This window comes from Fringilla coelebs (genome assembly GCF_963513975.1).
Source record: "Fringilla coelebs genome assembly, chromosome: 4".
NCBI classification, from domain to species: domain Eukaryota; kingdom Metazoa; phylum Chordata; class Aves; order Passeriformes; family Fringillidae; genus Fringilla; species Fringilla coelebs.
In genome coordinates, this window is record NC_140032.1 from 60,216,845 (window position 1) to 60,268,644 (window position 51,800).

General features: G+C 44.8%; 3 protein-coding genes across 3 annotated transcripts; 1 reads left to right on the forward strand and 2 right to left on the reverse strand.

Annotated features, from left to right (window-relative positions):
- Positions 1 to 327: 327 nt before the first annotated feature.
- Positions 328 to 3,840, reverse strand: IBSP (integrin binding sialoprotein; the record flags this gene model as incomplete). The annotated part of the gene is made up of 6 exons (XM_084204360.1): positions 328 to 879; positions 1,174 to 1,275; positions 3,267 to 3,320; positions 3,459 to 3,530; positions 3,657 to 3,707; positions 3,787 to 3,840. The coding sequence occupies 6 exons, from the start codon at positions 3,838 to 3,840 to the stop codon at positions 328 to 330; spliced, it is 885 nt and encodes a 294-aa protein (XP_084060486.1).
- Positions 3,841 to 22,083: 18,243 nt separating this feature from the next.
- Positions 22,084 to 24,380, reverse strand: DMP1 (dentin matrix acidic phosphoprotein 1; the record flags this gene model as incomplete). Its single annotated transcript, XM_084204796.1, has 4 exons — positions 22,084 to 23,340; positions 23,459 to 23,704; positions 24,186 to 24,227; positions 24,327 to 24,380. The coding sequence occupies 4 exons, from the start codon at positions 24,378 to 24,380 to the stop codon at positions 22,084 to 22,086; spliced, it is 1,599 nt and encodes a 532-aa protein (XP_084060922.1).
- An 18,124-nt stretch (positions 24,381 to 42,504) lies between these two features.
- On the forward strand, positions 42,505 to 49,686 carry SPARCL1 (SPARC like 1; the record flags this gene model as incomplete). Its single annotated transcript, XM_084204026.1, is given in 16 exon segments — positions 42,505 to 42,558; positions 42,661 to 42,714; positions 43,742 to 43,807; positions 43,809 to 43,853; positions 43,857 to 44,156; positions 44,158 to 44,265; positions 44,268 to 44,330; positions 44,336 to 44,418; positions 44,516 to 44,567; positions 45,062 to 45,131; positions 45,800 to 45,927; positions 46,479 to 46,599; positions 47,369 to 47,505; positions 47,959 to 48,107; positions 48,987 to 49,135; positions 49,658 to 49,686. Coding segments are annotated over 16 exon segments (1,608 nt in total).
- Between the last annotated feature and the right edge of the window lie 2,114 nt (positions 49,687 to 51,800).

Consider the following 51,800-nt stretch of genomic DNA (forward strand, 5'->3'; position numbering starts at 1 on the left):
CTGAACTGGAATAACAAGATTCAGCCCTAAGCATCATGGGCAACCATAGTCCCTCAGCCCCTCACTGTGCTCATCCACTAACCACAGAAAATTTGGCAGCAAACTTTTTGTCACCAACAAGCTCAGTTCAGTTGCTTTATTTCATTTCATTTCACTTTGCAAGATACAAAAAAAAAAAAAAGCCGGGGATGAAGCCAGGGATGGAGCTTGTGCATGGCAAGCTGCCTGGCATCCCCCTCTGGCATGCGGTGGCTCCAGGGATCCTTTGAATGCACCTTCCTGAGTGGTTGGGGCTGACAGGGAGAGCACCAGGGCGGTCCCCCATGCTCACTGGCTGTAGTAGTAATCCTGGCCATACACGTCGTACCCATGCCCTTTGTAGTAGCCGTACTCATCCTCATAGGCCCGGTAGCTGTCCCCGCGTGCATACTCATCCTGTTCCTCGTACCCAGCCTCAGTGGTGCCCTCATCCCTCCGGCTGTGGTCCATGGCTGTCACATCATACTCCCACAGCTCCCCCGTTGTGGTGACATCTGTGGGTCCCCCATCATCCATAGTGGTCGCCTGTGTCAGACCCTCTTCGTTGGTGGTGCTTGCAATGGTGGTGGCTTCAGCTTCTTCCTCCTCCTCCTCTTCTTCCTCTTCCTCCTCCTCTTCTTCCTCTTCCTCAGCTTCACCAGTGCCCTCCTCAGCCACCACAGTGCCATTGCCATGAGGTCCAGTACCCTCTGTGGTATTGGTGCTTGTGCCATTGACACCATTCTCATTCTCATCTACTTCTTCTTCCTCCTCTTCCTCCTCATTCTCATCACTGTCTTCATTTTCAGAGTCTTCCCCCTTGCTGGCAGTTCTCTGCCTGGTCCTTTGGCAGCCCTTGCCCTGGCAGAGGGAAGACAGCACAGCATTACTTGGATGTCAAGAGGCTGCAGCTCCATGTGGAAAGGGGAAGGTATGGGCACAGCTGAGCATTCCTCCACACCTTTCATGGCAGGACTGTCTTTTTGGGGTACCCTTTCCAACTCCAAGTTAATGCCCAGAGGTTGGTGCAGCTATAGGTATTTCCACAGCAACCGCCCCAAGCAGAAACAGGGTGCAGAGTATCCCATGGGTGCAAGCAAACATGCAGCGAACAGCCCCCACCATGGGTGCTCCCTCTATCTCCCCAAACCACACCTGCTGGGGGAATGTAATGTCTCCTCCCAGAGCAACTTGGCAGTCCTCAGGGGCTGCTCCAGCAGGGTGTCCAGCTGCCTTGGTTCCAGTATAAAATGGCTCCTACAAGGACAGGGACAGGACAGGGCAGGGGGTCAGCAGCTGGAGTGGAGCGCAGGCCTCCCTGCAGTGAGAGGGATACAGTGCATCCACACAGAGCATTTGGGCATTGCTCCAAGTTCCCTGCTTTCTCACGGGTCTTGCTCCAGGCTGAAATGTAGAAGCTGCAGCAGGGCAGCTGGAGCTGTGCAATTACGTTGTGGTGGCTGGAGCTGGGTGTTCCCATTCTGGCTCCAAGTTTTGCTTTGCAAAGCATCTAAAGGTTTTCTTCTGAAGTTACCTCCCCAGTTTCCAGTAAACAAAGAAAGCCACAGGCACACTACATGCAAACACACTGCACATCATGTGTGGACAGTCAGTGAGAGTGTGATGGCTCAAAGCCAAGCGTGAGCCCAAACCCCACCAGCAATCAGCCATCAGCAACACTTGGCCCCAGAGATCAGCAGCAGAGTGGGGCTCTCAGTGGGGTGCACAGCTAAAAAAATGTTAAGGAATAGCAAATGCAAACAGAGCCTGGAGCAGACACGGAGGAACTGGTGGGGCAATTCACCCAGGGCCCAGCCTGGGAGGTGGAGCTTGTTGGCACCAGCATATGAGCCCAGCCATGGCAGGGAGACCTGAGGTCAGTGTCATCGCTGCCCTGGGCAATCCCTGCTGCTCACACACCAAGACCAAGGATACCTACCCTGGCGTTTTGGGCCACCTCAGACCTTGAAATACAGGTGCATGTACTGGCAGAGAAAATCCAGGCTGCTCTCCTCTCCAACAGGAGAACCATCAAATTGCACAGTGCAGCCAGCTGTGCCAGTGGAAGTGATGCTCCCTATACAGCAGCCAATATCATGCTTTTTACATACCGATATGATTTATAATGCTTTTTACATACCTATAGCTGACCTTGGGGCCTTTCAGCATGATTCATCTTGCTGACCACCCTGTCAGTGAAGGCACATCCCTGTATGGGAGCAGCCACTGCTCTGGTGCCCTCAAAATGAAAAGGGCAGACCTAAAGAGCAGCTACATTCCTGCACACCAGTTAATTTCTTCCTGAGAAACAAAATTCCACCTTTTGCTGCCCATCCCACTGCTCAAATTTATTCCTAGAGATTGCAGTGGTAGGGAAGAGAAACAGCTAAAATGGGGCAAGTTGCAGGGAGGTGCCAGGGCTGGCACAGGGGCCACCCCATGCTATATCCCAAGCCCTGATAGCCTCCAAAGTGGGGTATAAAACCAGATTCCCTGGCTTTCATTAAATAAGTTTTAAAATGAACAGAATAAAAGACTTGATTAAGCATGACACACAGGATTCTAAGCATACCAGATCCTTATTTCAAAACACCTGTGTGCCTGAGACCACTGGACTATTTTTGAGCATTTGCAGCCCGATAAGGCAGAAAAGATCTTTGTAATCCCTTACATTTAATTTTGGACCTGGGTTGCTCTCACAACTCCAGAGGTGCCCAAGCTCACACTGATCCAGCAGACAGGAGCAGCTTTACCATCTGACTGATATAAATTTGACTTTCCCAGTATAGCATCAGTTTGTGTCACTCCACAGACACACATGCAGAGCATAACTGGGTTTTCTGTAGGGGTATTCTCAGTGCTACACGAGAAACAGACCCTGAAAGAGGAAGGTAAGAGGAGTTCCAAACAGCACCTTCTTCCTTTTGTGAACCTCCCTGGTTCTGTTCTTTGGCCTGTCCTGCTCTTTTCTGAGCCACTGGAAATGGAAACCCAGAGAATCTGTCTCAGGGTTATTTGGTGCAACCCCTGCCCAGGAAGAAAAAGGAAAGCAAAAGGAAAATATCGACCAAAAAAATAGAAAAAAAATAAAAGGTCCAGAGGTCCAGAGTAGAAAATCCAGTTGTATCCAGAGTGAAAGTCTGTGGGAAGTCAGTGACCACAAATGCTGATGAGCAGAAACTACAAAACCAAAGAAAGTTCCTAAATTCCCGTACTTGTTTTGCAGACTGCTGGTTTGCCATACTCACCCCCTCTTCCTCCTCCTCCGAGCCATGCCCCTCTTCCTCAGATGAGTCACTACTCTAAGAAGAGGAAAAACCCAGTGGTGTCATGAGTACAATGTGCTGCGCCCAGGCCCATAGGCCATGCCAACAGGGCACAGACCATGCCCCCATCTCATTTGGGCCAAAATCTCTGTATTTGCCCTCGGAAGCACCCACCTGGTACCGTCGCTGTGGGGGATACACGTAGATGTATCTGTACAGGTAATGCCGGTGCTTGCTCTTGAAAACCTACCAGGAGAAGGAGGGGGAAAATCCCATCAGTCTGGGGCCTTGGGTACAGGAGCCACCAAAATGTGCTCTTCCTCAAGATCAGCCCCATGTGGGACTAGGCACACAGGGTGGGGGAGGCTCTACCGCATTCTCTTCTGAGTCATCCAACTTGGGTTGCCGCAGCCAGCTCTTGACCTGGGGGAAAGGGTGGGTTGGTACATGCCCCACACCAGCCCTGGCAAGGCCGGGGGGTCCCCCCTCACCTGGCACTCACCGAGAAGGTGCACGCCATTCCCACCAGGCAGACAAACACCAGGACACTCCTCATGGCTGCTGTCTCTAGGAACACTGAAACACATTGAGGCCTTGCTTTTCAGCTAGAAAGCACCAACTCCACTCCAAACCATCCACGTCTGTGTCCACGTGGGTGACTGGGGAGAAGAAAGGCTGACCTCCAGCCTTCCTAGGTGAGGTCACCCAACCCCTCTGTAGACCCAGTTCTTTGTTTTTCTTCTTCTTTTTTTAAAGATCTGCCTCATCTTCCATTAATACATTTTGTTTTTTCTAGAAGCCACAATATATCAGAAAAGCAAGTTTCACCATGTAGTGAACTCAAAGCTTTCCTGGAGAAGGATGACTTATTCCTGTTTCCCCACTGGCCTTCAGGGAGGGAAGAAAGCCAAGCCCCACTGGAGATGCAACAGGAGCAGCTGGGAGCACTGCCCATTGTGGCCGCCCTTCCATAACTCCAAGACCTGCTTGGGCTCTGCCCAGGAAGCAGTGCTCCTGGAATTACACTACAGACAGTGTAACCTCACTGAGGAAAAACAAACAAGCAAACAAATAATGGAAGTAATTGGCTTCACAGCCTGCCGGGTGCAAAAATAGCAGTGGCAAGGCACCAGTGCAAAGAGACCCCAGGCATAGCTGGAGAGGACTTAGCTCTGGGCAGGTTTGAGCTGCACACCCAAAGCACCAAAACACAGCCTGCCTTCCTGCATCAAGGAGGAAGGAGCACACCCAATCCTTCCAGCATCACCCCAGCCTTCCCCCAGGGAACAATGCTCCCAACGTCCCCCTGAGCTCAATCAGGCTTTTTCCTACCCTTCCTCTGCCTAAACCCAGTATCAGCTGTGCTTGTAGGGAATTGTTATTACATTCATCTGTGCTTGAAGTTTCCCTATTTTTGCTTAATTCAGGCTATAAAACAAGTGGCCACAAGTTTCTCTGACCTTGCAGCAAGGCTCTGGATGTCCATCCCCTTCACCCAAGTGCTTCATGAAGCCATAGATCCAGGAAAAGTCTAAAAGCAGCACCCCAATCCTGCCAGCAAGCTGACCCTCCCATCTCCCTGCAAAAAGCAGACATCAATGCACAACCCAACTGGGAAAAGCAGCAGCAAGCTTACCCTGCCACAGCACCGAGAGCTAAGCATGGAGTCAGCCGGCAGAGATTTCCTCCCGTTGCTGTCCTGCTGGGATATAAGGTCTGGCTTTGCCCTCCCCAAGCCAGTCACCGCCCTACCCGGAATGACGCCAGCTCTCCAGCATGCACCAAAACCCCTCCAAAACTTCAATGCTGGCAGATTTGGTGCACAAACATAGTGCCCCATGCCGCTGCCAAGCCCAGCGAGGTTTGCACTGCGCCACTTAATTGAGGGTCTGGCCTCAGATGTGTGGCTGGGAGGCTGAGGGTATAATAACACTCTGGGTTTTAATTAAAATAAATATTGGGAAATCTGTTGCTGGAGGGTGTTCACCTCCCTTTTTGGGAAATCCTGTCACTGTTTTTTCAAGTAGACAGAAAGACCGACCTCAAAGGCCTGGCCCCACAGCCACTTGTGCAGAGTCGTTAGATCAAAAAAAAAGCTAAATACAAAAAAAAAATCCTCTCCAGGATGCCTGCAGAGGCCTTGGTAAGGGAAGGGAAAGAAAAGGGGGCTCAGATACAGGTGTCACTCAGTCCCCCTTTCAGAGCCATTTCCCCCTTTCAGAGCCATTTCCAGCACAGTATTGCTACAAAATGCAAGCCTGCTTTGTTTCTAATTCCCTGCAAACTACACAGACCCACACAGGGGCCAACCTAGTCCTCTGGTCTCAAAAATCAGCCATTGCTCAGCTGAAATCTGTGTATGTCCCCAGCAAAGCAGAATAACTGCCTGGGAGTAGGAGGAAAATGAAAAAACCCACCCACATGTGCACTCAAATCACACTGGGGATCTTGGTGACAGGATACAGCAAGCGGATGCTGCCCCCTGCACCCACCTCTGCAGGGATGTCTTTTTTCCTTTACCTATATTTATCATTTCCTGCTTGGATTTTATCCACCCAGCTCTCCAGTGCATCTCTCCTTCTTTCCCAGATTTTTCTTGCACTCATCAGCAAAGGCCCCTAAGCTCCTGCGCATCTGGACTGCAGCAGTACAGGGAATGACTATTCACCAAATGCAACTTTGCTTTCCGCAGTGGCAAGGACAGCTGCAAATCCCACTTGATCCTTTCAGCCCTAGGAAAAGGAAGAGAGGTGCTGAAAAAGAAATGCCTTCGGGCAGATCTGTAACGGTAAACTTAGCCAGTGGTAAAACTATGGTTATTTAGGGCAGAAAAATCCACTTTGCCATGAAATGCCTGAATGTTTCTTCTTAAAACTAGGGGCAAAACCAGCCTCAACTACATGCAGGTGAGCCCTTGACAGGTACACGATGGGGAGTTGATAATTGCTGGTGGAACACTACGCACGTAAGTTGTTACTGAGGAGGGAGAGGTCCCCCATAGCCCCCCACTGGTCTAGCACCCCTGGCAGCAGAACATGCCACATGCCCACTATGCCACCCCTGGGGCTGCAGGGCACAGCTGCCCCATGGGCTTCGAAGCCCCTTGTGTCACTGTGAAGAGCCCTCATTATAAGGGAGGCCTGGAGCTGGCCATGGCTTTCAGCTGACGCCTTGTGCCAGGAAAAGCCACGCAAAAAAAAACCCCAAACAAACAAAACAAAACCAGACCAAAAAAAAAAAAACCCACCAAAAACAAAACCCCACCAAACCCCCCAAAAAATGAACAAAAAACAAACAACAACAACAACAACCATAAAAACACCTCAGCCATGCAGTTCTTCGGTGCCCATGCAGCAGCCTCTGATAAAGAGAGAGAGATCAGCATTTGTGAGGATGAGGATTCCCATGTCCCCCCATCTATCTCCATGGGGCTGGAACAGCTGGAGGGGCTGCCCTGCTAGGCATTCAGGGCAGAGATAGCCCTGCTTCCCATTGTCCCCTGCTGTCCTAAGCTGCCTGGCCTAGGAAAGCAGTGAGCATGTGCCTGGCTTTGAGCTTAAAATTTCATCAGGGCTTGAGAACAGAGAGTCCTGGTGGGAGGTGATTTTTAATGTAATTAAAGGGCTTCTGCTCCAGGCTGCTTAAAAAAAAATATGGAAAACTGACTATAAAAACATATGTTTCACCCAAGATCCCTAAAAAGCACCAGGATAATTAACATGTGCTGAAGTGCCTTGTGCAGCCAGGACCTATGTTTAGCTCCTGGAGCGGGTGCTGCCCAGGCAGGCTACCAGCACCAGCAATCTCACCGGCACCATGGTGGGAAAGCAGTGGGGAACTCAGACAGCATTTCCTAAACATTTCCATTTGAAATTTATTTTCTATTACTACTTTAAAATCATCACATGGCAGGCGTGGAGTGTTGCTTTTGCAGGAACTCCGTCTCTCCAAAGTGGCAGTGCTTGGAGTGATCACCCTCTTGTCTGAAAGGAATCTGTTATTAAAAGTGAATGCAGGCTTTGAAAGCTTTATGAAATGATATCACCTTGCTGGAAACAAAACATAGAACAGCTTATCTGCCTCCAAAGGATGGGGTTTTACAAACGGGGTGCAGTGGAAGGTGGGGTTTGCACCAGCCACTGGCTGCAGCTTTGTGCTGCTGCTTGCACCCAGCAAGGGCACCCTGTACAGTTTGGGTGTACTTGCCTGAGCCCCTGAGGATCTCAGGGTCAGAGTGTCCCTGTCTGCCTCAGGCTGACATGGCTCCTAAGTCCAAATTTAGTTTTTATTTTTGCAGGGCGGTAAATGAGCAGAGTAGAGTGCTCCTGACCTACCCAGGCACATTGCAGGGTTGAGGCCACACCATCCTATTTTCATGCCCTGCAGCTATTCTGAAAGGAAACCTCAGGGCCAAAAATAAGTAAACAAAACAAAACCAGAAGGACACTTTGAGCATGGTGGGAAGAGGCAAAGGTGCTGCTGCAGCCAGGGGAATGGGCACCCCTGCTATGCAGCTCAGTGGCCAGGGCACCCCCAAAACCTGTATAGGAATCACCTGAGGCAGAGCTTGCCCTGGCTTCCAGCTCTCCCCATATACTGTCAGGGACAGGAGTGTGTGTGCCACGGTCACCAGCTGGGGAGAGAAATGATGAGCAAGAAGAGGGAGCAACAGCATAAGAATAAGGAATGCCTCTCTCTCCCTTTACCTCTCAGAGCACAAACACAAATGCAAACCAGCATCAGCTGCACACACAGCTCATTATTCTTTTGCCAATGTCCAATTTTAAAATAAAAGTGTGAGTGAAGTGTGAGGGGAGAATATCTAAAATGCACCTTGTATCAGTCTCCATTATCAGTACACAACCTTTATATATTGGCCCTCTGCAACTGAACATTTCACATTATTTTCCTTTTTCTCTGAGCAGAAACCAGAAAAAGGAAATTAATTCTATTTCCTGGCAAAATGCAGACCAGGATAGCTCTGTAATATGAGCACTTTGAAGCACCCTGAACTCTGGGAACCAAACCCAGCAAATCACTGAGGCTAGGTTGCAGCATTATCACAAATCCCAGACTTTCCACCACCCAGGCCCTCACATGTTTGAGCAATATCTATATATTGGATCTCCTCTGTTTGTTTGTTTTCCTTTTTTTTAGGAACAAGAAACTCCTCATCAGCAACAGCAAGTTACCAGGTCTGGTCCCCCCAGCTGTCTCTGCCTCCATCCACATTGTTATAAATAAGAAGCTTGACTAGGCCAATATTCAAGCAACAATCAATTTAATAATTAATGATGGTAAAGTATGAGCAAAACAGCGCTGGGTACAGTGGAGGCAGTTTTCCCTCCAACTGCACACTGATATTTGGGCTTACAGGTATTTATAGGGGTACTCATAAGCTCTCAGCAGTTTCTATTTCTACTTGTTTACATCACAATTCTATACACTATTGTGATTTAGTTTTTCTCAGGATGCATCCCAAAAAGGAGGATCCACAGATGGTGGTGGCAGCCTCCGAGATGTTGGTCCAGTTTCCGCAAGAACAATGATGAATCCCATCTGGTAAAGTCCAGCTCCCCAGATGTGGGTCCCCCTTGTTATTACAATGACTATCAGTGATGTCCAGCTTCCCTTGGTGAAGTTGTAAATCCTAGAGAGGATGTCCATCTTCCTTTCTCAAGCTGTTTTTCTCAGTTTTGTTAAGGAGTGAGATAAGCACATTTCCTTTCTATACATTCCAAAGCTATAGTTTCAAGGATACAATCAATATTTTAAAATTATACTTAAAAAGGTTATTATTGCAGCACTCTTTAAGGCCTGACTACAAGCAAAGAGTAACATCCCGAATGCTGTAATTCAAATGCTCCTAAATTAATCCTGGTTAATTGCAAACAAAAGCTAGGTTCAAAGGCCTTCTTCCATGCTTTACTTTCCTCAGTTATTATTAGAATTTGCAGCCGTCCCATGGTTGGTGTCCACACATATCTCAATCACAAATACACACATTTCCTTTCTGTACCAGACACGAAACACAGCTTTGTATTTCACAGCCCCCCGTCCCCCCCCACCCCCCACTTGTATAAATTTTCATTTATACTCATTCATGTCTGGGCCTCAAATCTGGCCAAAACTTTGGAAGCCTTTCCCTTCCCATCTTCTTTCTCTAATTTCATTATTTTGGATATCCTACCTGGTTTCTTAAACTGGCCAATTCCTCCTGTAGCCAATTCCGGGTCTGTCACAGCAACCTGCATGCTCTGAATAACTGAGTGGATTAGTCTGATAAAACATGGAATAAGGCAAGGTAGAAACAATAACCCAGCTAATGAACACAGTACCATGAACCCTATTTTCTTCCACCAAGTTCCCCCTCCAAGCATCTCATCCCACCATGAGGCTTGAAGGATGGAATTCCATTTTTGGACTGGGACATGAGCCACCCTTTTGATCTCTGCTGCCAAACCCCTGATGGTTTCTCCATGATCATCAATCTCAATGCAGCATTCGGACTCATTGAATTTCCCACACACTCCCCCTTCTTTAGCCAGCAAATAGCCCAGTGCTATTCGATTCTGATACACAAAGGCCCTCATCTGGGTGTGCTGCTGGCTTAGCAAGTCCAGGGCCTCCGAGGAGTGATTCAAGATTACCTCTACCACCACCTGCAGTCTAATCAACCTGTTCAGGAGGTAAATCGGGGTCCTATATCCCCAGCTCCCATCCTGAGCCCAAGTGGCTGTCCCATAATAATCTATTATTCTTTTGGCTGGCCACTCCTCTTCCCCCCATTTTTGGTTCCCTCCTGCCCTTGGAAAATCCAGTTTTAATTCTCTTCTTTTTTGCTTCATATTCTCGCTTCTGCAGTTTTTGAGTCATTTGTTTCATTCTGCTCTCTGGGTCCCTTCCTTCCCTATCCCTTGCTAAACAAAAGGACTTTGAGGATTGCAGCAAATTCGTTCATCGTCATCCTTGAGAAGGCTGGTTAACACGGGCCCATCTTTGGGAGAAACCTATTTTAAATTTTCTCCAACCCAGTAAAATTTGCCACCCATAGTGCACACTTTTAATTTTCTGTGGTCATAGCACACTTCACTAACTTGGGAATATGCCATAAATACTGATTCCCTGTTTCTCCCAGTCCAGACAGTATGATTGCATTTCTCACAGACAGCCAGAGCAATAGGCTCTGATCCTGCAGCTTGCCCATGGATTATATGGAGCTCAGGAGGGATGCTATTAAGGCCCATTGCTTGGGATGCAATGATCAATACAGTGAAAATAATCCTCAGGGAGTTTAACTCTCTACTTCTCTCAAGGCCCCTTGGGTTGCATCCAAGGGCTGAGATGTAGATCTTCTCGGTAGCAAAGTTTATACCTTGGGATTTAGTCACTGATATCTTTTGTTTCATTTTTGCCTTTTGCCTCATGAGCCTTCAGTTCACTATTTATCATGGGAGTGGCCCAATTCTTTTTAATTTAGGCTAGTTGGCCCCTAAGTTAGGGGGATGTGCGACTACAATAGGGTTGGTTTATGTGCTTCCCCTTTTCCAGTGATACTTGGCTTCCTGCCACTCTCTTGCTTTTATTTGATATTCGTCAGGTATCCAATTGCCTTTGTCACACTCTATTTTTTTCTAACTTGGCCTTTGGTACTTCCTGCAAGTCAATTCCTGCTTGTGTCCCGTGTACCCAAGTTTTCCACCAATCTTTATCACCTGTTTTAATATATCCTTTCCTTACTGCAACCCACAACGTTTTATCAGTTTCTTTTTCTATTTCTTTTATACAATTAAGGCAGAGAGCATTAGGGATCTGTCCCCTTGGTAGGTTTGTATACCACAATTCTTCACACTCTATACACTTAAAGCAACCCCATGAATAACACTTACAGTTTGGAGTAGTACATTCTACCTCTCGTGAGTACAATTGGTTTTGCAGCTTAAGGTAGGAGCGTGTTCGTGACATACATCAGTCTCTCTTTAACTTTACTTTCAGTTCTACGGGGGTAGATGCAATTCTCCACTGGGCTTCAGAGACCAGCTCTGTCGGTGGGTCCTCTGTCGGTGGTTCCACTGGGCCTTTGATGCGTGATGCGTGGGTCCAGCCCTTTTCCACAGTTGGGACGGCTGTATCGGTGGTCAGCAGAGTTAAACATGGACCTTCCCACCTAGGAGACAAACTTTCTTCCTTCCAGCTTTTAATTAGTACCCAGTCACCCAGTTTTATTTGGTGTATGCTAAATCCTAGAGGGACTGATTGAGCAATTACCCCTTTTTCCCTTAGTTCTAGGACATGTTGTCCCATCTTCTGGATGTATTTTTGAATAGTCATATCTGCTACAACTACTGATGTTTGGACATCAGTATGGGAATAGGACTGGGAATAGGACATTCCATAAAGCATCTCATAGGCAGAAAGTCCCATGTCTGCATTTGGAAGTGTTCTTATATTAAGTAATGCTAAAGGTAAACATTTTACCCATGACATTTGGGTCTCAATCATCAATTTTGTTAATTGTTGTTTTATAGTTTGGTTCATTCTTTCCACCCTCCCAGAGCTCTGGGGGTGCCAAGGGGTGTGATATTCCCAGGAAATACCCATGGTTTGTGTTACTCCTTTTATAATACTGGAAGTGAAATGGGAGCCCTGATCAGAATCTATGGCCCTAATAACCCCAAATCGGGGAATAATTTGTTCCAGCAATATTTTAACTACAAACTTTGCCGTGGCTCGGGCAGCCAGGTAGGCCTCCACCCAATGAATTAGTTGATCTACTAATAATAACAAGTATTTCTATCTGCCCACTCTTGGTAGTTCAGTATAATCCACCTGAACCCTTTCAAATGGTTGGTAGGCTATTTTTCTACCACCAGTTGGAGCTTGTCTCATTACCTTTTTGTTAACTTTTTGACAAGTCAAACACCCCTGTGTTGTTTTGCTATTTCAAAAATTCCAATACATCCATAGTATTTTAAAAAATGATCACATAAGGCTTTTGTTCCCCAATGAGTACGCTGGTGTAACTGGCTTAGAACCCTTCGAGTGTAAGCCTTAGGTAAAATCTCTCTTCCCTCTGGGAGTACCCACTTTCCCTGTTCTTTCTTAACTTCCAATCTTTTTATAGCTTCCTCCTCTTGAGTACTATAACTTTTTGGCAGTTCCTTCTGAATTTCCTCTACACTGTTCAGCTGGATGGTCTCTTTTAATTTAAAAGCTGCCTCCTTTACAGCTTCATCAGCTGTGTTGTTTCCTCTTACTGAGTAGTTTGACCCGCCCCCCCCCCCCTCTTCCCCGTTGGTGACCTTTTACATGCACCACAGCTATTCTCTTGGGTCCTTTCAAGACTTCAAGCACTCTAATTAACTCCTGATGGATCAGTTTCTTCCCTTGAGTGTTAATCAACACCTTTCCATCCAAATTTTCCAAATGTGTGTACAATTTCAAAAACATATTTTGAGTCTGTATAAATAGTCCCCACCTTATCCTTTAAAAGTTCTAAAGCTCAGTATAAAGCAAACAATTCACAAGCTTGAGCTGACCAGCTGGAACTGATTTTTCCTTTTTCTATTACAGACAAGTTTTCCCCTTCTACAATAGCAAATCCTGAATTTCGTTTCCCTTCTATCACCCTGAATGAGCCATCGATAAAATATTTTTCCCCACCAGATAACTCTGTCTCACTCAAATCTGGTCTCACTTTTGTTTGTAATTCAATTAATTCTACACAGTTATGAGTGAGCTCTGTAGTTGGCTCCCCACAGAGAAATTGAGCAGGGTTCTGAGCAGGAGTGACCTTAGGTTCCAGTTCAGGGGAATGTATCAAGATAGCTTCATACTTTAAAATCCGGCTGTCAGTGAGCCACTTCTCTGCTTTTTGATGCAATATGCTTCTAAAGTTGTGGGGGGTATATACTACTAACGGAGCTCCGAATGTAACTTTTTTTTTGCTTCTTCCATGAGAAGGGCTGTTGCTACTATAGCTTGTAAATATACTGGCCATCCCCTGCTGACAGGGTCCAGTAATTTTGAATAATACCCCACCGGCTTTCTGTCTCCTCCCCAGTCCTAGGTGAGCACTCCATAAGCAGTTAATTTACCGATCTCCCCAGGAGTGGACCAGACATCTGGACATATTTTATTCTCATCCTGGTCCATCAATTTGTACAATTGTTAATTGATCATTTTGAGGCTTAATCCCAATATTCAGAGATAAAATAAGGTCTCTGCCCAGTAAATTGCATTCTGCTTCCGAAACTAATAATAGATCACTAATATCCAATTTTCCTTTTGCTTCAATTAGTACTTGTTCAATAATGGGAACCTTAAAGGCTTCCCCTTTTGCTCCAATTACTTCAGCTGTTTTCCCACTGATTTTGCATCCTTTTGGTAATCTTTGCATTGTTGATTTTTCAGCACCTGTATCTACTAAAAATGTAAATTATTCACCCTGGGAACCTATCTTTATTTTTATCAAGGGCTCTTGTGATGTTCTGGTCCCCAATAAATAGAGCCCCTGATACCTCTAATCTTCTGCAAACAGTTTTTGGTCTGCTTCTCGTTTCTTGCAAAACCTTTTAACATGACCTTCAACCCTACAGTAAAAGCAGGTAGGTCTTTTCGAACCATTACCTGCTATTTTTTGGGTGGTTTTAGCATTTCCTGAAGACGCACCGCCCTTCTGAACCTCTTTTACTGCAGCCACAAAAACCTTAGCTTGAACTTTTGCCTTCTCTTCATCACATAAACTTTCTGCGCTTTCCTTAACAATTCCTGTAAACCTCTCTCCTGCCAGCCATCCAACTTTTCAAGTTTCCACCTAATATCCTCCCATGATTTTGCCACAAACTGAGTTTTGATTAACACTTCCCTCACAGCTGTATCAGGATCCAATCCTGAGTACATTTGTATACTTTTCCTTATCCTTTCTAGCCAGTCTATTGGGGACTCATCTTTTCCCTGGTGTTCATTTAAGGCCTTGCTGATATTTTGCCCTCTGGGAACTGCTTCTCGAATTCCCTGAATAATTATATGCCTGAGATCCACCATATTCTTCCTGTCTTGATCATTATTATGGTCCCAGTTAGGGGTTCCCAGGGGCCATTTCATTTCTCCTAAAGGTCCTTGCTGCTGGTCTCTATCCCAAATTCTCATGCCAGCCTGTTGTATCAATTGCCTCTCCTCTGCTGTAAATAAAATACTTAAATTTGACTGAATCTCCATCCAGGTGTAAATGCTGGGTCCTAGAAACTGATCTAACCTTTCAGACACCCCCAGAGGATCTTCAAGTAACCTCCCCATTTCTTTTTTAAAAGCTCTTACATCCCCAGTGTTCAGGGGTGCTGACACATACCCAATGACTGGTCTCCCTTGATTCCCTGTTAATGGTACTTCTCTTAATGGGTACAGCTGCCCCCCTCTGTTGCTATCCCCACTGCTTTCTGATCGTGCCTTTTCCTGGCTTCTAGTTCTGTGTGCTGGTGGTGAATCTGGCACCAGGAGCAGAGCTACCAGGGCTTGTGGTGCAAGGGGTGCTGGATTGGGTGCAAGGGGTGCTGGATTGGGTGCAAAGGGTGAAGGATTAGGTGCAAGAGGTGCAGGATTAGGTGCAAGAGGTGCAGGATTGGGTGCAAGAGGTGCAGGATTAGCTGCTGGATGAAGCACCTCTGGCAGAGCAGCTTGCTGTGGTAGATAAGGGGGGAGAGGTTTTCTAAGGGGTCCCACTGATGCTTTTCCTTTTTGGTTTTTAATGCATACAGGGGAGTAGGCCATGCCATAAAGCGGCATAATTGCTTTCTTCTTGGTTAACAGGGTCCTTTTTATTTACATAGGCATTCAAGGCCTGACAGATCCACCCTTCAGACGACCCATACATTGGCCAATACAAATTATCAGGTCGTATCATTTCCTTAGTCCATTCTACCATATAATATTGTATCATTTTCTCCTTACTTTTTCCTCTCCTGTTTTCACATTTATTTCATGATTTTAACATTACCCCAAGGGGGCTGTCCTGGGGTATATCTGGCAAAATGCTCCCTCTTTTTCCAGTACCTTCAGTACCTCTATTTTTCCTGCTGGTTTATACCAGCTCCTGGGTTCTTGCTTTCGCATTTACCCATTTTATCCTAACAGGTGTTCCCTCAATTCGCCTTGACCACACTTGTTCAGACCTTGGTCCCTTTTTGTCAAGGAATTTTCTAATAAAAAGTCCCTTCTACCAGTACTGCCTCCCGCCTCTGATGTTCTAAAGAACAACAATCCCCCTTAACTATTATCTCGTCTCACCCCCGACCTTTTATATACCGAAAATCCTACTTCATTCGCTTTGTTCCTTCACCTGTCGTTCCCCTCGCAGGGAGACGAAACCAAGGTTAGAAGAACTCCACGATCACTTCGTGACTAAGTCACGTCTCACACACACACCATTCACACTCTTACACTCGCACACCCGTTATTATCCCACCTAACCAAGCGATACTTACAGCCTCCTTTTCTCGCCTGGGTCTTTGTGCACAAGTTATTACAGGTGAATTTACTGCAGTCTACTCCAGGAGCTCAAAATTCTTTGCTCTTAAATTACCTTAAAAAATTTCCTCTTCCCTGAAAGATTCCCCAGTCACTCAGGGCCACCGGAGGCAAAAAGCCTCCTGGTGGGGTTCCTCCCTGAGATCAGGAATCTCCCTCAATGGATTTGGAAATTTCCCGGCCAACACACCAAATTTGTTATAAATAAGAAGCTTGACTAGGCCAATATTCAAGCAACAATCAATTTAATAATTTATGATGGTAAAGTATGAGCAAAACAGTGCTGGGTACAGTGGAGGCAGTTTTACCTCCAACTGCACACTGATATTTGGGCTTACAGGTATTTATAGGGGTACTCATAAGCTCTCAGCAGTTTCTATTTCTACTTGTTTACATCATAATTCTATACACTATTGTGATTTAGTTTTTCTCAGGATGCATCCCAAAAAGGAGAACTCCCAGATGGTGGTGGCAGCCTCCAAGATGTTGGTCCAGTTTCCCCAAGAACAATGATGAATCCCATCTGGTAAAGTCCAGCTCCCCAGATGTGGGTCCCCCTTGTTATTACAATGACTATAAATCTCACAACAGGGATGTCCAGCTTCCCTTGGTGAAGTTATAAATCCTAGAGAGGATGTCCATCTTCCTTTCTCAAGCTGTTTTTCTCAGTTTTGTTAAGGAGTGAGATAAGCACATTTCCCTTCTATATATTCCAAAGCTATCGCTTCAAGGATACAAGCAATATTTTAAAATTATACTTAAAAAGGTTATTATTGCAGCACTCTTTAAGGCCTGACTACAAGCAAAGAGCAACATCCCGAATGCTGTAATTCAAATGCTCCTAAATCAATCCAGGTTAATTGCAAGCAAAGGCTAGGTTCAGAGGCCTTCTTCCATGCTTTACTTTCCTCAGTTATTATTAGAATTTGCAGTCATCCCATGGTTGGTGTCCACACATATCGCAATCACAAATACACACATTTCCTTTCTGTACCAGACACGAAACACAGCTTTGTATTTCACAACATGTGAGAGCTCTTAAACACATCCTCAGGAAAAAAAGCCAAATAAACCCCCCAAATGGTCCTATTTTCGGGAGGCAAGCAGGAAGATAGCCTCTGTTCATTGCTGAAGTAACAACCAACTGCCTGCACATCCAGCTCAGGAACTGAGCTCTCTAACAAAGTTAAATCAGTGTCCCTGGACCTTCAGGCATCTGGATGGCATGGAAGCACACTGCTTCTATGCTGCACTGGTGATAGCTGCCCACCTCCCTGCCACTGCATACACTGCTCTAACTTGGTAAAACCACTGAGTCTGGCATTAAAAAGGCCCCGCTTGCTGCAGAGGCAGTGTGCTATGTGTATCAGCAGGAACTGCTGCTCTTGAACTGGTTATTTGTTATTGTGTACACACATGACTTGCAGAAGAGTGATGTATGTATCCACAAATCACAGAATCACAGAATGCTTTGGATTGGAACGGACCTTAAGTTTCATCTAGGCCCAATCCCCTGCCATGGGCAGGGACACCTCCCACCAGACCAGGTTGCTTAAAGCCCCATCCAAAATGGCCTAAATACATAGAGAAGTATGTGTCTTCTGCAAAAAGTACCTTGACACTCAGGAACTTATTTCCCTTTTTTAAAAGGTGGCTTTACAAAGTTTTCACACTGTTGCAAAACTACTTTTTGCTCTGCAGGTGAAACAACGTCAGGTCTAGGACAGAAAGGGCAGATGTTGCCTTTGCCCCCCAGGTGCAGTTTCAGCCCCTGTGTTCAGTAACCTGATGCCTTCTGCTAAAATACAACAGCTCTTTGCAGCTTTGCATTTCAGGAAACAGGAAAAAACTGAACTCAAACCACTTGCTCACTCTGAAGGTTTCCATCATGAATTTGGGGAGTGCAGTATGAGAGGATTTAAGGTTTCCATCATGAGCTGGGGGAATGCAGTACATGTGGATGCTAACACTTACACTTTACCTGTACCATCCTGTGGTGCTTGGCTTCTCGGGGCAGTGCTGGGGGAACAACAAAACTCCCAGGACGTGGCTAAGCCAGGGATGGGAAAGTTATTTGACATTAAAGTGCATGACAGTAAAGAAAGCTGGAAGAAAAATTTCCTTCAAGCATTTAAAAGGTTTGTAACATTTTGGGGTTTCACTGAGCTCAAAGGCTGTTTTCCCACGTCTGGGATATTTCTTTTGTTCAGATTGATGGCCTCAGTGATTCCGTCAGAGGCTTTACCTCCCCATTGAAAAGGGCAGAGAAACGCAATCAAACTCTCCTGGCCCCACTGTACGCTTGGAGAGGAGTGGTTCCCACAACAGAATTACATCACAAGGGGCACAGACAAGACAATCCCATCAGACCTGAAGGGAGTTTAAAAGAAAGAGGAAGAGAAGTTTCTCACAAGGGCATGTAGTGACAAGACAAGGGGGGGATGACTTTAAAATGAGAGAGAGAAGGTTTAGATTCAATACTAGGAAGAAATTCTCTGCTGTGAGGGTGGTGAGGCACTGGAACAGGGTGCTCAGAGAAGCAGTAGGTGCCCCATCCCTGGGAGTGTTCAAGATCAGGTTGGATGGGGCTCTGAGAAACCTGGTCTAGTGTCCCTGCCCATGGCAGGGGGGTTGAATTGAGATGGTGTTTAAGGTCCCTTCCAACCAAGACCATTCTGTGATTCTATCATGGTTTCTTCCACAGATATTCCCATTTTGCTAAACACAAACGCAGGCCAAGAAAAAGCCCTGCAGCCAGCTGTGGAACTCAGATCATCATGGGAAGCCCAGGAAATTTGTCTGCATTGTCAAAAAAGCCACTGCTGGATGGAGAGGTGGTCTGCAAGTGCAGGGGTCTCTCTGTTTCTCCCCCCAAATCCAAGAAAATAATGGGGTTGAATAAGTACAGCTTATATGCTGTGGCTGCCCCAAGTTCAGCTACCACAGCTAGGCTCAGTACTAGTGCCTCCCAACCTTTCAGCCACCAGCTACTTATTTAAAATAGATTTTTTTCTTCTTACGGAAAAAAAAACCAAAAAACCCAACAAAACCAACACAAGAAACCTTTATTTTAAGGTTATGCAAACTCATGTTTTCAAAAACCCAAATGGATCCAAAAATACCTGCTTTAAACCCCAATGCTAATTTCTGGGTAAATTGCTGCATTCAGCTCTGGAGGCCACCCCCAAAGCACAAAGAATGTCATGTGGGTGGGTAATAAAAGCATACATTGACGTGGGCATTTTTTATCCCTGCCTAACCCGTCGGGAAAACTGAAACTGACAACTTCATCACATAATCATCCTGAAACTGGAGGCAGGAACATCTCCAGCAATGGCATTGCCTGTGGCTGACCTTCCCAGCTGCTCATCCTTCCAGCCCAACAGCAGAGAGCAGGAGTTTCCCCCTCCGATGCTCACAGTGCACAGACACATGGCTCAAAAACCAAATACATAAACTCCTAAAAATGCCTTTAAATCCTCCCAAAGAGCATCTTTTAGTCACACTCCCTCTGCCCATCCAAAACCTCACCCTGTGAAGTCCTGCCCATCATAAAGCCCTTCCAGATGTCAAGCATGGTGGTCCTGCTTATACATAGATGAACAGCATTTGATAGAGATAGTCCAATACCACCAGTGTCCCCCAAAACCTTGCAGATGTCCTTGACAGGTTCTGGGCAAATCCCTGCGTGAAGGTAACATGAGCAGCTCCCTCCCTGAGGCCAAGCAGGAAGTTTTCCCAGAGAAGGGCAATGCCTGGGACGGATGGTCCCGTGGGAAGCTGTCCTGGCAGGACCAGCAGGCAGCAGTCAGCTCTGGCACCAGCTCCCTGGCTTTTGGGGAGCAGCCAGCCAGCAGGAGGCAAGTTTTGGGCGTTGCTGGCCAGTACATGTAGTGGCAGCATATCCCCAGGAACACACAGCCGGATACCCTCGGCCCTTTTTGCAAAGCACTGGTGCCTCCCACCCACACAACCCAAATCAATCCAGTTTTTCTTTCCATGCATGAAATGAGGAAGACGGGGACACGCAGTCCCCTGCCCAGCTGTGCCAGGCTGCTGCGCACCCCAGCACCACTCCCACAAGAGTGAAGATGGACACAGGATCATGAACAAATTTGCAAGAAACGGTTTCAGCCCACTCCTGAAACGTTTCCACTGTCCTTCTCGCAGGCTGGGCTCACTGCAGAGCTGCACGCCACTTCCTGGAGAGATCCGAAAAAATACTGCTCCATCCCCACCCTCACCAGCTGTCGCTACGTGACCATCACTGCCGATGGCCCCCGGGATGTGACCCAGCCCTGTGACAGAGGCGCCGCTTGCTGGTCACGGGAGAGCTCTCAGCCCTACCTGCCCCGCAGCAGTAAACACGTCATTACTACAACTTTAAACTGCAGCGACAGGGATGTGACCCAGACCTTTTGGCTGCAGCCAAACCCAAGATAGCCACGCTTGCTGTCTTTCACCCCAGTGGTGGACCTGCACTCCAGAATTTTGATGCCCATGACCCTGACAGACATCACTGCCATCACAGTATCCCCAACTATTCACACAACTGATGTGGGGGGGTCCAAAAAACAAGGACCAGGTCACAGCTGAAGTATTCACAGTGAAGTGGGAACTAGTGGGATAAAGAGTCAGGAAAGAGGCTCATTCACAAGGCAGCAGTATGGGGAAGCCACAAGTTTCAGAGCTGATCTCATACAGAAGCAGAAAAAGGTGGTTCACAGGGTGAACATTAAAACATAATTTCCATAAAAATCAGGAGCTGTTCAGCTCCCAGCCTTCAAGTGGTGGAAACAGGCTACAAATTAAGTGTGGTTCTGCTATAAGTAGCAGAAAAAGATTTCATTCTTTTACTGGTTCTTGAATTTGGTACTGCAATGCTCAGCAGTGGCACACACCCCTAAGACTTGACAGCTGAAGGGAATGTACCCACTCACCCTGGCCCCTTGGGGATTGTCCCCTGCAGAGCCAAAACTCCATGCTGTAAAACTGCACAGTAACACAACAGCCCAAGGTTTCACCTTCAGCATCAAAACCCACATTGTACTGCTTTTCTTGCACATGTGAACAAGGAAGAAGGGCCTGGGTGGCATTTAAAATAATGTGATTTTAAATAACATGTTGTTTATTTGATGATAGGAGGAAAAAACAAAATGTCACAAAGAGTAAAACAGGCTTTACGCATGGTAACACCTTAACCTTGCTCACCTGTATCTCTGCTGCAGGGAACCTGGTATCAGGCTCCACCATGGGCACACAAAGCCAGTGGACCAGAAGAGTCCTCATGCCCTGGGACACCTTTCCAACACCTCAGGAAGAGCAGGTGATGGCCCTAATATAGCAAAGCCTCAGGCCCAGCTCACTGGGGTCATCAGCCAGATTTTCCACTCCACTGCAGGTTCACCAAAGGGCAGGGGTGGCCTTTGGGGCACCTGGAAATAGAGGGAGTGGGAACACCCTCAGCTTTTTCTTTCCCCCTCTTCCTGGCATGCTGTGGCTCTCCACACAAATATCCTGCCCTTTGCTTCCTGCTACTTCTGGTCCAGCCCCAAATTGCAGACCCTGACACACTCAGGAGAAAAAAACAGCAACACCTCAAACCACACTACAGTGGAGTTTCGTGGTTTTAATGGTGATTAAAGAAATCAAAAGGGTATATTTCAGCTTTGAAATACAAGTGCAAAAAGGATACACTATAATGTTTTCTGTACATTTCTTACAAAATAATAAAAATATTACATACATCCCATCCTGAAGTGATACTTCACACCCTGCTGTGCCCATGCACAACATGTGCACACCAGCTGTAGCTTTTCCTTTTTATGTGCTGGACATAGAGTTAATGGAAAGTTCCAACTGGAGTCTGGGCAGATGTGTTTAGGGCAGGGGTAGGTAAACACAAGGGGTGAACACAGGGACCTGCCCAGCATGCCCAGAAGTGCCAAGCCACCAACTGTGTCCCTCAGGCAAGTGGGCAGCATCACCCTGCCGGCACTCACAGCTCACAGCTGCTCTTCAGTTTGATACAGAAAATACCCTTTCTTGCTGTGGTTTGGTGTTTTCCCTGTGCCTGGCAACCCTTTCATTCCCTGTGTAGCATGCCCAGGCCTAGCTCTGGCAAACCCAACTCCATTTTAACCACAGCATTAACCACTCCATTTTAACCACTCCATTTTAACCACTTCTTGAGAAGTCAACCAGGCTATATGGCAAATAAATTAACCCCTCCTCCCCCCACACCCTTCATGCCGCTGAGGCCATGGGGCACAGGTCAGTACCCGTCCTGGCAGTCATTGTCATCATAGTCAACAGCAGGTCTGTGGCGGAGGGTGCCCAGCCGCTGCTTGTGGCCCCCACTCTCCAGGCTCTGCAGGGAGCTGTCATCCCCGTGGCTGCTGAACTCACGAGTGGCATCCTCCTGGGAGTGGCTCTCCATGTCATCCTCATCTTCCTGGGTGTTGCTATTGTCACTCTCTGTGGACCTGCTGTCCTCACCTGTGTTGTCCTCTGGGCTGCTGTCGTCCTCTGGGCTGCTCTCATCCTCTGGTACCTCTGGGCTCTCAGCTGATATGCTTGGCACAGAGTCATTCTCATCCTCCTCTGACTCCTCCACAGTGGAATGGCTCTGGTCATCATCATCTTCCCTGGATTTTCTCAGTTCACTCTCTTCTTCCCTGGACTCACTGTCAGGTGTGGACAGCACACTCCTGTCCTCAGCAGAATCCCAGTCCTCCTGACCTTCCCAGGTTTGACTGTTGCTGTGCTCATTCAAGGTTCTCACCACCTCTGGGGTCTCCCCTGGCTCTTCATCTGACTGCTCATCAGTGGTCTCCCTGGACTCACTGTCCTCATCTTCCCTGGAGGGGCTGTCCTCCCCATCCCCATCCCCCCTGGAGTGGCTGGAGCTTTTTTCCTCTGACTGGCTGTCAACAGGCTCTTCTGACTGACTATTGTTCTCCACAGATGGGCTGTCTTCTCCAGAGTCACCATCCTCCACCTCAGGGGACCCACTGTCACCCTCCTCCCAGCGGTGGGAGCTAGCCCCTTGGGCACTCTCCCCACTGCTCCCCAGAGCGTGAGGGCCAGCGTGGCGCATCCTGTAGCTGCTGCCTGGGCCATCAAAGACAGAGGGATCATCCCCCTGCATGGCTTCATCCTGGAAGTCATAGCTCTCCTCCTCCTGGCTGCTGCTGCTGGCCCCTCTGTGCCTGTAGGTGTGCCCAAAGCCATGGTTCCTGTAGCGTCGGTGGTCTGCCCCAATGCTCTCGCTGCTGCTGCTGCTGCTGTGCCCCACGCCAGCCCCGGCATCCCCACGGCCAGCATCATGCTCATGTTCCCCTGCCCCATCAGCACCAGCCACATAGGTAGGGCCTTCACCCCTCTCTTCTTCCCCATTGGCATAGAAGGTGTCGTCCCCACTGTCATCCTCCTCGTCCAGGAACCCGCCGCCATGGGAGGGAAACCCATTGGCTCTGGTGCCGTAGTGGTCTCCATTGTCAGCATCATCAGTGTCGCGTGCATCCACCTCCTAAGGAGGTGACAAACAGATGAATGCAAAGCCAAGCACAGCCTTGACCAATGCCAGCTTTGGGGACAAGGGAGCTTTCCTGGCAGAACAAAACATTCCTCTCCACTCACTCACTCACCAGGAAACCAAGGTCATTCCCATTGTGGGCACTCATGTCTTCATGGTCCACCTGGTTCACGTGCTGAGCCAGCCCAACTCGACCTCCAACATCTTGGCCACTGAGCTCACCCAGCTCCTCATCCACAGCATTCCCACCCGCCAGGTCCCTGGCAAGTGCATTTTCCCCTGTCTCTGGACTGGCAGGATGATGTCTGCCATCTAGGCGGTTGCCCAGCTTGCCGATGTAATCTTCATTTGCGGTATCCTGGAGGCAAAATATGACATGGTGCTTTTGGTTTATTAAACACCAACCACAGTACATTTACTGCTGCTGCTGCTGCAGGACCTCACTCCCAAGCCATGCAAGAGCTCATCTTTTCTATTTCTTGCATCTCAGTCCTTTAGTTATTTCTGCAGATACAAAGTAAAATGGTAGCCACCAACAAAATAGCAGCCCAGAAAAGCCCAAGCTGGGCTAGTTCAGAGCACAGAAACTCCTTTTTCAGGGCCAGCACAGCAAAAGGGGTCAGGCAAACTGGGAACTTTTAGAGGGAGGCAAGTCAAAACAGGTTGAAACCAACCCAGTTTGAAAAGACCGAGCAGGCAGACAAAGCTCAAAGACACATAGAAGCAGCAGATCCCTCCTAGTTTCCTGGTCCAAGAATGCCTGCCCAGGGCTGGCTCCCCATCCCAAACTTGCTCCCTGACGGGCTGCTCCCTGTGGGACAGGGGCACTTGTGGCTTACCTCCCGGAGGGCGCTGGGGTAGGTGGGTTCATGGCCAGGCACCTAGACACATCCAGGAGACATTTGATCAGTGATCAGTGTGCCTTGCCTGGGCAAAACCAAGGGGTTTGGGGTGGGAGTGTCAGTCCAGGGGGTACTTACAGGGTATGCACAGGCCACAGCCCATAGGAGCAGCACCAGGAATGCAGCCCTCATGTCAGTCGTGGTTCCTGTGGCTGCAACAACGAATGAAATATTTGCAGGCTAGAGCAAAGCTTTTGTATGTGCGTCTGGTTGGAACCTGGTCCCACAAAGCCCTCCCAAATCACAGTGCTCAAGCCTGGCATGTCATCAAACAAGCCAGGGATTTGTCCTTGTGCCACTTCCCGGCACCTTCTGGGCAGAAATCTCCCTTTAGTTTGGGATTTAGAATACCCAGCCATGTACTGGCAGATTTTTTGTCTGAGCATCATTTCGGAGCAGGAAAGCTCTCCTAAGTTTCCTGTTCCAATAGTAATGTCACCACTCAGCTGAGCTCAGAGGTTGTGACAGGAGCCTACACCTCAGATGGGCAGCACTGTGAGACCATGGCTGCAGAGCTGCACCTCCCACCTGGAGTGGTCCCCACAGCCTCATAAAATGTCCTACCATTCCAAAGTGGAGCATCCCAATGAGGTAACGCCATAGAGAGCTGCATCTCCAGAGCCCTCTGGGTAGGCACCCCAGTAGCACTGCTGCTTGGCAGGCAGATAAAGCAGTGGGGGCTTTCCTCCAGCTCTGCTCTCATTTTCCATTCTTTAAGCCCAGCTCAGCATCTCTTCCTTTTGGGATACACTAAAGACACTGAACATCACCCTGCACCCAAAACATGCTGGAACGACCACACTTCTAATTTCTTCCCTGATGAAGCAACACCTACATCCCAGATGATAAGCCTCCTGCTTTCAACCAAAACTTGTGAGGAAATCTTCAACCCCTTTTCCCAAACATTGCCATTTTCCCTCCAGGCAATGCCAGATCAACCCAATGAAACCAAGACCTTTACCTCAAGGTGTGATGCAAGCCTGCGTCTCCTGGTGCTGGGGAAGGGATGAACTGGTTGTCTGTGTTGGAATGCTCCAGGCTGTGTGTCCCAGGGTGGCCGGGCAGGCATTTAACTGCTGGTTACTGCCAGCCCCGGGCCGGGGGCAGCCAATGGCGCCATCGGGCAGCGCTGCTGCGCCTGGAGGTGTCACCAGGAACTGGCCTCCCACACTTCCTCTGGCCTCTGCCACAACACCAGCCCTAAAAAAGCTCCTTGTGGTTGCAGGATGATGAGATGGGAGGGCAGTTAATGACAGACTGTTCTGGCCCTGTGTTTTGACTGCTAAATTTATCCCATTCACACACTTCCCTCCATGACACATGCAAACAACTACAGCATCACCCACGCCAAGCATTGGACCCCATCCCAGGGATGACATCCTCCTTACCTGTGCAACCTAACCTTGGGAGCAGAGTTTTCCCTGTGCCATGGGCCAGAGTGTTGAAACGCACAGGGACCATTTCCCTGCCAGGTCTCAGCCCTATCCTGTACCTTGGGGCAGGAGCACAAAACCACCCTAGAAAGAGAGTACTCATCTTATTTTCATGCCCACACATGTACTTGTACCAGGAAGAAGGGAAATACTAAATGGAAGTGTATAGGGAGCATCACACGCTCTGCATTGAGTGTAGCATTCCAGTGCTCCTTCCAGCTGCTGGACAGGGAGGGGATGCTACCTCTGCTCTGGAAAACTCAGGCCACAATACGTGCCAGGGGTACATGGACAGAGTTGCAGCTTTGCTGACATTCACAGGAGATGCTGGCATTGTGAAATAAATGACTGAAGGAAACTTGGGCAGGGTCAGGATTGAGCCAGGGGTCTGTAAACTGCAAGTTATCTGAATTAGCTCAGGCTGTAGAAAACAGCACCCAGAGGGCATGACTCGTGCTGGACAGAGCATCTTGTGAAACCAGACATGTCAGTCTGCTGCTGGGTGTAATTTCATCCTCACAATCTCCTGCTGTTCCCCCCCTCATTACCAGCCCACAGTCCATGTGTGTCTGTCCTGCGAGGACTGCAAGGTATGGAATGTGATGAATATAATTTTTCTCCCTCCTCCTGCACCCCATGCAGGGAGGCCCCAGTGCCACTGTGGCCCCACTGCTTTCCCCACAACCACTTGGCCTCAAGATGGTCACCATCAAGCCACTCATTCCTGTGCCCATACCTACAGCAGATGTTTTCCCTCTTCTTCCCCACCTGATCCCTGATGCAGATACCGTGGGATGTATTTTCCTTTTGACCTGTGTCAAAATTATACCCCTGTCCCCAGCCAGACATGAGTTCATGTTGCCAACCTTTTTTAAGCACCTCCAACAATTACCATGTTTTTGTTTTTTTGTTTTTTGTTTTTTTCTAATGTCAAACCTGCATTTAACTTAGTCCCCAAAGATCTGGTGGTGCCTCATATTCAGGTGCTGTGGTGCAAGAAAGAGATAAACACCAAGCTCTGCATGCCCGGCTCTTTTATAACACATCACCCATTGCCCCACCAGCCACTACCCCAAGGTCACTTTCCTCCTTTGCAACAGCCCTGAAACACCTGCAGCACCAGCACCCCCAACAATGCTCACTGACAGCACACTGACCTGACCTACATCCCTGTAATCTCCAATAGCCCTGGGTCCATTGATGAGGTCTGTGCCCCAAATCCCTTCCAGAGATCATCCTACAGCATTACCAGATTGCCCAAGCAGATCTGCCTGTGTTTTTCAAGGAAAGGAAACCCCAGCCCACATATTGCAACCTTACAATTTACTTTATAAAGAAAAAATAATATTAAGGATTATTGTTGTTACATCACAGGTGAGAAATGGATTGAGGAGGGGAGCAGCAGCTGTCTGTTGGGTGTTTTAAATGCCACTGGGTATTTCCCCAAGTCCTACCCTACCAAGATGCTCTGTCCTTGGAAGGAAGATGGGGGAAGCCTGGCCAGCCTAAAGTTGGCACCCTCAGACTACCAGGGAGCATGTGGATAAGTCAGAAACTAGAAAACTGGCAGGGCTGGTAAGAAGATGCAGGAATATCACTCCTCCCTTTGACAGTCTGGACTGCGTAGTGTTCATGAGAACAGAGGAAAGAAATGAGTGCAGACAGCAGGAGGGATAAGAGACACCAAATCACTACAGCCAGCCAGCTGGCAGAGGAAGAACATAACAGCTGCTCTCCTCCACTGATTGAGACAGCTCAGCATCAAAAACTCAAGAACTAAATAGTGTTGAAAAAAACCACTGTTCCCTCTTTTTTTTTTCCAGTCCAGGGTATTTTAATAATATTAATGTTGCTGGTGCACTTCTCTCCTGAGTAGACTTAAGGATTTTTACAGCACCATCAAAAGGAAAAGGACCAATGAATGAGGGGAGTAGGAAAGACTAGGATGAGAGCAGGACCCAAGGCACATGTCCTTAGCACTCAACCAAACACTCAGCACCAGCTCCTACCTTATGGTCAGATCCAAATCCAAATCCCTTTCCCCCACACTTTCTGGGGACAGGCGTTATAACACAGTTTCATTTTGTTACCTGAGTAAACATTGTCTGCGATTGGCAGCATTAACATGACACAGAGCCCAGTAGCTAATGATGAAATAAGTGTTTGAAGAGCAACACTGATATTCCAACTCCTTCTGGGAGTAAGCCCCATAGCTACAAATGCTGTGATATAGAACTACCAGCATGTTTGACACAGCACAGAGCCATACACAGGCTTGATTTCTTCTAAGCCTCTCAAATTTGCTAGTTCTCCTTGCTGGAAAAGACCATCTCACAGGAGCCTAAATCCAGGGGCCCTGAAATACAGACACACACAAGGCACCTGCTAATGCTAGACCTCTGGATAAGATCAACAGCCCTCTCCCCTGGCGTCCTGTCAGCACAGGATCATTCCATGTCCCCCATGGAGTTTCCTCTACAGCCAGGAAAAAAAGCACTTTAAAGGCACCATTTGCTCTATTTCAGGCATCTATTTCAGACCATCACAGATTGTTTGAAGTCTCTGTGACACGGTCAAAGGGAGGTGCCGACCTTATCCTACTCACAAGATGCACCATGCCTTTTCCCAAAACCTATGCAAAGCAAGCTCCCAAAATCTCTCACTTCCCGCCTCCTGTGCCAGCCTCACACTCTATATATGTCTATTTATAGCATTTTTCTACCATCCTACTCTGAGCAATGACCTCCAGCAAAACCCTCTTATCACCCCGATGGTCTGTTGGGGCAAAGTCTCACAGGCGTTGTACCTGCTCTGTGCCACTTTTGCCAAAGCAAAACACATGGAGCAATAACTGCTATCCACATCATGCCCACTGCAGCTGGAGCTCATGGCTGGGCAGGTGCTTTGTGCCATCCCTCCCAGATGTGTGTGACTGGATTGTCAGGTCCTATAAATCTATATTCATCCATCAACTTGGCTGAATTCACTAATTTGAGGCTGTGACTTCATCAGATGTGGATAAGGATGTCTCATTTCTGCCTGGCTACTTTCAGATCCAACACACCTTCCTGCACACAGGCACTACTGCATCAGTCAAAATAAGGGCAGGGACAGAATCTCAGCTCTGCCTCACAGCAGGGACCTGTTTTGACAATGCTGGCACAGCTACCAGGTAGCTCCAGTGACACTGGGCTGTCAGTAGCTCAGCACTGACAGCAGTCATCATAGAGACACTAGAGAGTAACTACAGCTCCTCGCATCTGATTCAGAGTACAATATCTTTTACAATCACTTCCTGCTCACAGTTCAACCCCTTGGGAGGTGGGAGCAGTAAGTATTTGTCAATCACAAGCTGGAAGTGAAACAATAACACAGCCTTAATATGAAAAGCTTTCTTCAGCTTTCACCCTGTGCTTGCTTCCATCCAATGAGAATTGCAAAGATCTGGAAAGCAGCATAGTGTCAGTGCTCTCAGGAAGGAAAATATAGCAACGATCAGGGGCCAGCCTTGCCCCTGATCACATCAGTGAACTGCTCAGGGTGACATAGGGGCAGTTGTGCTGTTTGTGCAGGTCAGGTGTGTTTCTGTCTCCTGAGTCACAGCACCCTGATTTCTTGTTGGAGGGGAAAAAACATCAGAAGAAAACGACTGGTGGAAGAAGTACAAACGGGTAATGAGGAGGCACAAGCTACCCAGAGGGAGCAGAGAAGTCAGGACAGGGCTGGCAGCTCAAGGGATGAAGATGTCTGTATGGAGAGCCAGACCCTCTTGGAGAGTGGTCAGGAGTCCTCTGATTCATGTACTGTCATTATGGCTCACTTGGGCTAAATTTATTGCTGCTCGGTGTAGCTGGACAGGAAGCACTACCACAGTCTCCTGGGAGCCTGGAAAAACTGACACGATCAGCGCAGCTCTGAGCAAGAGATCATCAGCAATTTGGTTCATACCTCCAAAGGACATTTGAATCCTCAAAATCCCAATAACTTTAAAAAAATAATATAAGGAAAAAAAAAAAAAAAAAAAAAAAAGTCAAAAAACCACCAAACACACAAAAAAACTCACACCACCACCACCAAAAAAATACCAAACCTGAAACCCCTCAACCCCTCACTACCACACTACCAAAACCCAAGCAATGCCAAACAACTCACAAAGCCAGAGAAGTCTCAGGTAATATAACCTCAGAAAATAAAAGCATAGCACATCACACATCTGGTGACTTTCATTTGGTTCACTATTTAACTTTTTATTAACTATTATTATGTGAGTGCTGTACCCACATCTTCCACAATATTCCATATTGCACAAAGGTCTATGCAACAAAAATCCCATAGAAGCTACTCTATACAGGAATCTACATGCTTATGATAAAGTGCTTTTCCGCAAGAAACAAGTATTAAATCCAAGGAGATGTTTCTTGGTTTTCCATGGCTCCTAAAAAGGTCGTTAAATACTGGGAGAAGGGGTAGGCCAAGCTTAAGAAGTATAAGCGTGTTCTGAATATCAGAGCAACAAAGAAAAATCTGGAATTGCTTACTGGATGTTGTTTTCCTGAAAACAGTATGTGGGATTGCTGGTGACAAACCTGTATAAGGATTCAGCCAGCAGCCAAAACGCTGGTGTGCACTTCCCAGCGAAGCTGTGCACAGCTGACTGCCAGCACCCTAAAATACAGCACAGGAACATCACCGTGGCAACTGACAGCAGCCACCCCGGATCCTAAGGCAGGGATCTGCATTTCTGCTCCACTTTTACAGGGATGCAGTAGGAATTGAAGCTGATTGCTTTTAAGATCTACATTTATGAGATCTTCAACTTATTCCCTCAGTAGTCAATTCACCCAATTCAGATACCAGTCTTAAAGGCTGAATCCAGCCTTCACTCTTCCATGATGACTTTAACACTCTTCCTTGTTTAATTTATCGATAAATAAAACTTCCTAACCTTCCCCCCTACACCTCCCAGGTTGTTCTTTGTAATTTCATACCAATCACCTTAAATGAACAGCTGTAAATGACAGATGAATTCTTACACAACTCTGTTAAACTTCCAGTAGAATTCAATGGTATACCTCAAAGCAGCTGCATATGTGTGATTGCACATGCTAATCAATACCTTTTGACTCAGTCTAGTTCCTCTTCACTATTTCTGCTGGAATACTCTCTCATTACTGGTGGTTTTGTTTCTGAATGCTGAATGCACAAAAGATTATTACACAGGAGATTAGAAGCAGGAATCTTAAAAAAAAAGCTTATAAAAAATGAGTACTGGGTAAGCATTGACTCTTGTGCAATTTGATTTTGCATAACCAGTCACAAAAAAAAAGATGTAAAAATATGTTTGATATGCAAGCAGGAAGACTGATGCAAACAAATGAGAGCAAGGTGCTGTCTGGGGAAGCACGGTCAAGAACATGTGCTGCCTGTTCCCTTCCTGCAAGGTCCCACAGCAGGAGCAGGAACACAAAGCTCCCCTCCATATTTTTTTAGTAACTTCAGGGCTTCGGTTATTGACAAAACCTTTCCTGAGGGTTTCTAGTATTTCTGACTCCTGACATCTCTGCAAATTCCAGCACTGTCTGCTCCAGTCACATACGTAACTGTGCTGTGGGAGCAGCCCTGCTCTGCCCAGATGTAATTACATGGTAGACTTTGTGGCTTTCTACGACGAAGTAGCATCACCACCTCTGTCTTCCACCAGGCTCCCCTCCAGAACCAACACAAATGGTAATGCAAAGCCATGAAAGGACTTCCTTTGTCTGCCCAACCACACAGGACTGCTGGAAGCATCACCCCAGCTTATGTGCCAGGGCATCCTTTTCACCTTCAGCAGGGTCTTGGCTCTCCTTATTGAAGAAATCAGGCCAGAATCACAAAAAATGATCCATCTCACCCATAATCCTCTCAGCACTGTGGGCTTAAGCACTTCACTAGCCAGCCCATGTTCAAATCTTGCCCATGACCACAGCCATCATCTCTTCATATGACTAATGTGCTCCAGCAGGTAAGCTCAAATCTTTCCGTTCCCTCCAACTGAAAAATAAATAGAATAAAGGGAGGTTTCCATTTGATTCACTTCCCCCTTTTTTTTCCTTTCAATGAAACCAAAACCCAAAACAAAGCCAGTGTGAGCTAGCTGAGCATTAGTGCACTCAAAGAGGCATCATCAAACCCCACTCAGGTTGTGACATTTCCCAGAAAAGCCATTTCTCATTAACAAACCCAGCCCTTGCTGTACTGTATCAGGACGGCCCCACCGCCAACAAGGGGCAAATAGTCATGATTCCATCACAGTGGTGCAGGACAGGGAAATGCTCCATGGAGGTGTGGGATGCAGCACAGAGGGGCTGACATGTGGGAGCAAGAGTTGGGCATGGGCTAGGCACTGCACACCCCAGAGTGATGCAAAGCTCACCAAAACTTGGGCTGAAACTTCAGCCTTTAGGGGATAACAAAGAAACTAGAAAATATATAGTATTATTGAGAATTTTAAATGTAGAAATATTCCAAGCTATTATCCTTTCTTTCCTTTTCTGTAATGATTGGATCCTGAAATGGTGGCCATGGAGATCTTGCGCTACACAATGTGGGATGCTGCTGACAGGCTGTTCTTTAATGGCTGTGGACCTCAGGAGATTAATTTCTTGGGCAAAGCAGGCAACAGCCAGGGATCTCTACAAGGTGGTACTTCCACACAAGCGCTTGGCTTGCTCCCAGTTTGAGTCCTGCTTCCTTCTGAGCACAGGGAGACAGGCACCCATGCCCACACAGGGAGAAGGTACAGCATCCTTTTCCTTCCCACTACCTCATCCCATGGAAAAACTATAATTTGATTCCTCTCTCCTCTGCTATTTTTGGATTTTTCAGCACTGAAATTAGCATAACTCATACAGACAGAAGTTGTTGCTACAGCACTAGAGAAGGGTGCTTGGAAATGAAAACCAGTCCTTGATCACCCATCTCATTGCCCCTTTGCTCCCCTCTCCCCAGTACAAATCCAGTGTCCTGAGCGACCCCAAACTGGCATTAGGACTGCAGTGAAAGCCACCAGCCACTCCACCATGGATATTTATCTCCCCTCAGTGTCCCGTTCCCTTCTTGTTTAGTAAATTTTGTTTTGATATAAACACCTCTTCAAATATCTTTCCCATCAGAGAACTGAAACGCACTGAACTTGGATTGCCTTCTAAAACTACTCTCATCGGGTCATTCACAAGTAGTATTTTTAAACCCCTGGCTGGCTGAACAACAGACATTACACCCACTCACCCACAGCCCCGTTTTTGTCTTTCGAGAGGCTGTAAGACATCACACATGCAGATGGCAGGTTTGATAGTAGCCTGACCTTTGTGCTGGCACGAATAACACACTCTCCTCAGTATTTACTTCTATTTGAGGAACAGGCAGTTGCATAGAGTTGACAATGCATGAAGCAAGCGGAAAAACCTGACGGAAGAGGGGAGCAATCAGCCAGAAACTGGGGACACAATGCCATAGGGAGGGTAACAAAACTCTCCTGTGCCCTGAAAATCCTAAAAGTAGCTTTCTGATTCAGGGAAATGCCTAGCTGTCCACAGCCAAGCCAAAATGCCCCAAGAACTGCTGTCCCCAAGCTCCCAGAGGTGAGGGAAGCTCTCTGAAATGCTGACTTGGAAGCAGGGTAAGAAAGGCCAAGGAGCAGGACAGGCTCATTCAGCTGTGCAAAATCACACTTGGGTTTTTCTGATTCCTGAGGAAGACAGACCCAGCATTAGAGCTGAAACAAGTCACACACTATAAGGAATATCAGCAGAACCAGGACCATGACAGGAGAGGGTGACACTCCATGCTAAGACCATGCTGTTCCTGAAATAACAAGGAACAGATTAATTGCAGTGTTTCACAATCCTTGTCTCCTTATGGACCAAGGCTTTGCTGCTTGTCACAGAATCACATAGGCTGGAAAAGACCTCAGCAATCATCAAATCCAACCTGTGACAAAACACCACCATGCCAACCAGACCATGGCACCGAGTGCCATACTCATTCTTTCCACAAACAGCTCCAGTGATGGTGACCCACCATATCCCTGGGCAGCCCACTCCAGTGTCCAATCACCCTTTCTTGTGAATAAATTCTTCCTAATTTACAACCTAAACCTCCCCTGGCACAGCTGAAGGTAGTCTTCTTGTCCTGTTGCTAGTTGCTGGGGAGAAGAGACTGACCCCCACCTGGCTATACCCTCCTTTCAGGCAGTTTTAGAGACTGATAAGATTTCCCTTGAGCCTCCTTTTTTTCCAGGCTAAACACCCCTAGCTCCCTCAGCCATTCCTCAACAGACTTGTGCTCCAGACCCTTCACCAGCTTCATTGCGTTCTGTCATCACCAAAGATCACAGCATTCATTAAATAAACAACCTCGACAATCTCCTTTGTGTGTATTGACACACTTTTTACATCAGATTCCCCATCACAAGTGGACTTGGCTTTTTCCCCCACTTATATTTGCTTCATGGTGCTCCCAAACAGCTGCAGAGCTACTTCATGGGGCAGTCAAGTTGGAAATCCAATGAAATGGCACCCATGCATAATATAAAACTTGTTTTTCCCCTATCCTAAGATTTAAACCCATCTACACAGGCAGTTTTATGGAAAGTGCTCAGCAGAACATCAGAAACAAGGAAGATGAGTCACAATGAGCAGTCCTAGCTGGGTTACACTTCCCCGAAAGCCTCCAGCCATGCTGTGCATCTGAAATGATTAAGTGAAATAAGAACCTGCTCTTGAGAGACACCTGGAGATTGCACAACCTCCCCAATGTGTTTTCAGCAGTATTGCTCTTATAATCCTCACACTGAACTTAATCTCTTTGGCTCATTATTAAAGCAAATGCATACTACAACAATAAAAATAAAGCATATCTCTACTACCCCAAAGAACAGAAGGGTATAGATAAGATCTTTTCAGGTTTGAGCCCTGTCTACCTCTTGCTGGCTTAAGGACTCTTCCTGCTCATTTTTGTTCCTCTTTTTAAGAATTTGGTCAAGAAAATGGTTTGAACAATTTAGACCATTAGCTGAGTCTGTCTGGCTGAAGGGCAAAAATAGACATCTTTCAGTCTGAGCTTTAAAATAGCTCTTCCCCAATGGGACTCAAATGTTCCCCAGCTGGGCAAGATGTTTATTTTTCTCCCTCCTTTTTAAACATATAATTTCAACCTATGCAGGCACTGTGGTCAAGCATGACACAGTTCAGAGCAGCAGCTCTCAGGAGAGAGGGATGAGAGTCTCTAACACCCTGACTGCATCACAGACAAAGCCTGATATAGCAGCAGCACAGGGGGAGCTGTACTAGAACCTCGGCCCAGTTTGGAGTTGCTTTCCGCACACTGGGAAGCATGACTCATTCCATACATCCAGGGAATTGGAGCTCTGCCTGGCACTTTTTGTCTTCCCAGGCATCATGAAAATCACAGAGAGATTTGCATCCCGTACAGCATTTAACACAGGTAGAATAAGAAATAAAAAGCCACAACAGAGTTTTGACTAACTGAGATTGCTGAAGGGCTGGAAAACTCAGTGCAATAAAGTAAAGGAATTGTAATGTGGAAGTAGGCAGAACTGCTGCTGAATGGAATAAAACACTGGTGATGGAGGGCTCCTGGATTAGAGCAAAACATTAATTGCAACCCCATCATCTGTATTCAAGAGAACCTGATTTTAGATGCAGAACTGACCATGTAGCAGGCCACAAAATGAACAAATAGGAAGACCTTTAACTTCATGTCTCTGTGATTTTTTAAAAGTTTTTAATGAAAAGCCACACTATATTTTTCAATATAAAGCTCTTGGGAGATAACTCAATTTTAATACAGTCATCAGCAGCTCATATGCATTTATTATTAAGCTCCAGAGATGCTTGCTAATCTTGAAAGAACTCCAGGCATTGCCTTTGGAGTCAAAAAAGACTATAGAAAAGGGCAGCCTTTAGAGTAAAAAAAAAAAGGTGCCAAAAATTCATTTTCCAGAATATAAAAAACTTAATTCCAAATTCAGCACAAGAAGCCTCCTCCAAAAGGAAGTCAAGCTTTCTTTTTTCTGAGGAAAGAAAAAAGGAGAAATGTACTAATATTACTTAGTCCAGGAGTTATACCTTATATTTGTCTATGTACACATCTATATATTTTATTTACTATAATTATCAGTGATTTATTTTTGGTAGATAAGTTAATTTAGAAAGAAAGGCATGCAAAAATACTTGGGCAAACTTCCTGGGCAGAATCACAATTATAAGATACCTAAAGAGCCACAACTGACGTTCTCCTGCCTCCCCAAAAATAAGGCATAGAAGGCCCCCACCGCCAGTGGGGTGTGGCACAACTGAACAGAACTAGTCCGAGGCATCAGCTCCCTCCTACCCCCACCACTGTCTCCAAACAGTTTTTCTACCTTTCTCAAGAAAACTAAACTCTCCATGAAATGCTTCTATGGTCCACATGAACCCTACCAAAAATTATTTCCAGTAGGAAAGGACAAGCAGTATTTGCCAACATTTCCAATGGCAGTTGCTACAGGCTGTGATCTTTTGAGAATCTAAATAATTAATACAGTTATCTAAATGAAGGCCATTTCATCAGCTCATTAAAGGCTTCAGATGCACCTTTTGTTAAGGAAGTTACACCGAGATGTCCCTAAATTTCCTGATCACTTATTTAATGGCTAAGAGGCAACCAGGGATGTGCTTAGAGCCCTCCCAACACCACCTGGCAGACTGTGATCTTCCCCACCTGGAACTCCGCAGCACACACACATCAGCCCTGACTGCAATCAGACTCAAACTGTTTCATGTCTGACTGTTGTATTCTGGTTCATTTTGCTGGGTTTTTTCCTCTGTAGTAAAAAGAGGAAACACATAGACACATAGCTAGGTAATATATCGATATAATAGCCAGTATATGTGCACAGTTTCTTTATCTAAAACACTTGAGTTCCACCTTGCTTACACCTTTTCATTTTGGGATAAAGCACATTTGATGGAACGGCCAAACTTTATTTGTAAATCAGAATGAGCACTGATGTAAATATTTCCTTTTTATTTTAAAATCCTGGAAGTTGAAGCCTGCTACGTGGCCTGGAAGCCAATAGCTCAACACCACTCTCTTGTGGGCAGAGATATGAACCCTTTGGCAGGACTGAGCATGCAAAAGTGCAGACAGCTTCAATAAAAACAAATGTCTTTTGAGCCTAATCCACAGTCAGTTAGACTCACAGATCATGGCTGCCAGAGACAGGCCCATTAATAAATAAAACACAAAATCCTCTGAGGTTTTGCTCTTCTTCCTTTGTTTAAAGTGTCTGTCTAGCAGATGCCACAGTGAGACAGATAAATCAATTTTTTTCACCTCCCTGTACTCCTCTGTTTTCTTTCTTCTATGTTTCATCTTTATTGTTTGTTGCATATCCTCCCTTTCATTTAGCTCAGCAACTGCTTGCCTCCCCTCTTCCCCCCCCATACTTCACCTCGATAGCACAGCACCTCTTTCTGGTGAGAAAATTACTAATCCACCACTGAAAAGGTTTCCAGAAAGCACACTGCCTGACACAGTGGGACTGGCTGAGGACTGGAGCACTAGGACTGATGGCTCCAAGACAAGCCCAGACCTCTCACTGACATCAGAAAACAACCAGAGATGTTCTCAACAGAAGCATTTTGCCATCAAAAGCAAAGATAGAAAATTTTGCTTAATGAAGAATTTTGTAAATATGTAACAGCTCTGATAAGCAATAATTCCTCAATATCCTCAAAACCAAAATGTTTCCTCCCCACTGTCCTGTAAGTCCCAATAAAGCTGCTTAAATGCAGAATCAGGCAAAGCCTACAAATCACATACAGCTTTCCAATAATAACCTTCAAACTCCTACAAATTTCCACTTCAAGTTTCTGCACAGTTCTTCAGAGTCTGGCATTTTTTTTTCTGTGAATTAAGAACTTCAAGGCAAGGTTAATAGCCATTATCAGAAAATCTTATGACAAAAAGAGTTAATATTTAGTTGCCATAAAATTAACATTGCTGTACTTGTCCTAATCTCTGGGTTGCCACCTGAACAGTTTTCTTTTATTGGCTGAGAGCCCATCCATCTCTCAAACATTGAAAAATCACAGCAAAGCCACTTATCTTTGATAACCCAGTAAAGTTAATCTGATGGTACAGCACAAAGAGTTTTGAATAGATAAAACCAATCATCTTTTCAGCATGCACAACAAAAGAAAAAACAAATGGGAAGTTCTGAAATAATGCCCACTCCTTTCAGACACCAACTGGCTGACAGACAAGCAGAATTTCAACTCCAATAGGCATGGATTAGTTTCCAGGCAGAGAAGCAGAGATAAAAGGGAAAAGGATTTAAAGAATTTCTCATGGACTTTTGTCAAAGGGGTTGTTTTCTGCTTGGTCTACAGAGTGAGGGCTCAATTCTGTTTTCAGGCTCTTTGGGGTTTTTTAAAATTTTTTTTAATTAACTATAAACTTCACAGTTGGCCACATAAAATACGGTAAATTTTTGTACATTTCTCACTGTATTTTTTCTAATCAACACCTTTTTGTGTGAACAGAAGAGAAGCCCTAAAACTGTAACTTTAAAAAAAACCCAATTAAAATACTATCTAAAGAGACTGAATTTTCAGCATTTGCATTACAGTTCTTACCATTCACACACTTCATTTCATTTTGCTCCAACCTCTCTTCCAATCATGTCAACACAATATGTAAAATGTCCTCCTTAGGAAGAAAGGATGTTGGCAGAATGTGGAATTTGAGACTGGATTGCTGCCTTTATTACGGGAAGTGCGGAAGTGCCTTTGCTCTTATATTGGTGCATCCCCTCCACTATTTCTGGACAACTTCCCAGAAAGTATTCTAGTTCAGGTGGAGCATTTTATGGAATAATGAGATGACCAAAAAAAAAAAAAAAAAAAGAATAAACTTATTAATTGCTTTCAGAACCAGAAGCCACAAAGTCTCTACTGCAGAGGCTCATGGAGGTTTCCACACTCCTCACCAGCTCACTCTGAATTGTCGCTAAGGCAAACAGGCAGCACAGCCATAGCAACAGCTTCCAAACAGCAAACTCCTCAGAGTTATGCAAGAGCTTCCAACCAATACTGGGTTTTACATACCTAATTTAGAATTTCTACCTTTTTGCAGGCTCACACGCACCATGTGCAGCATACTGAAACAACACTGGGCAGTTCAGCAGGGACTGGCATCCTCTGTGTTCCACTTTCCCAGCCAACAGTGCGGCTGCCCCAGCAGATCCTTTGGTACAGCTCTTCTGGGAGCAGCTGATGCAGCAGAAACTCTTGCACCCGCTCCCTTTGGTTCCCCTCCCTGCAAATCACTAAATATGTCTTTCCCACACAGCCGCTGAGCTCCACTGGCCCCGAGCCCGTGAGCACTAAACTGTCTTTCTTATTCAACTAATCCACCAGAATTCCACCAGCCCATTGCCCCCCACCTCATCCCATGGAATCCGAGGATTCCTTGTTCAACCAAGACCCAAAGAGTATACCATCCTCCTTCGCTGACACTTGCAGCACAAGGCACATACTGAGAAGGTCTACTCCAGACACCAAAACACATCTCAGGAAAAGCAGCAACATTTTGCAAGGCTCAAGGATTTCCAGTACATCAGTGGCAGGCCAAGAAGGAGCACCTCTTCTACTGCTATGGTACTGTTTCTTCTTTATTCTTAATTAAAACTTCAGAATGCTTTATATCTAACCCTCTGCAATTTTTTCCACTGACTATAAAATAGCTGAAGTTTTCATACAATGTCGTCTGTTTCTAGGATAACACATTTCAGATGTTTATGTCTAGAACAGAAAATGACCTTTCTAAGAGAAAACAATGTGTAGTTACTGTGTTTAGGAATACAACCCTTATATTACCACTGGAATAATAATTTTTCCAGTGATCCTGCAAAACAATAAAGCATTAGGGCCAACAAGATCCAAGAAAAGCACACACCTCCTTTGGAACCATACAGTGGTCCAGCTAAAAGCCACGGTGTGACCTAATTTCCCAACACTTCAACAGTCTCTTGAAATATCAATTTAAGAACCTTAGTCCAATAGACAAGGCCAAAAAAACAGATTCACCTTCTTTTCTCATACTGGAAAAGAAAGAGAGAGAAATACTGGCTGGTCTTGGAGGAACCTTTCAGAAACATTTTGGTAGACCTAGTGAAAACATGTACCAAACAGGGAGCCCTTGAAAGAAATCTAGGATCTGGGAGAGGACAAAACCCACCAACTAATATCAAAATAGCTCTGCATAATAAGTAAGTCTCATTTTGATCCTCCTCAAATTAAATCAAAGCAGCTCATTGTGACTTGATCTGGTCTTAAATTACAGACAGCTCTGTTTAAAAAAAACAAACAAAAAAAAAAACCAAAAAAACCAAACAAACAAAACCAAAACTCTAAAAACTCAAGATCTAACAAGATCTACACAAGTATAAAATGAAATTGTAGAAAGGAAACATAAGAGATTAAACAATTACAGTAAGTTAATGTGAATGGTTTGTTAAAAATTGTTTTAACTTGTCCTGAAATACTTTTGGTTTGGTTTTGATCTTATTGCAGTCAGCCATCAAGGACTTATGTCCGATGGCTTTTGCAGCTGTAAAACTGGCAACATCAGAGGGATCAATTCTCATTATCAGCTATTTACTGGTACAGAATGAGTGAAATAGTTTTAATGCTTTAATTTTTTTTTTCTTCTTGTGATCTCTTCTCTTAGTCAGATCAGAAATCTGCCTCAAAAATCTGCCTTTCAGTTTTATGTGTGTGCACACATGAACCAGCTTCTACACGTATAATGTACTCATGCTCTCACAAAGGGCTTTTGAAACAGATCTTGGAAACAGGAATGTGCTATACCAGTTGTAATTTAAAAGTATCACACTTATACATTTATTAAAAATTCATGTAATTGATTAGTATTTCAAGCGACTGCTGACACTTAGAATGGCAGCCTGTAGCCTCATTGCCATGGAAACCCAGTACCCCTTGTTAGCATTGCTTGCTCAATAACCTAAGATGAAGTATTGTTAGATTACTCATTTCTTGGTCAAAAACCCCATCGTACACAAGAAATTTTCCAATTCATCTTTTGGCTAGGTCTTCCTACAGATTCTCCTGCAGAGTATAATGATTTCATTTCCCAGAGAGATGTCTCCCTGCTTATATTTTTTTAAAAAAGCTTCTTGTGTAATCGTTCCTTTCTGACAGTTCCCTTAAACTTGCGTGTTACAAAAGCTTGCTTTTAAAAATTCTCTTTTTTAGGACATATTTGGAAATTAAAGCAAGAATGAAATGCCTTCCCACTTAGTGTAAAAAATACCATCTCACAATCTATCATAGGACACTCCAGTCAGTGTGGTCAGGCTTCCCTAATAATTTAACACTTATTCAAGTCCAAATACTTAATTCAAGACTTATACTTCCTATGGGCTGCTGCGGGCTTGCTGTTAAAAAGAAAATACAAAAGCCCTGTCCTGCCACCTTAACTCAGATTTATTCCGACTAGTTTTTGATTATTTGAGCAAAGGTGGTAGAGGCAACTTTTACAGACAGAGACAAGCCAAATTAGAAAATTGCAATTATAAATAAAACACAACATGGAGAACTTTTCATTTATAACTCTCAAACTAGTTTACCAAAACAAATATGACAAATAAGAGTTTTAAAAAAGGAAACTCAGTTAAGTGACACGCCCAGGTCTGTGTTGCTCACCAGCAGCAGAAAGAAATGGCCTACCTGACATTCAAATCCTTCTTTCCTCAGTCACTTGCAAGGCTTCAAAAAGCACAGTATGCAGTTTTTAGGGCTTTACATGAAATTGGATTATTGCCCTGCATAATCCTCAGTCTAATCACACTTGCCTTGATCTGAAGTGACTGTCCATTATCCAGCCCAGTGAGGCATTCTGCTTGTGCTCATTATTGGCTTTTGTTGTAGTCTGCCCTTCCCTCTGAAAACATCTTAGACAACTAACTGTGAATGCCAAAGACACAATAGATAATTAGTCAAGAGGTAATTTGGAGACTAACTGCAAGGAAAAATGGATTGCATACAAGACATGCCCCACTAATGAGAATTTTGATCTTCATTAAGGAAAGATAATGACATTAAACAATGTTTAACAGAGGGATCTTCCAAAAGTGTACACTTCAGGTGACAATTTCCAAGAAAACACAGAAGCAGGACTGCATCCAAAGCTGGACTGCACCGCTTCTTCAAGCAGCCTGGGCAGCACTTCTGAGCTTGGAGACCTGCTGAGCAGAATTTCACCACTTAATTCTTCCTACCAGACACAGAGGGCAGCAGCCAGCCATAGGGGTGCCACAAGCAGGCACTGCCTCAGAGTTCAATAAAAAAGAGGCATTTTTCATGAAGTGGTATCTCATAGGGGTGGATAAATACTTACAACTATTTGCAAGTATTTAAATATTAACCTATGTCCATTCACAGCTCTGCCTCTCAGTAACACCCACCTCGAGTTTGTGAACACAGCCTACAGCTTAATCACTGTCAAAGAACTGAGACTAAAATGTCCTCTAGTTAAGCTTGTCTCACATGTGAGTTTACAGGACACTGCATAACAATTTTGTGGGTCTCTAGACTTAACAATTTACAGGAACCACTACATTGCTTCCATCAGACATTTCTAGGTCATTATACCCAAATCCTAACTTGTTTTGTTTTCATGTTTCTTACAGAAAGGAAACCTCTAAGCCCTGCCCCTATCCCATTAACTTTTGTCCTCTACAAGATCTGGAAAACATGAAGGCTGTAGCCCTCTTCATTTGTCTTGTAGGACCAGTTTTTGCTACTTCAGTAAGTCCTCACCATGCTATTATTATCAGGCACCTAATTTCCCATTCTGAGAATATTCTATGTTTATGGATGCGCAGATATTCATATATGTGTCTTTTTTAGACCCATCCTGTAAACCACAAGCTCAGAATTCACAGACAGAAAACTCCAGAAAAGGTACTCTTCTTGTTCTTTAAACAATAGGAAGTAACTTACATTATTAATCTTAAATATAAAAACACATTGCCACATATATACTGGTTGGCAAATTGATTTATGTTAAAAAACAGTCAACCTAAAGGAAAAAGCTATTCCAGCAACTTGGATGGACCACATGAGAAGACCCATTCTTCCCAAATTAAACCTCCCAAAAGCTTTAAGAAATATCAGCATCAGGTGCTATATTGTTGTAAGCAATAAGCAACACTGAACATCCATAGGTGTTGTTCAGAAACACACAGAGCAGCAGAAAGGTAATTGCTTCAGCAAGACCTGGCAGTCATTTTAATACCTGCTTTCTCCTCAAGCATTTGAACCATTTCCACTGAAGGGGCCACTTTTGCTATTGTCTTGACAGATTAAGAAAAAAAAAGCCACTCAAACATCTGTTGTTGATCTTATAATTGTCACCACACACAACAGTTCCTGGTGACTTCAGCCAGGAAGTAATGATATATTGGACTCAAAGTAGATTCATATATGGATTATAAAATCAATGCAGGGCACTTCTCAGGAATTACTACCATGACACCTTGGGAAAGGTACTCTCTCTTTGCCTGCTCATCTTTTTCCAGGCCCCTTATTTTTCCCTTATCTGTGCAGGAAGCTATGTTTTGCATCCCCCTTCTCTGAGGTAAGTGATAATTACTGCAGCCTACCAGTGCCTATGATTATGACTAAAATACTAATTAAGCATTCTGAGAGTTCACAAGATACCTGTATGCATCTGTCTCTGAAACAGAGTTGCACAGACCTCTCCAGAAACTCCATCAATAAAAGAAGGGACAAATAAACAGATTTTCTGAGAAAGAGAAGGCACATCAGCTGTGAATGTCATGCTCTAGGCTAGTTTAAGAGGAGCGCATACAAAGAAAACAAATAAAGCCAGTGCCATGATTTGCAATACAAGGCAAAAATAACACTGCATCAGCTTCAAATAAATCCTAAGATTTATTAATCCGCTTTTTAAAAATTTTTTTCCAAGAGTGGATATATTCATCCAGAAGCTTCAAAGAAAGAGAACACAGGGTATGTAGACAAGGGTGATTTGCCTGCCTACTCCCTTAAAACCAGGCTCTGAAGACAGGGATGGGCCCTAGACCATGAGGAAACAAGAAAGAACTGGGAGCAAGCATCAAGTGAAAAACAGCCTGAAAAGCATCGATTTCCTTGCACTGCACAATAAACTAGGTTTGGATTCTGATAACCAGGAGAGTGACTCTGGGAGCAGCAGCAGAGAACAGTCAAGCTCTGAGCATGACCAGCTCAGGAAACATGAGAAATATGGGAACATGGCAAACCAACACTTTCCAGGCCACGCAGAACACCCAGTGGGTGCTTTCAGCCTTCATCATGAGCGTAACATGTGGAAATATAACAAAAATGCTGTTGGCCTGTCCAAAAAAAAACAGTGAAAGCGATGATGAGGAAAGCATGGAAGAAGAGGATGGGAAATGGGGTGAAGAAACTGGTTACAAAGACACAAAACACAAAGACCATCACACACGTCAAGACAGCAACATGAGAACAGCATGCAATTAGATAAACTCCTGAGAGATTCCAGCCAACTAACCTGGAAACCAAGAGACACAGTGAGAAATTTGACCTAGCAGAAGAAGACAGGGAGAACAGGAAGAAGTCCTATAAAAAAATAAAACTTGAGTACTACAAAAAGGGGGAGAGGGACCAGTTCTAAATTTAAATTCCTGATGATTGAAATGACCTGTTGGAGAAAAACAGGTGACTTCTTAATATGCAGAAGTCTCATCTCCCCTTACACTCACTATTCCTCTGGTTCATGCTGTGTCACTGTACCCAGAGCACCTGGGTGAATTGGACCCGAAAGGAAGGGAACACCATTCACATAAGAGCTCCAGACCCAATGGGGTGTGTAATGAAACACACAAATAAACACAGATACACAGATGCAAAACCTGAAACCCAGTCTCCAGCTTACAAGGCCAGCCTGTTCACTCATCTCTCACAAAGATTTTAAATGCTACTCCACAAAAGTGAACAGCTTGAAAAGGCAGGACAAGAGTAGAATAATTATAAGAAACTCAGGCCTTACTGAGCTCCCATTTCTCTCTCTCTCCACCTCCTACTCTATTTTTTTCCCCAAATAACAAGAGCATGGTAATAGTACCAGAGGCTTTATGGTCTTCTCATAGATTTTGCATAGCAAAACAGAGAAAACAGTGCCTCAGTCAGCTCTGTATTTGCACCTGAAAAAAAATGAGGCCAAGTATTGTTTTCTTCCCAAGATTTACCACAACTTTCTGCTTATGCCTCTGTGACTGTGCAGGTTAAGACTACAGACAGTTCCCATGGTGAGATGGAAAGTGTCAGCAACAAGAATGAGGAGGCTCTCCTTGGTAAGCCCCAAGCAAAGCTGTCATGGTAACTCCCAATTCTCTGCCGCTGGGGAACCTGCTGGTCTGCATTTCTTTTCTGCCTTTTGCAGCACAGGATTTCACGTGACTGAACTGTGCTTGTGCCTAATCCTGTGTTCCCAGAGAATCACTTCCACACTCCCTTGGATTTAGTAATTCATTAGTGAAAAACATTTGTAGGCAGTGCACAAATTTTTGTGTCAGTTATACAGAAATAGGGCTTACCTTGCACTGGGAGCTTTTAGTTTCAGAACAGTAGCTTGAATTCAGGTAGGAGTAGGACAAAGGCCAGTGCTTGATTCAGCAAAGACAGATGGGATATGTTTCACCAAAGGAAGCTGGAAGTCTGGAAGTGAATGTCAGTCCCTACAGAAGAAACAGCTTTTTCTAAAAAAAAAAATAAATAAATTATTTCCCCATCCAATTCAAACCTGGGACTACTAGAAGTCTCACAAAAATTCTCATTTAAAGTTTGGCTTGTTTTACTCAATACAAGATCCAGCTTCATAACAAACTTAAAAATGCAAACCTAAAAATGCATTTGAACTTCTTGATGAATACTGCTGGGCTGTTTTGCTTTGGTTCTCATTAGTATCTGACAAATACTTGGCTTTATCCCATCATCTCTAATAGTCCCTCTTTCCTGCTAGGACTGCCAGACACATGTCGGAACTTCCACTGCAAAAGAGGCAAAGTCTGTCATACAGACAAACAAGGGAAACCCCACTGCATTTGCCAAGATCCTGCTGCTTGCCCTCCCACCAAAGACTATGAGCATGTGAGTATTTCACCCAGTGCACAGGACTGGGAAAAGCCACCTAAAGTGTTCACAAGCTAACATATTCCCCTGCTATTATTTAGCATGGTTCTACCCTAAAAAGCATGCAAGTGAGTTTGAGTGATTCCAGTAATTGAAAAAATAAGTATAATGCACGCAAACTCACTGAGTGTGGTTTGAGAGCAGTATGAACCCATGTAACAACACAACAACTGACTTGCTTCACTCAGTCGCAGGGATTGTACCTTTTCCCTGTCACTAAAAATTCTATGTATCCATTTGGTATTTTAGAGCACATGCTTAGTACACATCCAGTGAAATAATCCCACAGCATCTCAGAGGCTATATGAAGTGTTGCATAACTGGGCATACAAGTACAGACAACTAGTCCTCATGAGGGCATACAACAACTACTAATTGAAATACTTCTGATCACATGTACTCCCTGTGGTATTCACCACATGTTAATGATGCTTTTATTACTGTAATGCCTCTGAGTGACAAGGATTTTTCTCAACATAGTGATGGGGTGGTGGTTTTCCTTCCTCTAGGTTTGTGGTACAGATAACAAGACTTATGATGGCACATGTCAACTCTTTGGCACCAAATGTGAACTGGAAAGGACAAAAATAGGACGCCACCTGCACCTAGACTATATGGGTTCCTGCAAATGTAAGCTTCTTTTCCTTTGAAGAATTCAGCTTGGTATAAAGAGCCAGTAGCTTTAACACATCTGCCAGCCCTAAATTACCCTTCTTCCTGTAATCTGCCACTTGTGCATCAATTATCTGCTAATTAAGGTCTTCAAAACCCTAAACATGTTTAAAAATTATCTGAAACCTAGACATCTCTCCTGCGCTTACACCAATTTTTTGTTGACCTTATCTTCCCCCTGCACTGTCTTATATGTTCCTATCGCTACAGCCTTTGAAGATTTTGGTAAATCCTTGACTACAAAAACAGTGTTTACAGAGAGTTAATAAATGAAAATGTCCATCTCAAACCCCCATGGAAAACAAAAAACCAAAAAACATCCACCAAACTCGGATGCAAAATGCAGAAGTCAGGATCTAAAAGGCAGAACTGATTTCCAACCTCTTCAACTGCTGCATGTGGTAGGAGGAAAGTGCATTCCCAGCCAGAGTTTTCCTTTGCTGTCAAAAGCTCTACCTTCATGCAACTGACTGCTTAGAGCTTCACTGCACAATTAGGCTCAAAAGCTGCACAGATATATAAAGGTTGTGGCTTGCACAACTGGTTAAGCACGTGCACTAAAAAAATTGTAGATTTATAATTGAACACATTAGATACATTCAAAATTTTATATATTAACAGCTCCATCAATTCTAATTTTTACTGGAAGTAGATCTCAAATCTCAGAAATGCTTGAATGGGGACTTAACAGGTGACTTGTTAACAAAAACTTTTCTCGTTGGCACAGACATCCCCCCCTGTACTGATTATGAAGTGAATCAATTTCCCCTCCGGATGCGAGACTGGCTTAAGAACATCCTTATTCAATATTATGAACGTGACCTGAACACTTCTGGGATTCTAACTGAAAAGCAAAGGAATAAGGTCAGCAATCCTTTTCAAATAAGACCATGCAGTTATAGGGACTAGCCCAGAACATCTCATACAAAATGGCATGAATTAGATGACTTCTGAAATGGTTTATTTCCCACCAAAACATGCATTGCTTGCCTCAGGACAGAAGATGTGATAAAACTGGTTTAATCTCCTAACACGCTGAGGCTACTGCCCCCCTTAGCTGAGTCCAACAATTAAACCACAAGAATTTCATTTCCTTTCTCGTTACTGCCAAAGGTGACAAAGACAGCAGCAAATATGTCATGGACTACTAAGGCAAGCTTTTCATGCTGCATATGGTCACCAACACTAAAACACATTTCCCTAGGGGTATTTTATTATCAAGTTTCATTTCTCCAAAACACCTTCTTGCCAGATAGTTCTCTTAAAGACAGATCTTCAACTTGAAACAAAAAATAACAATTTCTGTGTTGAGCTCAGGTAAAAAAGATCAATCAGAATGACAAGCGCCTTGTGGTTGGTGACCACCCGGTTGAGCTGCTCCTGCACGACTTTGAGAAAAATTACCACATGTATGTGTATCCTGTGCACTGGCAGTTTCACCAGCTTGATCAGCACCCTGTTGACAGGTAAAAAAATATCTGTGGTTCAGTTCTGATTTGCTGATTAAACTCAGGCTGTTTTACTTTTCTAAACACCTCAAGGGATTCTCTACATACAGAACCAGTCCCTTAGCTGTTAGAAGCCAATATCACCCCTTCTTCAACACAGAACTTTTTCTCTCATTGTTTTCCTGATCATATCCTAGGTCAGAATATGCTATCCTCTTGCCTTGCACAATCATGTATTACACTATAAGCTCTACAGTGTCTTAATACCTACTAATGCTCTCAGCCAGGAAGAAGTCCTGTTATTACTGAAGGTAAGCAAAACAGGCTAAGCACAAAGGACAGAGCCCTGGCAGCAAAAATCTACTAGTGAGGTATCCATAGTTTTCAACTAACACCACAGAGGTCTCTCAGTTTAAGGAGCAGATATAGTCACAGTTCAGAGGAAGCTTCCACCTTCTGAGAACATAACTCAGATTTCAAGGTTTTGGTCATATCAACCAGTGATGGGATCTGTATTTCCAAGTTCAGACCTTCAGTATCTCAGGACAACACCTACTGTTTTAGAACACAGTTAAGCACTTTGCAAGCTTGATATCCTAAGGATTAACAGCAAAACTCCACAAGCAATGAGTTGTGAGCAAGTTGCTCCTTTCAGTACCTGTAATTACTACAAAAGTTCTAAGAAAAAAGATGTTAGCAAACAAACATTTAGCAAAAGCATTTTAGCTCATCAGATATTAGACATCTTTATCATGACCTGGGACATATTCACTACAGAAGCACTGCAACAAAATCCACTGGGGCATCTCTGGTAAAGCCATCATTGTTGTCTTGTAGCATCTTAGATCAACTTTGATAATCCTGCTGACAGCTCTCCATACCTGCCCTTTCTTTCAGATTATTAACACACTCAGAGCTTGCACCCTTGAGAGCCTCCCTTGTTCCCATGGAACACTGCATAACCCGTTTCTTCCAAGAGTGCGATGGAGACCAGGACAAACTCATTGCTTTGAAGGAATGGTGCCACTGCTTTGGGATTAAGGAAGGTAAAGCTAAAAGAATAGGCAGATGTACCTGACAGAATGTTCCCACCACGAACATTACTCAGACCTCAAAGTAAGGCAAAGAAATTGTAAGGAGAAGCCCATGGCTACTGTGCCGAGAGGAAAACAGAACACTAATAACAAGACTGCGAAAGGTCAAGAGGGTTAACATTGTAGCACAGGTTAATCCCAGAAGAATTATGGGACAAAAGGCATTTGGCCAAACAAGCAGACTGAAGAAATGTGTTTAAAATCCTACTAACAAGTCCCTAATTTAAGTGGAGGCTGATTCTGGTCAGAAGTCAGACACACAGAACCTTTGCTCTTCCCAGAATTTTTCCAGCTCTTCTGATGACATTTTACCAGTCATGAAGGACAAAAGCTGCAAGGAGTTATCTTAGTACATATATACTTCTGTCAGTGATTGCTCATTCATAGCATCAGTCACTTTATTGATAGTGATACAGCATAAAAATGTCTCTTTGGCATAAAATGTTAAAAATGTTTTCCTCTTCTTTGTTGCAGAGGACATAAATGAAAATCTCCTTTTCTGACCCCAGCTGAACACTCCCACTACTGCACTAAAACTGATGAATCCTGCTTACTTCTATAATTAACAGCTTAACAGCTTTCAAGAAAACTGTGGAATGAGGTTCACTGAATTCTTATCAAACAACCCAAGTGCAGAAAATTTCTACATTCATTAACAGCAGAAAAATTTAACTGCTTCATAGCTAAAAAACCAGTGTTTTCCCCCTACACGTATCCACTATCTTTCTGAACCAATAAATACTACTAACCTAATGACTAAGCTACTCACAAAACTCTTCAGTAGCATTATAGAATGTAGATGTTATCACCCACTGAAATGAGACCTGTTTCCTTTATTTACTGTATTGTCAGCTTAACACGCTGCATAGAAGTCTCAAATAAAATAGAAATCTATTGGAGATATGGGTTTTGTCACAACTTTGTTGAAGAAAATTGTGTTTCTTTCACCTCTGCCCATCTTTTGCTCTCCTCAAGAGAGGCACAATTTAACCATAAGAAAAACCCAGGACAGGATAGGATTATTCCTGAATTTGTGATTTTAAGGTAAGCACTTCACTGAAAGCATTCCAGGCATATTCTGCTTTAAGGAAAAATCCCCAAATGTTATTCCTACAAAGGATGATCAGCAAACACCTTTCACCTGAACCACGTCACCTCTCCAAAGAAAAGAAGATGGGAGTCTTCTAAGTTTTGGTAGCTTAAATAGTGGGAGTCCCATCCCCCTCTGCTAATTTGCTCTTGAACCAGCAAAGGCTGATAATCATAGTCCAGTGCCAGGCTGATGCCCTGGAATACAATTAATTAAGCTGTGATTATTTTCAACACAAGGACTTCTTACCCCACCAGAGATTACTTCCTAGCACTGCCAGTTTTTTTCCATAATCCTGACTTGTTGCTCATTTCCCATTCTGCAACATTACATAGCAGTGTGTAAATAACTCAGCCTGGATGGCATGTACAAAAGCACATTCTCTATGCTAGTTCTATTTGGAAAAGATCCTTTCTCTGGGATTTCAAATGTCTTGGGAGAGAAAGTAATTTTAACAGGACTTTTCCAGCCTGGCTGCAGCCTGTTGCTTATTTGCTCTGTTTTTTGTTTAACCCACACAGAGCTGGGTGGCATAAGCACAGCTCTTAAACTGCAAGTACACTGACAGTACACAGCTGGCATCCAAAGATAATGACTTTAACCCACAAATTCCCCTTTCTTCAGGAAAAAGAATTTATGCTGGCTCTCAGTTTGCAGCTTCAGTACTCTCAGTATTATCACCCGAGTACTCCTCCAGCATCAGTACTGTCAGAATATCAACAGTGAAAAAATAAACAACAAATACTCTTTTCATAACACATTTCCACTGCCAAGCCTGTCAATCCTCTAAGGATTAGCAGCGGTTGTTACAAAAAAGCCCTGCAGTTTTTATCAGCTGAGAAGTAAACTAATAACCCAAAACATCTGAAGTGATGATTCATGACATTTTGTGATTTTCAGATGCAAGACAGAGTATTAAAAACTATATATAGACACTGCAGATCCCCTGACACTCTAAGAAGGGTCTGCTCTTATGGATCATGCTTTCAAAACCCAACTACACTGCTGGGAGTCTACTCTGCATAATGCAGCACATCACAGAAGAAAACAGACGGGCAGGAAAAGGTGAGCAAGGACTGAAAGAAAAATTAATAGCTTTTGACATTACCTTTTCCTTTAAAAAGAACACTAATAACTCTGCAAGATTCCCAGGGTTTCCTGCATAAACAGCCGTAACTACTCTAGGTTTCACTAGCTAATTGGGAGGCAGGAGTAGGGTTGAAAAGGAGAAAGTCCTAAACCCATAACTTAGTTAAGCAGGATGTGGATAAAGTCTGAACAGTGCATGAGTGTGTCACAGTAGTGTTACACAAGGTAATTCCAGACCATGACATTTATCACCAACTTACTTCAACACATGAATCAAAATTCCTGAAGTCCTCAGGTCTCAACATCAACTTTCAGCTGTCACCAACTCCTGACACCAGTACACAATTAACAGCAACTGATTAAAAACACAGAGAGAAATGTCAGCAAATGTTGTGCAGCCCCTGTTAGCAGCATAAATGACACAGAAAGCCCCCATCA